This window comes from Quercus lobata, chromosome 7 (assembly GCF_001633185.2).
Source record: "Quercus lobata isolate SW786 chromosome 7, ValleyOak3.0 Primary Assembly, whole genome shotgun sequence".
Classification (NCBI taxonomy): domain Eukaryota; kingdom Viridiplantae; phylum Streptophyta; class Magnoliopsida; order Fagales; family Fagaceae; genus Quercus; species Quercus lobata.
Window position 1 is genome coordinate 8,737,456 of NC_044910.1, and position 72,089 is coordinate 8,809,544.

Sequence of the window (72,089 nt, forward strand, 5' to 3'; positions counted from 1 at the left end):
CCACGATGGTTACGAATTAAACCACCTCCACCCGCTTTGCCTGGGTTACCTAAAGAAGAGCCATCTGAATTTAACTTGAACCAATGCTCCAGAGGAGGCAGCCACCGGACCTTAATAGTTGTCAGCGAGCAGCGGTGTCTTTCATTCACACTGAGAAAGGTGAACTCAGATGCTTTAGCAATTGTTTCAGCCATAAGATTCTTCTTGTTGTGTTGATTCTTGAAGATAAAATTGTTACATCTAAGCCACAGACACCACACACCAAAAGTAAAGAGAGTACTCCAAGTGATGCCCACAGAGGAAAGAAGATGAGAAGTATAGTTAATCCGCAACCAAACCAATAAATTTGCGCCATAAAACAAATTGGACTAAATTGGAGGGGGGAAAGAATTCCAAAAATCCCGTGCATGTCAACAATCTCTCAATGTATGAAATAATGGATTCTACATCAGCATTACATAACGGGCAGCAGGGAGGTATGTTTAGCCTCCTCATATTCAGCACTTCTTTGGTTGGTATGCTTCGGTGAAAGAATTTTCAAAGAAAACATTTGATCTTGGGCAGCGTAGAAATTTTCCAGATCCAATTTCCCATGAAATGATCACAAAAGGGGTTGTTATGCATCGTACATGCTAGCTTATAAGCTTCCTTAAGCTCGAACTCCCCATTTGGAGAAAAAGACCAAGAAATTCTGTCTACCCCATTCGCTGCCATGGGGATGGGAGTGGCTTTAATTTTCTGGCCTAGAGAGAGAGGAAGAACAAATGATAAGCACCCCAAATTTCAGAAATTGTTCTGAGTAATATCCCTAAAAAAAATAGTATCCTCATTCCTCTAAAAAGGGCCTGCAATGAGGCTTCTAATAGGTCCATTGCTCAACCATTTGTCATGCCAAAAGGATAATAAACTATTCTTGCCTGGAATCCACTTAATGCCCTTCTTGAATATTATTTCCCCTTTACTAAGAGCCTTCCACGTGGTTGAACAAGATTTGTTTTTGAAAGCAGCAAGTCTACCTCTTCTAGTATATTTATGCGCAAGAACTTTAGCCCAAGGTGAATCTTTTTCTTGATGAAATCGCCAGTTGAGTTTGGCAAGTAAAGCCAAATTCTTTTCTTTTGCCAATTGAAGACCAAGGCCACCCTCCTTTTTTGGTTTGGTGATTTTTGACCAATTGACTAGACTTCTTTTTATTATCTGTGGTACCCCAAATGAAATTACGACACAATCTATCAATACCTTGGGTAATCTTTGATGGAAGGGCAGCACATTGCATTGAGTAATTTGGGATAGTGGAAAGAGTAGCTTGAGTCAAAACAAGCCATCTAGCAAAAGATAGAAGATGAGCTTTCCAAACCGCAAGTTTGCCTTGAACCCGCTCAATCACCGCCCCAAAATCCTGTGGAGATGATCCGTGCTTTAAGGGAAAACCAAGATACTTACCCAATGATGGAGTGGAGCGGAACTCCAATATGTTGCAAAGCTCCTCTCTGCAACTATGATCCAAATTAGGTGAGAAAAATACCCGAGATTTCCTAACATTCACCTTTTGGCCGGAAATCTCACAAAATGTGTCTAGCACCTCTCTTACAACTCGGCAATTTTTAACATCAGCTTTCATGAATAAAACAAGATCATCCGTGAAGAATAAATGAGAAAAGGGCAAACCACCCCTAGAGGCCGAAATTGGATCCCACAAATTACCTTCGCATTTATCCATTATGAGTGCCCCAAGGATTTCCATGCACAGGATGAAAAGGTAAGAAGAGAGGGGGGTCTCCTTGCCTAATACCTCTGGAAGGCTGAAAAGAATCTAGTGCCCCGCCATTAAAGAGAATGGAGATGGATGAAGACAATACACAACTCATAATAAGGGAGATGAGGTGGCTAGGGAACTTAAACAAAGAAAGAGTGTCCTTAATAAAGCTTCATTCGAGATGATCATAAGCTTTCTCCAAATTAATTTTAATAGCCATGATTCCTTCTCTACCCCGCTTCTTGGATATTGAGTGAATAAGCTCCTGAACAATGATGGCGTTATCCACAACCTTTCTCTTAGGCACAAACAATGTTTGAAGTGGTGAGACAAGGTATTCTAGGGCTGGTCGAAGGCGAGCCACAATAAGCTTAGTTATTACCTTGTACACCGTGTTGCATAGGTCTATGGGTCAGTAATTATTCAGCGTTTTTGGGCTGTTACACTTGGGGATAAGAGTAATTAAAGTTTTGTTGAGATACTCTGGTACTTTTCCAGAGCAAAAAGATTACTTGACTTCACTCTTAATTGAATTGCCAACAATTAACCAAAACTGTTGAAAAAAGCCCGCATGAAGTCCATCCGGACCCAGAGCTTTGTAAGGTTTAAGAAAGTGTAGTGCAGCAAGAATCTCCTCATCAGTAACCGGCCTTTCCAACTTGGAAATATCTTCAGCTTTTAAGAAACATCTCCAGAATGGAGGTTGCCACATTTGCCTAGAGGCACTGTAATGGGAAGTAGTGAAGAGTTGGATAAAACCTCGTCTAATAAAATTAGCAACTTGTCGATCCCCAGTTAACCAATTCCCCATACTATCCTTCAAACTAGTAATACAATTCCTACGCCGACAAATCAAAGCTAAATTGTGAAAGAAGGTAGTGTTTCTATCACCCTCAACCACCCAAGTGATTCTTGACTTCATACTCCAATATTCTGCCTCCAAGTTAACAAGATTGGAAAGCTCAGCTAAGAAGGATTTTTCCAAATCAATCAGGAAATTATTGGGATTATTCCCAAAAGCGGTTTGCACTCCCTTGACTCTTGCATAGGTTCTTTGCTTTCTATGGAAAATATTTCCAAACGGATCTCTATTCCATATATTGGCTTTGGTGGTAAAGGAGTAAATGGCATTAGGTAAATATGGTGTACCAGACCATGCATCTCTAACCAAATTAGGGAAATCCAGATGAGACAATCACATAGGTTGATACCTAAATGGCTGAGGAAATCGTACCTCCAAATTAGTATGTAGGGACAGGACAACCGAACTGTGATCAGAGTGGGATCTTTCCAGATGAGTGACATAGGCTTTTGGATATAGCACATTCCAGCTAGAATTAACAAAAAACATGTTGATTCTCTCTTGAATGAGGCTGGATAAGGGTTGTCGGTTTGACCACGTGAACCGCAGTCTCGAGAATCCCAGTTCAATCATACCACAAGTATTCAAGCACTCCTGTAAATTGATAGCTCTTGAGATGTTGATCGGTCTGCCACCTAACTTATCTTCACCCATTAACACCTCATTAAAATCTCCCACGATGATCCAAGGGAGGAAATGAAGATCAGCAAATTTGGTTAAATTGTTCCACAATAAAAGCTATCTTCACCCATTAACACCTTATTAAAATCTCCCACAATGATCCAAGGGAGGGAATGAAGATCAACAACTTTGGTTAAATTGTTCCACAATAAAAGCCTTTTTGCATATCTAGGGCTAGAGTAAATCACCGACAATAACCATGAATTATTTGAGGAGAGGTCACGCATCAAGGTGTGTATCTCTTGCTCCGTGGATGAGAGCTTAGAGACCTCAACTTGCATGGTGTCCTACAAACCCAAAGACCACTGGTGAACCTGATATTATTGGCATGTATAGCCGTATCAAAAGGCAGTCTATCTGATATATCTTTAGCCCTCTGGCCATTGATTTTAGTCTCAGTGATAATCATAATAGCAAGGGAGTGGTTCAGAACCATATTATGAACAAAACTTTGAAAGGATGGGCTTAATGCACCCCGACAGTTCCAATTTATTATCTTCATTAATAAACTAAATAAAGGTAGGGAAGAAGGAAAAAAAAATTATTCAGTGCCAAGGGACTCACCTCCTCCCTCGACCTGCATGCCATCCATTTCCACAATATGATTATCTTGTGGGTCAGTTTGAGGTTCAAGCTCCTAGATCATATTGTCCACAGCTAGATTGGAGTTTGAAATTGAGCCTTCCTCATTCCTGGTCTTCTACGATCTTAACTTGGGATCAATGTGCTTTAGATTAGCTTTGGATATTTTGAGAGCTGCCGATGCCACCACTTCTCCCAACTAGGTTTTTGAAGCATTCACCTCTGTAATTTCAGCTTCCATTGTTGTGTCAACCCTTCTCAGTCCCATCCATTCTATCGTCCGTATCTATCTCCACCTGAGCTGAAGGCATGTTGTCACCAGAGCAACCCGTTGTGAAAACTATCGACTTGTCAGAAGGAATTTCAAAGCCAAAACCATGCTTTAATTCCTTAAACTTCGCCGGTTGTTTCAACCTTTCCCCTTTCAAACCCGAGGTCCCACGCAATTTTTGATTAGATCAAGAGTTTCGAGAAAGCTGTTTGGTTAATGTTTTAGTTGAATGGAGATAATTTTGGTCCTTATTCTCTAGCTGAGTGCGATTTGCCATAAAGGCATTATCTATTGAAAAAGGACTGGTAGCATGCTTACTTTCCTTCTGTATAGCGCCTGATGGGTTAAGCTCATGGGTAGATGGGCTTGCAGCATGATAAAGGGAACGAGCCTTTTGATGTTGAGCCGAGATTTGTTTGGAAACTTGGGGGGAGACTTTATTACCTTTTCTACTAGATTGCCTTTTTCGTGAAACCAAAACCCAAGGCCCAAAAGTCTCCTCACTAGGAATAGAACGGTCCACTATAGGTAGGTCGGCCATCTTGGTTCCATCTTCTTCAACTTTCTCTGTTGCCATGGCTATGTAAGGGCAGCTCTCCATCTTGTGACCAACACAACCGCGTGAAAAACATAATGAATTAATCCCTTTGTACTGAACCAGTTGTTTAATACCACCAACCTTAATAATCTTGATGAGGGAATTAGCAAAATTAACTTGAACACAAATCCTAGCGAATCGCCCCCTGGACTCAGATGTCGTACTCGTATCAATCCTTAAAACATGACCAATAATTTGCCCTAGATCACGTGGCACTGATGGTTCAAAGTATTCTATGGGAAGCTCAGGGAACCTCACCCAAATAGCTACCAAGGATACATTGGCTGTTGATGGTTTGAAGTTTGGTTCCCACTTCCTAATAGAAAGGTAATGCCCACCCACAAACCAAGGACCCTCTTTTAGAACTCTGTCAAAATCTTCTTTTGCCGAGAAGCGAATTAGGAAAAATTCCTACTCTAGATCAATGCAATCCAATCTGCCACAAGGTTTCCAAATGGCCATGATCCATGATGTGAGGAATTGATACCCCATAGTCTTTCCAATCACCTTAACTATTAGTGCATTTGACCATAGGGCCCTAATGCTTGCTTTCCTAGCACCAGAAAGATTTAGAGTTGCTATGCCCACTTCAAGGTCAAAGCTTTCATCATCGGAGTCGTTTGCCATGTCCATTTCCTCTTCAAACCTGAATACTCTTTCATATGCTTTAGGTATCTCGCCAATAAGCTTCGCCTTGTAGAAGCTTCTTGTCCCCTCAGCACGAGTAGAAACATCCTTTGTAATTTTATCACCTCTATGCATTTCCTTGATCTTTTTTGTACTGCGTTGTAGCTTTTTTCTTCCTCCCTTGACCTCACAGCAGTCTCAAAGCTCATTGCGTGCTGTCTCGCATTTTTTGCCCCACACCAACTTATTAGCATCAATTAATTACATTAACTTTTTTCACAAACTTATATTGAATTGTGTGTATTTTTTTTTTTTTTTTTTACAATATAGAAATTATACTCTAACATAATAGAAGTGTATATGTGTGTGAAGCTCCCTTCTGGAGACTTGAACCTTGGTCCTTGTCTCCCCCCCCCCCCTCTCTCTCTCTCTCGCCTACAAGAACTTTGTACTTATGGATAACCATTATGCCAAGGGGTGCATAGTGGTGGAAGAGGGTGTAGTTGAGCGTAGCCAATCATCTCAAAGTCTAGACATCATGTTAGTAATAGTTAATATGAGTTGATGAATATTTATTGTTGGGTTAAGGTAGCTTGACCTCGGTTAATTAATTCAATTACCAAAGTTAATTAATTAGGTTAAATTGTATGCAAACTGTGGAGTCACCAACAAATCACCAAAAATACTAAATACTGTGGAAAAAATTTGACACGATGATTTGTTGACAAATGGGGAAAACCTTTCGCAAGGCCAAAAATCCCCATCAGATGATTTTAAGGTCACCACTCCCAAGAATTAACTAATCAACAATCAAGTGGTTACAAGTTTAAGGAATCTTACCACTACCCTGCCCTATCTTGAAATACCAACCTACAGTTGAACCTTTGCTCCAATACCTAATTGGACTTAATCTTATAGTAACCTTCTTTCCTTTGTTGCACAAATTTCCAATCTATGACTAACTCCTTTGTACAGATCCCAGTACATGACTAACTCGAGCAGGTTGCAAAGTTCTTCACTTCATCAACAATGAGCATGAAGAAGTGATTGGTTACAAAACCCTATGGTGTACAAACACAATAGCTTATCATAAAGAAAAATAAACTCTTGGTCTCGTATCTGTGCATGATGGCTCTTAAAATAAGTCTTATATATGTCTAGGGTTGTGAAAAAAGAAATCCTAAACAAATATATCAACATAGGCTGAAATTCAAATCTAGAAATTCTGAATTTGTAAAGCTCGATAAATCGAGCTTGTGTCAAGTGCGTGTCGAGCTGCCTATTAAATCTCGATAGCAACTTTCTATCAAGTTATCTGTCGAGCTTCAGTAAAACAGCTTTTCTTCACTTGTTTCTTAGATAAATCTTCATGTCTTTAATACAACCACTTGATATATATCAAACCCAACTTAAATCTACCCAATTTACAAGTAAAGTGTGTTTTGTCAAAGAATTAGCGAATTACATAGAAAATATGACCCTAACATTTATGTTTAGCAATAATGAAAAGTAAAGATTGAGCATTGAATATTTTGAAGTAATAGTCAATTTTTTGAAATCTTCTCATATCTACCAATGAGTGGCAGATGATCGCGATGAATATGTAGTTTGGTGAGCACCCTTTTTTTTAGGAAATGTTACCCATACTTGTTGGATTGCAGACTTGTGCAACCTTAGGAGCAAGGGAAGACGTTGCTGCTAATCAACGTCCATAAGCTTCATCCTCACATCAAAGAAGCCATGAAATTCTAAAGTCACGTACAATGTATTACCAAGTTTCGGTGCAAATGCTGCAAAATGGATAATCCTCATTACAGATGAAGAGCTGATTGAACACAATGCACACGTTGCAACTTGCAAGCGTTAGCTGCTATCCAAGAGTTCACCAATACACATAATTAAAATATCAATAACATGCATCTCATTTAAACAATACAGAATTATACATATAAGTAAACTGATAATTTATAAAAAATTTAAGTAGTAGAAGGGAAACCCTAGGCAGATGGGGATGAACATCAATATAAATTGAATGAAATGAAATGGGTGGAAAAGTATGCATTGGCATTAGCCACAATCTAAGAGTAGGAATGACAATGAATCGGGTTTGGGTTAGGTTTCTTTATGCCTGGACTCGACCTGTGGGTCTGTACCCATTACCTAAACTCGGTCCGTTTAATAAAAGAGTTTTTTTTTTTTTTTTTTTTTTTGTTGCACCCAAACCCAACCCGTTGGACCCTGCCCTAAAATCACAAACACAGAAATCAGTACAAACCCAAAATCACAAATCACAGAATATACGTGTAATTTTCTTGGCTATTTTCTTGCCATCCAAATAGATGCCAAGATCTAACAAACCAATCTGTACAAAAAATCCAACAAATCCCAAAAATAAAATTAGCAAATCTAAAAATCCAAGCAACAAAACACCAAAAAAACCCAACAAGTTTGGCTTACAAAAAAAAAAAAAAAAAAAAAAAAAAAACCCCAAACCCAAATTTTGCTCACAAAAACATGAAAAGAAAAAAACTCAAACCACACCGATTGTGGATCTGTAACGAGTGAAGGGTGGTTCACGGTGGATCTGTAACAGGCGAGGTGCTTAATCGCTTGATTGTGGCTGGTGACAAACCTTAGACTGGCCGGTGGAGAATGATTAAGAGTGAGTGAGAGTTTGGACCGACGAAGAATGATTGGACTAACAGTGAGAGCTTGGGCAGTTGGGCCAGTGGTGAGATTTAGAGTGAGTGAGAGTGGGAGAGGAAAATTTGGTGAAAACCATTGTTGTGAATTCTGTTCTGTTCTGTTCCGGCCGGAACAGGCGGAATATTCCATTCCAGTCATGAAACCGGCACACTAAACCCCTTTGTTCCCCCTCTGGTTCAATTCCAGTGAATTTCGGTGCATTCCGAACTATTTCGGCCAATTCCGGCCGAAACTTGAATTTCGGGTAGAACAATGCTACGCTGCATTTGCTTTTTTAACTTTTCTCTTTTACTTGTTTCTCTTGTCCACGTCATATTGTCAGGTACTATTACTTTACTTTTTACTCTTCTTCCTCTCATTTATTGCCTTTTCTTTGCTTCTTTCTCATTTGTCTTTTCTTTACTCTCTTTCTTAAGTAGCAATGTTCTATTTTTTATATTTGTTTTCTCTTTCTCTAAAAAATTAAAAACCTAAGAACTTATGAAGTTATCATTCATTTTCCTCTCCGAGCACTATAATTTATTATACTATTTTATTTTATTTTAAATATATTTTGACTGCAAAATATATAAGATATTCTATTAATTGATATTAAACTGATATATAACTTATCAGAAAGTTGTTCAGCAATTTTCTTATATCTTACTTCTTGCTGAAGGAAGTTAAGATGTTTAGTTTTAGCATGGATCAAATTTAAAAAATCAATATCAATTTCAAACTTTGAAACAAATTTGAATCTTACTTTCTGTCCAAAAGGATCAGTAGTAATTCTATCATGTTCAACAAGAAAAGGATACAAAGCATTTATAAATGACAGACCAAGAATCACTTTATCAGTCATGTTTTTAACAAGGACAGAAGGAATCTTGAAACAAACATTATCATGACAAACATGAGCATTATTCAATTCATATTTAATCTTCATTTGACTACCATTAGTAGAAACCAATCTTTCAGTTGATTTTTCAAAATATTTTGAAGAAATTAATTCTTCTTAGATACAGTTCATATCAGCACCGGAATCAATTATAGCAATAACAGTAAACAACAATTTTAACTTTTGTAAACCATTTTGGAGGAAGCAATTTATTAACGGTCATGATGAAGAAGATACTGATGATTTAGCAAAAAACTGAATGATGCTTGATTCCCTTATTTGTCTGGCCTGTACAACGGCCAAAAATGCTACAATGTTTACTTACTAGTGAAATTCCACTATTGTTTTCCACCTCTGATAATGATGTTCTGAAAAGAAGATTTTCCATGTTTTCAAGGCTTTTGGTCACATCAAGATCACTTTCGGCAAACTTTTACTGTTCATTATACTGTTTACTATTCACTTTTACTGTTCATGGTACTGTTCACTCAGAATTTTTGCCTATTTAAGGGGGGTTGTCCCTTAAGTTTAAGTCAGAATTCTTTCTTTAGAACTTCTTCCTTTTAGAAGCCCTTCTCTAGAGAGAGTTCCTTGTTTCCACCTTACTACTTCCTACTACTACCTTACAATCTTGTAACTAGAATTAGTAAAAGTTTTGTAACTGTTAACTTGTTCTGTTGAGATCTTGTAACTACTACTACTGTAAGTGTTTGTTCTATTTTTAATAACAACTATTTTCAGTTTCAGTTTATTATACTACTTGTTGCTACCGCCATCTTGAACGGTTCTAAATTTTTATTGCTTTCATATATACTGCTTAGCTGGTTCTACCGCCTTACTACTGCTTTTTAAATTACTTTGATTATAACTACAATATTGCCTTCTTGGCTGGTTCTACTTTGCTTTCAATTTACTTTCAACATATATATTATTGTGCACTGTGCTTCCGCCTTCAACTTGAACTTTAGCATCAAGAGTTGAACATTGAATTAACATGGTTTTACCAGAAGGTTCTCTATTAACCTTAGCACCAGGGTTCAATTGAGTACCCAAAAGTCTGTAATAAATATGGTAAATCAAAGCAAAAGGTTTTCTACCTTCTTCCATGTGATAACCAGATGAAGCAATATTCAAAGTTAGAGCTTTAACAATATCAGGATCATCCAAAGTAAGAGTAAGGTCAAGATAACAGTTAAAATAAACAGGACCCTCATGCAAAGAAGCAGTAATCATACCAAGAATGCTACCTTTAAAGTTCTTAAATCTAGCATCTCGTAAACACGTGAGAATAGAAGCATTAATACCCTTTCTGGTGAGTGGTTTAATAGCAACTTGAACCATTCCAATATGCAAATAACTGAATTTTTTAGTAGCAATAAATTCACTAATATTTCTTTTAGAAAACAAGTAACATTTTTCATGAGTTTTTGAAATAGAGAATATTTGTTCAACAGTTCTAGCTTTATAAGCAGAATGAAAAGTACTCTCAACAAAACTAGTTTTATAAACAGTTTTAGTATCAACTTTAGGGATGTTCCATTTCTAGAAATCAGGATATAATTCATTATCTTCAACATTGTGATCTTCTTCATTTATAATATCAGGAGGACAACCAATCCTGGAGCTAACAGAAGAGTTGGATCTCCACAACCTATCCATACTATCCTAGGTTGTTTTAACAATTTTTCATCATTACACATGTTAATACCAAGTTTTTTAATAGTGCTTAAAATATCACCATAAGTTAAATTATCATAATCAATGGAATCATTTTTACCAATTAACTCTTGTTTTACCTTATGAGCAAAGATAGGAGACAGACCGTCATTATGAGTGGAATGTGATGCCTTTTGGTCTTAAGAATGCCCCAAGTGAATTCCAAAACATTATGAATGATATTTTCAATTCTTTTAGCCATTTCACCATTGTTTATATTGATGATGTTCTTGTTTATTCCAGCTCTATTGATGAACACTGGAAACATTTGTATTCGTTTTTAGAAACCATCAAAAGAAATGGTCTTGTTGTCTCTACTAAGAAAATAATATGATATATATATATATATATATCTATCTTTTTGAAGGAAATAGTATACATTTGATTTTGAATTTTAATTTGTGGTATCTGTGATTTGTGTAATGATTTTGATTTTGGGTAATTTTTTTTTTAAAATGTTGTTTGACACTTTGTGATTTGTAGATTTGTGTTTAATTTATAGTTTTATACAATTAAATGGTGTCTTTTCTTTGAATTGATAATTTTATGTTGTATAAGAATATATAAATATATATATATATATATAGATATATAAATTTTTAGGAACCCTGAAACACCTTGGAACGGTACACCGAAATAAACCTGTACCGAAATATTCTATTCCACTAGACAAACCGAAACGGGGTCCGAAACGGTATTCATAACATTGGTGAAAATTGAGTTTGAGATAAGAGGCAGCTATGAGTGTGAGTGAGGTGTGAGCTGAACTTTTAGGGTTTATAACTATATATATATATGGGGTATTTTAGTAATTTAGGATATAATTGGGTCAGATCCGGGTTTAGGCCGGGTTTTAATAAAACTCGTATCCAACCAGGACCCATTTCGGGTTTTTTTTTTTAAACCCAAACTTCAAGTGTAACATCTACATTAATATTGCTAACAATCTTTTGATGAATTCAAGTAAATTTGTTTCGGTGATTCTGAGCCAATAATTCCTTGTGATATCATTAAAAAATCAGTGGACTAAGTTACATAGTGGTTACCATGTGCAAATACTATACAACAAGCCAAACAAAATTATTAAAGTCACTTAAATATAGCATGTGGTCCCTCAATGTCTGATGGAGTCTTCAACACTAAACACTAGGGACCACTAAATCAAATTACGCCAATTTTTAAACATAAACCCTTGTCCCTTTCAGTAGCATAGCACACCTTTATGTAAACCAATTTGTTATAGTGACAAAACTAAAAAGCTCTATATATATGACACACTTTTTCATTGGCCTTGCAAGTTGCTTTGTCACTTTTCCACTGGAGCAACATTTCAAATATAAAAAACTTAGGTTTAAAGTGGACTCTTGTGTATTTTCATTACACTGAAAACCTGAAAATAGACTTTGTCTTGAAAACGTTTAAATCAATATACTTTGACCCATACCCATCAAGCTATAGAAACGTATATGTACATTCCAATAAAGCTATAAAGCAAAACCAACAATTTACCTTATAAGTTAGTATGAGCTTCGATTTTAACAGCAACTTCACTGCAGAGTTCTGAACCCTATTTCATCTCCTTAATGTCGGTGAAGGGAGGCTGACCGGTTGGGGTCTTTGGTGGGTTTGGACTAGTTGATTTTGGTCATCGATTATAGTGGGGCTTGGGCGTTAGGGTTTCATGAATGAAGAATCAGTGATTCACAAGAGGAGGGAGTGAGGGTCAACTGAGGGAGTAAGGGGTAATTTTGGGTTTTTAAAAAAATGGTTCCCACATGCCCTATACTTATTTGCCACATATTTGTATTTTTTAAAACAAAATAATTTTAATCCAGGTTAGATACCACATCAACACTCCATCAGGCCATATAAGACATAAGTTAACTGAAACAGACATAAGGACGAAAATCAGTACGTTTAGAAAAGTTTAGAGATGAAAAATGAACTTTTGTGATAGTTTAGAGACGAAAATGATATTTTACCCTATAAAAAACCTATATTTAATATAGCAAATAAGATATTAATAATAATAATATTTATTATTTATAAAAAAAAAAAAATGCCTATACTTAGTATAGCAAATAAGATAAAATGTATAATAATGTTTATTACTTATTAAAAAAAAGCCTATACTTTGTTTTTTATAAATAGGTTAGAATATCAACATATAGCGTTTATTATAAATGATTACTCTTTATCATCAAGCCAAGACACGTATTGGTTTTGGTGAGATGACAACTAAATTGAAAGCATGAAAATTCTCCTATGATTGGTTTGATGTGTAGTCCACTCAGCCATTTCGTTAATTTTGACATCACAATTTCTAAATTTGTCCTCTTCTTGGACACTTTGTTGTAACTAATTTTTGATTTCTTCTTTTTCATTCTTGAAGAAAATGGTTTTTGAGGTAGGGATTTGGGAAAAAACTTTTGGATAAATGTCTAATCTATAAAAATTGACTTTTGTTTATGCCAAAATTGACAGAATGGCCAAGTGGACTACACATCAAGCCAAGTGTAGGAGGAAGACAGAGGTAATTTGAGTATAAGGAAAGAAAGATTAGATTTTATTCTAATTTTTAACCATTTATCCCCATCTTGCACTGCGTGAGAGTTAAAGGAGAGCTGTGATAGCAAATTAAGAATGCAAAGGCAAACTCACCAAAAATAGAGAGTAGATCTATGTTTGTGAGTTATATGAACATGATTAACTAATTTTAATAAGTTTTCTATTGGTTTCTTTATTTTAAATTTGAGGAAGCTTGTACCCAATTCTTAGGAGATGCCAGTGGCTTGGCGTGTTTAAAAATACAAAGCTAGATGGCATAGATTAACAAAGATAAGATGCAAACATGGCAAAAGATTATGGATACTATGGATGCTAGTTCACTTAAATTGACCCAAACACATTGCACATGAAAAAAAAAATCTCAAAAGTCGTTTTTTTTAATAAGCTTCTTTACTATACTTACATTCTACAATATGTTTACGAGCCTCGCTAAGTCTGTCCCAGTCATAAGAATGTTTAATAGAAACAAATGCATCGTAAATTGGCTTACTTTGCTTCACCCTCATTTCAAACTCAACCACTTTTGGCTACAAACAAAAAAGAAAAAAGGACCTAAGAGAAGACGCTCTTTTCTTAGGTTTCTTCCTCCCCCGCCTGGCTCGCATTAGAGGGGAAGATTAGCAAAGCGAGAAAAGACAGAGGGAGGGGAGCAGCATCTTATTCTCTTCGCAAGAACTTCCAGATCAAAGAAGCATTTGGAACGGGCTCCGCGTTCATTTTGTTGGCAGAAACAATCCAATCCATTTAGGGCTTCGGGGAACCAAAAAACGAAGTCTTTCGACTTGATTCATAGATAGAATTGATGAAGTTATGTTTATTTTTGGTTCATAGTCAAAAGTGGTTGAATTTGAAATGAGGGTGAAGCAAAGTAAACCAATTTACAATGCATTTGTTTCTATTAAACGTTCTTATGTTTAGTTTTGGTTTGTAGCCAAAAGTAGTTCAGTTTGAAATAAGGGTGAAGTAAAGTAAGCCAATTTATGATTCATTTGTTTCTATTAAACGTTCTTCTGGCTGGGATAGACTTGGTGAGGCTCATAAACATATCGTAAAATGTAAGTATAGTAAAGAAGTCTATTACCATTACGCACCCTTGGTACGGTGGTCACTCCACAAGTACAAATGCTTGTGAGGTGTGGGGGGCAAGGGTCGAGATTCAAGTCTCTAAGAGGAAGCTTCACACACATATACACTTAGATTAAGCTAGAGTAGAAATTCTATCTTGTATAAAAAAAGTAAAAAAAAAAAAGGACTTTTGAGATTTTTCTTTTCCAGTGCAATGTGTTTGGGTCAGTTTAAGTGAACTAGCATCCATACTTTCCATAATCTTTTGCAATGTTTGCATCTTATCTTTGTTAACTTGTGCCATCTAGCTTTGTATTTTTAAACACAGCAAACCACTTTCATCTCCTAAGAATTGGGTTAAGGTTTCCTCAAATTTAACACAAAGAAATTAATAGAAAACTTATTAGAATCAGCTAGTCCATGTTCATATAACTCACAAACATAGATCTACTCTTTATTTTTGGTAAGTTTGCCTTTGCATTCTTAATTCGTTGCCACAACACTCCTTTAACTCTCATGCAGTGCAAGATGGGGATAAATGGTTAAAAATTAGAATAAAATCTACATCTTTTTTTTCTTATACTCAAATTACCTCTTTCTTCCTCTTACACTCGGCTTGATGTGCAATCCACTCGGCCATTTCATCAATTTTGGCACAAACAAAAGTCATAATTTTATATATAGTGAGTAAGATTAGACATTTATCCAAAAGTTTTTTTTTTCCAAATCCCTCCATCAAAAACCATTTTCTTCAAGCATGGAAAATAAGAAATCAAAGATTAGTTACGACAAAGTGTCCAAGAAGAGGAAAAATTCAGAAATTGCAATGTCAAAATTAATGGAAGGGCCAAGTGAACTGCACAACAAACTGAGTGTAGGAGAAATTTTTCATGCTCTCAATTTAGTTGTCATCTCATCAAAACCAATATGTGTCTTAGCTTGATGATAAGGAACAATCATCTAGAATAAATGCTATAGGTTGATGTTCTAACTTATTTATAAAATAAAATAAAAAAACCAAGTAAAGGATTTTTTTTTTAATAAAACAATAAATATTATTATACATTTTATCTTATTTGCTATACTAAGTATATGCATTTTTTTTGTGACAAGTGAGTTAATTCAATGTAAAAAATGAGGAGTTCAATATAAATAAACAAATACTTAGAAAAAATTTAATTAGATTCAAAATTGAATTTCGCTTTTGTTAACTTTCCATACAAATTAAATTATTTAGATTTTTACTGTTATTGTTTCTCTAAACTAATGAGCATATTTTTTATATTGTTTCTATATATTTAGATATTTTATATATTTAGATATACATAATGATAGTGTAATGAGAAACTTGACTTGCCAATATCATAAAAATTGCAAGAAAAAAACTATTTTAGTACCTTTAAATGTCCTGGTCAAACTAATATTCTATATGTTTTATAACCCAATCTAACATCAATAGCACTACTACAATTCATCATTCATGTGTGTAAGTACAAGTTACATATTAGTCTATATATATAATAATAGGTAAAACAGAGAGAAAATTCAATTAAATTTCAAATTGGAATTCAATTAGAATCTAATTTTGTGTTATATGTCTCATCTAAACTAAATTTTAGAATTTTGTGCCAATTGAGTTAATTTAGTATCAAAATTAAATTTGAATTAGAGTTTAATTTTGCACCACGTGTCCCATCTAATCTAAAATTTTAAATTTTTGTGCCAAATTAGTTAATTTAGTGTATAAAATGAGGAGTTCAATATAATAAACCATAAAAAAAACATAATCATATAACTAAAAAAAATTCAAATTTATAAGTTATCTATATATATATATATTAATAGGTAAAACTTAGAGAAAATTGAATTAGAACTTGAAATTATAATCCAATTTTGTACTATGTGTCTAAATTTATGTGAGAATTACACCATAATTTTCTACTTAAGCTTGTGCCATGTGTCTACTTAAGTTTTTTAATCTTTGTGTCAAGTGAGTTAATGAGTGCAAAATACTAAACATCTAATATTAATGAACTATAAAAAAAAAATCACATATACTCAATAAAAATTACCACATGTTTCTCAAAAAATAAATAAAATAAAAATCACTACATGTTCTATCTTATTAAAAATTAGACAAAAAATGATCATAAGTAGTATTAAATTTAGGTAAGAATTTTAATATGTAACTTGTAAGGACACGATTCCTGCGCGGCCTAGTGACATTTTCGGGTTCACGCGGGAGAGATCCCTCACAATACGATTTGTAGAGAGTGGGCTTGAAAAGCTTGGGCTTGGTCACGGGGGGATGGTCCGGTCTGGATTTCAGAAAGATCCCTGTGGAAAATGGACTGGGCCTAAACGTTTAAAGCCCCGCCATACTGCCACCTCTGAGAATGGGATCCTCGGACTTGATCCGAGGACCCTTGTGGTCCTTTCCGGCTGTCCAACGGAGGACTTTCTCTGTTCTGTGCATGGATCGTTCCGGCGATCTTCCTCATGAAGTCTCCTTTTTTTTTCCCCCTTGCTAGATTCACTTACTTCTTCTTTTATACTAGTGTGCGTTCGATGTCCTTCGTCCACGTGTAGGGTCAGTCTTTACAAATACTGACATTGGTCCCATCAGTCTAATCCCGGAATTGTTGGGGATGACTTGATAAAGCTGTAGAGTACGGTTCTGCCAGGCATTGGGCCTTATCCAGAAGGGTATTTAGGGTAATCGCCCCAAGGTATTTTGGATTTCCTTACGAATTTATCCCTTTATTCTGGGCGGATTATGGGCCTGCCGAGGACTAGACTGTCCTCGGCTGCCTCCCAAAAATTGGTCCGTGCTCGGCGTCATGGAGCTTGGGCCACAGTTCTCCTCGGATTGGGCCCTCGGACTTTCTAAGGGCAAATGGGCCTGGTCCACGAATTGCTGGGCCCCACAATAGCCCCTCAAAACTCTTCTATCCGAATTCCGGATTGGAAAGGAGGGTTTTGGCAAACCCGGGCCCTTAATATGGCCCATTTAGCTTGATCCCGCATTTATGTGAGCTGTTTCTCAGGAAGTCAGGTGGTTTTTGAGGGATTCCTTTTAATCCGCTCGGAATCTGCTCCTGCCGCTTGGATGTCCCAGACGCGCCCTTAATGAATTCCCCTTAATGAGGCTCATTTATATCCAGCGGCTCATTTGATAAGGTGGAGAAGTGGAACGGACGCCTCTTTTTTCTTCAGATTCTTTGGGAAGGTTGAATGCATTTAATGCCATCCGTTCTGCTCTTCCTATAAGAAGGCAAGCAGGAGGCCATCACTTTCGTACTAACTCCCTTCTATTCTTCTGAGATCGCACCAAATGATGAAGAAATCATGCCCCTCCTCTAGACACCATATTCTGATAAAGTTTGAAATGGCTCGATCAGGGCAAGGGTGGCGCAGACTTAAGATCTGTCTCGCCTCTCTTTCAGCCAAAATCCGAAGCAGGGACTCGTCGTGTCGAACTCTCGGCACGACTGAGTCGAGAACAACCAAGACCAGCACCACCCGGCTCCTCATGAGCATACCTAATATGGCACCAACGTGTTAGGAGTCAGGGCTGAGGCAGGGGCTAAGTGCTTCTGCTTCTCCCTCTTTTGCTCCTTGGTGCCCTCCTCCGCTTTCCTCTTATAGTCTTCCCAGCACCAGTTCCGTCTTGGTGCCTTCCCTTTTCCCTCTTTTGCTCATTTTCTTTCTTTTCATCCCTTCTCTCTTCTTCTCCTCCTTCTTTACTCATGTCCTCCATCTTCCTCCTTCATCTCCTCCATCTTCTTCATTGATTTCTTCCTTACTATTTCCTTCTCCTTCAATTCTTCTTCCTTCTCCTTCAATTCTTCTTCCTTGTTCTTCATCCTTTTCCGAAGAAGGTTCTTGTCATGATATGAGCAATGTTGAGGCAGAGACTGAAGAGACCTTGAAGATGAGTTTAGAAGAAGCCTGACTGTTTACTTCTCTGTACTGCGAGTGTTATCGTTGCTTCAGCAGTTCTCCTTTTGTATAGGCTTGTTTGAGCCCTTTTTCGTACATTGTAATAATCTCTTATATTAATAAAAGTGTTTATTATTTCATTTTGCATATTCTGTTTATGTTTTTGTATATTGGTAAATGCTGCTCGGCTTAATGAGAAAGTATCTAAACCGATGACAACTAAGACCAAAATACTTGATAATAAAAAGATGTTGCCATAACTCTAATATAAGTGTTTGGCCCAATAAGGCCGACCAGTGAAAAGTAATGATTACCCATGCTGGCCGAGGAGAGAACTGGAGGCTTGATGCCGTGTTTGGGTCCGAGGACCATACAAGGCCTTGATTCTATACAAAACTCGTAATAATAATAATTTTTATACTCGGTTTCCCCATAGGCTTGAGTCCGAGGACCATGCAAGGCCTTGGTTCAGTCCATGACTTGTAATAATAATAATTTTTATACTTGGTTTCCCCATAGGCTTGAGTCCGAGGACCATGCAAGGCCTTGGTTCAGTCCATGACTTGTAATAATAATAATTTTTATACTTGGTTTCCCCATAGGCTTGAGTCCGAGGACCATGCAAGGCCTTGGTTCTGTTTTATTCCCTCTCCTTAGGTATCCCGTACGCGGCCGGGCAGGAGGTTGTCCTCAGCATTAGTTATTACCCGGCGTGGGCCGTAGTCCGTGGGCCATCATGTAGCAAGGGCATGGGCCGCGAATTTACTAGGCCCACGGATCATGAGATATTTCCATAATCTTTGGCCACGCGGTACTTCTGGGTGTCCCGATGTTCGAGGTGCACCTTGATGAGGCTCCTTTAGTCTTGTCGTTGCAGAGGTTTGTTGGAAGTCGAGCTGGAGACGTTTTGTCTGTAGCGTTCCTCGGGAAGCTGCGCTAATTAAATGCCACCACCCTATCTCCTCAAATAAATAAGAGAGCAAGTTTCTTTGCCTAGGCACCAGCTCCTTAGTCTCCTCCTTCAGCTTCCTCCCGCAGCAAGTCATGTTTGAGACGAGGGTCGGGGAAGAAAAACTCTCTCCGCCGCAAAGGCGCCACGTTCTCCTCAAGCTCAGAAGAGTGATATTCGGGCAACGAAGGCATAGATTCAAAGAAATATTCCCTTATGACAGAGGGGTGAGGGTGTTTCCCACGTTTTTAGTCAAAATCCGAAGCAGGTTCTGGTCATGCCAGATTTTTGGTATGTCCGAAGAAGGAATTTCCACCATCAGCACTGTCTACCTTGCAGCCGGCAAATTTCTGCGGGGGCTTCCCAACTTTCTGCTCCCTGCATCTTCTTTGTAGATGGTGTTAGCCTGAGGTCAGGTTCTTTTGCTGCCTGAGTTTCGGGCACGTGAAAGCGTTGAGGATGAAACGAGGTCTTGAGGCAGTAGCCAACCTCTCCTCTGTGCTACCTGCATCCTCCCCACTGCGGCGTGAGGCTCAAGTTGGGCTCCTTTGCTGCCGGAGCTATGGGCATGCGAAAGCATGGGGGAAGGGACAAGGCCTCGAAGCAGTAGCCCACGTCTCGTCTGTGCTACCTCCTCGGCCTTCTCTTGCTTCCTTGTAACTTTCCTTTCTATCATGTAGCAAGTTTTATCACAAGTTGATTTCAGCTTTTTGTTGTATGCTGTACTGTTTCTTTGTTTTAATAAGAAAGGAAATTTTGCCTACTTATTTTGAATACTACTCTTTTTGCAACATTATTTTGTGGAAGGGTGTGCTCCCTGTGTCTGTTTCTTCAATGATACTTAGAGCAGGAAGTTTTGAAACATAATCCAATCAGTTCTAATGTACCAACACTACCAAACCTTACGGCGATAACTCATAGCAGGTTTAACTCAGGAAACTAGCAAAAATAACAATTGAATATTCTGTGATAAGTATGAGAGTACCGTCCAAGGAGTTGACGGAGGGTAAAGAACTCAAATTGTTTCTCAGGTGACGTATTGCCCTACGTCGCATCGATTCCCTTGGTGCTGCAGATCTAAGAGCAGACTTGCGAATCCCCGCAGTTTGGGAACTGTCCCAATGGCGAGTGGGGAGCTTTCCTCAGATGAATCCAAATTCTACGTAATGTAGTTTTTCCTTACGAGTAGTTGGTTTTCTCATAGGTTTGAGTCCGAAACTTGTGATGTTTATCTCTTGTACTTGGTTTCCCCATAGGTTTGAGTCCGAAACTTGTGATGTTTATCTCTTGTACTTGGTTTCCCCATAGGTTTGAGTCCGAGGACCATGCAAGACCTTGGTTCTGTCCAAAACTTACGAGATTTATTTTTTTTTGTGTTTGGTTTCCCCACAGGCTTGAGTCCGTGGACCATGCAAGGCCTTGGTTCTGTCCAAAACTTTTGATTTTCATCTCTTGTACTTGGTTTCCCCATAGGTTTGAGTCCGAGGACCATGCAAGACCTTGGTTCTGTCCAAAACTTACGAGATTTATTTTTTTTTTGTGTTTGGTTTCCCCACAGGCTTGAGTCCGTGGACCATGCAAGGCCTTGGTTCTGTCCAAAACTTTTGATTTTCATCTCTTGTACTTGGTTTCCCCATAGGTTTGAGTCCGAGGACCATGCAAGACCTTGGTTCTGTCCAAAACTTACGAGATTTATTTTTTTTTTGTGTTTGGTTTCCCCACAGGCTTGAGTCCGTGGACCATGCAAGGCCTTGGTTCTGTCCAAAACTTTTGGTTTTCATCTCTTGTACTTGGTTTTCCCCATAGGTTTGAGTCCGAGGACCATGCAAGACCTTGGTTCTGTCCAAAACTTACGAGATTTTATTTTTTTTTTGTGTTTGGTTTCCCCACAGGCTTGAGTCCGTGACATGCAAGGCCTTGGTTCTGTCAAAACTTTGTTTTCATCTCTTGTACTTGTTTCATAGGTTGAGTCCGAGGACCATGCAAGACCTTGGTTCTGTCCAAAACTTTTGATTTTCATCTCTTGTACTTGGTTTCCCCATAGGTTTGAGTCCGAGGACCATGCAAGACCTTGGTTCTGTCCAAAACTTACGAGATTTATTTTTTTTGTGTTTGGTTTCCCACAGGCTTGAGTTCGTGGACCATGCAAGGCCTTGGTTCTGTCCAAAACTTTTGTTTTCCATCTCTTGTACTTGGTTTCCCATAGGTTTGAGTCCGAGGACCATGCAAGACCTTGGTCTGTCAAAACTTTTTTTTCATCCTTGTACTTGGTTCCCCATAGGTTGAGTCCGAGGACCATGCAAGACCTTGTTTCTGTCCAACTACGAGATTTATTTTTTTTGTGTTTGTTCCCCACAGGCTTGAGTCCGTGGACCATGCAGGCCTTGATTGTGTCCAAAAACTTTTGTTTTCAATCTCTGTACTTGTTCCCCATAGGTTTGAGTCCGAGGACCATGCAAGACCTTGGTCTGTCCAAAACTTACGAGATTTATTTTTTTGTGTTTGGTTTCCCCACAGGCTTGAGTCCGTGGACCATGCAAGGCCTTGGTTCTGTCCAAAACTTTTGATTTTCATCTCTGTACTTGGTTTCCCCATAGGTTTGAGTCCGAGGACCATGCAAGACCTTGGTTCTGTCCAAAACTTACGAGATTTTTTTTTTTGTGTTTGGTTTCCCCATAGGCTTGAGTCCGAGGACCATGCAAGGCCTTGGTTCTGTCCAAAACTTTGATTTTCATCTCTTGTACTTGGTTTCCCCATAGGTTTGAGTCCGAGGACCATGCAAGACCTTGGTTCTGTCCAAAACTTACGAGATTTATTTTTTTTTTTGTGTTTGGTTTCCCCACAGGCTTGAGTCCGTGGACCATGCAAGGCCTTGGTTCTGTCCAAACTTTTGATTTCATCTCTTGTACTTGGTTTCCCCATAGGTTTGAGTCCGAGGACCATGCAAGACCTTGGTTCTGTCCAAAACTTACGAGATTTATTTTTTTGTGTTTGGTTTCCCCACAGGCTTGAGTCGTGGACCTTGCAAGGCCTTGGTTCTGTCCAAAACTTTTGATTTTCATCTCTTGTACTTGGTTTCCCCATAGGTTTGAGTCCGAGGACCATGCAAGACCTCGGTTCTGTCCAAAACTTACGAGATTTTTTTTTTTTTTTTGTGTTTGGTTTGTTTTTCGGATGTAAGCCCCTAGATCAGGGCGGGGAGAGCCGGCTTGAGGCCAAGAGCCCTTAGGGCTGCCTACGCCATGGGCCCTGCAAGGAGTAGCCCCTAGCAGAAGTTTATGTCGGAACAACAGCTGCACGTCAAAGGAGACGGAGGAAGCTCCGTGGATTTTTGCTTAGTAGAGAGTTGACTCCACCGCCACCTGCGCCAAGAGCGCATGCTTCCCACAGACGGCGCCAATTGTAAGGACACGATTCCTGCGCGGCCCAGTGACATTTTCGGGTTCACGCGGGAGAGATCCCTCACAATACGATTTGTAGAGAGTAGGCTTGAAAAGCTTGGGCTTGGTCACGGGGGGATGGTCCGGTCTGGATTTCAGAAAGATCCCTGTGGAAAATGGACTGGGCCTAAACGTTTAAAGCCCCGCCATACTGCCACCTCTGAGAATGGGATCCTCGGACTTGATCCGAGGACCCTTGTGGTCCTTTCCGGCTGTCCAACGGAGGACTTTCTCTGTTCTGTGCATGGATCGTTCCGGCGATCTTCCTCATGAAGTCTCCTTTTTTTTTCCCCCTTGCTAGATTCACTTACTTCTTCTTTTATACTAGTGTGCGTTCGATGTCCTTCGTCCACGTGTAGGGTCAGTCTTTACAAATACTGACATTGGTCCCATCAGTCTAATCCCGGAATTGTTGGGGATGACTTGATAAAGCTGTAGAGTACGGTTCTGCCAGGCATTGGGCCTTATCCAGAAGGGTATTTAGGGTAATCGCCCCAAGGTATTTTGGATTTCCTTACGAATTTATCCCTTTATTCTGGGCGGATTATGGGCCTGCCGAGGACTAGACTGTCCTCGGCTGCCTCCCAAAAATTGGTCCGTGCTCGGCGTCATGGAGCTTGGGCCACAGTTCTCCTCGGATTGGGCCCTCGGACTTTCTAAGGGCAAATGGGCCTGGTCCACGAATTGCTGGGCCCCACATAACTAATTACGTTTACTTTAAAAAAATAATTTGACTAATTATCTATATTTTATGATAAAAATTGTGTTTAATTTTAAGTGTATCTATATGTATGCATGAATGCATGTGTTAGATGCTTTTAAAAAAAAAAATTTTGACTTATTATTTATATTTTTATAATAAAAATTTTGTTTAATTTTAAATGCATTCATGCATTTAAATGGAGTTACATGCTAGTATATAATAAAAGTCAAAGCTAAAAGAAAATCAAATTAAAATCCAAATTGAATTTTAATTGGAGTCCAATTGTGCGCCACATATCTCATCTAATTTTTATTTTTTGTGTCAAGTGAATTATTGATTGTAGAAATTGTAGTGTCCAAATCTAATTAAATTCTAAAAAAGATTTCAATTAGAATCCAATCATGCGCCATATGCCCGTCTAATTTTTAAATTTTTGTGGCAAGTGATTTATTTATTTTTGATGAATGACAAGTGACTTATTGGGTGTAAAAACTGATGAGTATATATATATATAATATGAGAAATTATTATATATATATTAGAATCTATAATTTAAAAAAGGTGTAAGTTAATATCACGTATAATTTTAATAGTTAATACCACGTATAATTTCAATTTCTTCTTTAAGAAAAGGTATAATTTGATTTGTGTACATAATAAGATTATCAAAATAAAAGTTATATATAAAAAATAAAGACACGGTTTTTTTGGGCTACAAAATAGGACCACTAAAGCCCAAAGTTTTTACTTTTTTTTTTCTTCTCTTTTTTCCCCCTTTATCAAGACTTGAATGTTTCTCTCTCTCTCTCTTATTTATTTATTTATTTATTTCAGATTCCTTTCTTCTAAATTCTAATCTCACTTTTAAAAAAAAAAAAAATTTGGTTTTTGTTTTTATTTTTTCAAATCTCTTCTTCTCTATTTTTGAATTATTAAAAGAAACTGTGATTTTTAATGTACTCCATTTTTTTTCTTTTTAGTAATTTATTTAGGTTAGTATTTGAATTGTTTTCTCTTCACATTTGTTTATATTGGTTTTTTTTTTCTTTTCATTTTAATGAATGTATTTTCTATGTTCAAAATAAACATTACTATGCATGTGGTTTAATTGAGGTGAATGGAAAATTATAATACTAAACTCCGAAAAAGCCACATTGTATGTGCAAAGCTCATGTGAGAGACTAATTTTTATATTAGTTATGTGTCCCCACTCCTGATCCAGAAAATCAAACCCGACCCGGCCTGGCTCGTTTGATTTTAGTCACAAACACATTCCCGCTTGCTCACTTCGTTTGAATTTTTTGATCCGAGTTACAAATTCTCAAAGATCCAACAGAGAAAGAATCTCTCTCTCTGGCTATGGCTCCTCACTTCGTTTTCCCACAGAGCCTCAGAGAACTAGAAGAAGACCACGAAGATAACCGCCTTTACGCTCAGAACTCCATCGATGTCGCTTCGCTTCGTTCTTCTGAACTCGAAGAGTTCGTCAAAGGTTTCTCTCTCTCTCTCTCTCTCTCTCTCTCTCTCTCACATTTCCTTAACAATTCCGTTTGGTTGCTGAGAAAATGAAAACGAAACTCAAAACTCAATTTCTACTCCAATTTTGATTAGTTTTGTACATTTATTTGGATAATTTTAACTTAAATTTTCCTCTTCTTCTACTTTTAAGTGAAATTTATGAATTTTGTTTTTGACCTCAATAATTTCAGCAATCAAATAGTGCATGAGTTTGTTTGTTTGTTTGTTTTTTTTTTTTTTTTTTTCCCCTTATGAAACCCTAAAAAAAGGGGTAAAGTTATGTTTGTTTCCTAGGATATGTAGAAATGAAAAGAAATTTGGAATTGAAGTGAGAAAAAAATCAACTTAAAAGGGAGTGGTTTACTCTGCATTTGGCTACAGTTTGCTGAATTTTATGTCTTTCAGGAACTAAGAAGCGTAAGTGTAAGATGTCAAATTGGTTTTACTTTGTTTTTGTTTCTGTTTTAAAACTCAAATCTCTCTCGGGAACCAAACAAATATCTTAGTGTAGTTTCTCATTTCCGAGAAAATGTACAAAAAGAAAAGGGAGCTATTTTTGAAACTTGAAAGTTTAGACTTTATTTATTGATTATTGTTTGGGTGTTTAGAGATAATTACGAGTATCACATATTGCGATATTTTGATACGAAAGAAGTAATAGAAAGAGATTAATTCAACTAATTTGTTTACATGTAGTGGGTTATTGTACTTGCAAGAACAAGGTAGTTTATGTTTCAATTTTGCACAACCAAATTTCTTCCCTTCATGATAGAAATCTCACTGATTTTTAATTTTTTTTTTTTTTTTTGTCCTTATCTATTTGAATAGGTGTTTCTTTTGATCTTTCTGACAAGGAGCTCTTTTGCATTGAAGATCAAGATATCTTTGATCGTGTTTATTCATTGATTCGTGGTTATGCTAGTCTCCCTTCATCTTGTAAATTGAATCTCGTAGAGAGTCTTCGATCCAATCTCAGTGTTCTTCTTCCAAATGTTGATTCGCTCACTCGAACTCAGGATGACGACACTCTGGTGCACGATAGGGTTGCTTCACATCGTAATGCTTTTAAAATCTACACATTTTTCCTCATCAATGTTGTTCTTGCTGAGGAGTCCAATGCTGGTTCCAGCAACAATCCGAAGGTACTCTTTCTCTCTCAACTATTTGCATGTTCTCATTTATGTGGCAATCTTGGGTGTGATATTGCAACTTTTGCTGGCAATTTGGTGAAGTTTTTTGGCCATGGATTTAGGTAATAGCAACTACAAGGAAGAAACTTATCAAAAACTCATGGAATTGGGAGCCTCAGAGGGGTAGGATACTCAATTTGATTGCTAATTCACTAGAGATCAACCTTGCGTTGCTCTTTGGTTCCACGGACCCAGATGAAAACTATCTGTCTTTCATTGCGAAGTAAGTTGGATAACTGACAATTATATTTTAGGTATAGTTTTACTGTTTTGTGAATGGACTTTAAGTTGAAATTTTATGATTTGTGTTTTTGTAGACATACATTCTCTATGTTTGAGAATGCAATTCTTTTAAAAGACTCCGACACAAAAGATGCTCTATGCCGTATAATTGGGTCATGCGCTACAAAATACCACTACATGGCACAATCGTGTGCTTCTATCATGCACCTAATTCATAAATATGATTTTGTTGTTATCCCCATGGCTGAAGCAGTTGCTGGTGCTAAGAAGAAGTATGCTGATGGAAGCCTGGCCAGTGCCCTTGTCAGAGAGATTGGTAGGACTAACCCAAAAGACTATGTGAAGGACACTGCTGGGGCTGAAAATATTGGGCGTTTTCTGGTAGAGATTGCTGACCGGTTGCCAAAGCTGATTTCAACCAACATTGGAATCCTGGTCCCACACTTTGGTGGGGAATCTTATAAGATAAGGAATGCTCTTGTTGGGGTTCTTGGAAAGTTAGTTGCAAAGGCGTTTAAGGATGATGAGGGTGAAGTGAGTTCTAAATCAGTTCGTCTCCGAACCAAGCAAGCCATGTTGGAAATTTTGCTTGAACGGTGTCGAGATGTTTCAGCTTATACTAGGAGCCGCGTTCTTCAGGTTTGGGCTGAACTGTGTGAAGAGCATTCTGTTTCAATTGGTTTGTGGAATGAGGTTGCAGAAGTTGCTGCTGGAAGGTTGGAGGATAAGTCTGCAATTGTCAGGAAATCTGCACTGAATTTGCTTATAATGATGTTACAGCACAATCCGTTTGGCCCACAACTTCGAGTAGCTTCATTTGAAGCAACCTTAGAGCAGTATAAGAAGAAGCTGAATGAGCTTGAACCAGATGTGCCTGCAGAAAGTGTTGAGGATGATCTACCTTCTGATAATGATACTTGCAATGAAAATGGTGAAGTTCATAACATAGATGCTCAAGTTCTGGCTGAAGAGCAGCAGGAAAGTTCAACTGATAGTTGTTTGACTCAGATGGAAGAAGAGATTATTCAGAAGGATAATTCTGTGCCAGATGTTGGGAATTTGGAGCAGACCAGGGCCTTGGTTGCATCACTTGAGGCTGGCTTAAGGTTTTCTAAGTGTGTCTCTGCCACAATGCCTACACTTGTTCAATTAATGGCTTCATCTTCTGCCTCTGATGTTGAGAACACAATTCTCTTGTTGATGAGGTGCAAACAGTTCCAGATTGATGGTTCAGAAGCCTGCCTCCGCAAGATGTTGCCACTGGTAGGCTTTCATTTTTGGTCATGACATGGAAACAGCCTTAAAAGTGTCTTTGGAAGTCAAGATGTTTATACTCCCCCCCACACCCACACCCCCCCCCCCCCCCCCCCCCCCCCGATTTCCCATATGTATTTGCTGACATTTACCCAATAGATTTAGTTCTTGATCCATATTTGGAATTAATAGCAATTTTTTTGCTCTCTTTTGTAGGTATTTTCCCAGGATAAATCCATCTATGAGGCTGTGGAGAATGCCTTTGTTACAATTTATATAAGGAAAAACCCAGTAGAAACTGCAAAAAATCTTTTGAGTCTTGCCATAGATTCAAATATAGGAGATCTAGCAGCTCTGGAGTTTATTGTTGCGGCCTTGGTGTCCAAAGGTGATATATCTACTGGCATGGTATGTGGAGTATATGTTTCTGAATAATATCTTGTATCAAATAGTTCTGAGTTTTTTTTCTAACACGTCTAGTATATTCCTTGATTATGACACACAAAAATGCATAAAATGATGACTGTTTCAGCCTTTAAAATCTACTATTTAAATAGGTATAAAATAAATTATAAATTAGCTTCAAAGATGATATATAATTTCTAGCCCTCAATTATAGGGGCTAACACATGAACACACAAATTTTAAAAATAAATAATAGCTTAAACAGCTTAAGCCGTAGGTAAGCCCGTTATGGACAAACTGTAGATTGTGCAATTCTGCTCAGGTTTTGTGCCAAGTTAAGAACTTTTATGCCCAGCCTTATAATCTGAACATTAGGTTTTTCTAATACCTTTCTTGAGCTTATCACTACACAATCTGAAGCCACTTGACTAAAAGTTGGGTAAATATTTAAACACAAAATTATCCATTTGTTCCAATCGTTTTAATCTTCATTTTTATTTTATTTTGACAAACTTGGTTATAGCTAAGAATATATTTGGATTTTTATTGTTTGAGTAGACACTTCTGTTCTGCTTGAACTTCTTCAACGAGAATATTTGTCCTAGACTGGATAAACATGTTGGAAATGAGAAGCAAATAGAAGGTGTTTGTGATAATTGAGTTTGATGATGATCACTGAGAGAGGGTTAGATCTAATTTTTGAAATTTACTCAGAGAGCTAGTTTCTATCATGGATCATGGTCTGTCCTGCTTTATGAATGCTTTATCAGTTTTTAGCATTGTTGAGAATTTGCTCTGTTGAAACTATGTTTCTACCATTACTTGAAGAAGTGGTTCCTCAATAAAGTAACTGTTTCTGCAGATATCAGCATTATGGGATTTCTTTTGCTTTAGTGTTAGTGGAACCACTGCAGAGCAAAGTCGTGGTGCTTTATCTGTCCTTTGCATGGCGGCAAAATCATCCCCTGTTATTCTTGGTTCTCACTTACAAGACATTATTGATATCGGGTTTGGTCGTTGGGCTAAGGTGGATCCTTTGCTTGCTAGAGCAGCATGCTTTGCTCTTCAAAGATTATCTGATGATGACAAGAAAAAGTTGCTATCAGTTAATGGCAGTCGTGTATTTGGTATGCTGGAAAGCTTAATTGCAGGATCTTGGCTTCCAGAGAATATATGGTATGCTGCTGCTGATAAAGCAATAGCTGCCATATATACAATTCATCCCACTCCAGAAACACTAGCTGCTGATATAGTGAAGAAATCTCTTAGTTCTGTGTTTGATTGTAGCGGAGGAGATGAGTTGCACAATGACATTGACAGTGGTAGTGCCAGCATACTTACCACAGTGCAAGTTGCGAAATTGAGTAGATATTTATTTATTACAAGTCATGTTGCCATGAATCAATTATTATATGTTGAATCTTGTGCTCGAAAGATCCAGAAACAAAGAGCTGCAAAAGAAAAGGCAGATATTGATCGTCACAACTTACAAAGTAATGGCATAACACCTGCTGATACACTTAAGGTAAGATCAGATTCTGTACTTATTTATCAATGAAAAGGAATAGGGTATCAATATTGGTTGTTTGATATTTGATTTTTTCATTTTTCTTCATTATTAATTTTTTGGTTTGATATAGAAGATTTCTTCCTTTGATAATGTTTTGCAGGACAATAATATCAATGCCGAGCTAGGTCTTGCTGCATCTGCAGATGCAATGCTTGATACATTATCTGACAAAGCAGAAAAAGAGATTATTTCTGGTAATTCCAGTGAGAAGAACTTGATTGGACATTGTGCACCTTTCCTGTCAAAGCTTTGCAGAAATTTTAGTCTGATGCAAAAGGTGATTGCCTCAGTTTTCTCATCCTTCATTTCAATGGTTCCATGATTTTTTAACTATATCAAAGTATGATCTTCCCATTACATTTAAATTTGAAATCAGGCTTTGTAGTTCATTCAGTTAAATTTAGATGTCATTAACGTGATTAAAAAAATAAAAAATATGAAGCTTCCATTTAACAAAAAAAAATGGACTGATGTCACATCTAAGGTTACAAATTTACAATATAACACATGATATGATTGTTTCAAATATAATTTGATAAAAGTTCTTCATACAAGCTTTCATTTAGCTCATTACTGTTTGAGTAATCATTCTTATCTTGTCCAATACTTCTGCTTTCTTTTCAGTATCCAGAACTACAAGCATCTGGAATGCTTGCTTTATGTCGATTTATGATCATTGATGCAAAATTTTGGTGAGATCTCGTGCTCTCTCTCTCTCTCTCATAAAGAAACGAAACATGATGCTTGAGCTTTTGAGTGCTTGAATTTTCAGTGATGCGAACCTACAGCTTCTCTTCACTGTCGTGGAGAATGCATCCTCAGAAACTGTTCGTTCCAATTGCACTATTGCTCTTGGAGATTTGGCAGTTCGGTTTCCTAACCTGTTAGAACCATGGACTGAGAACATGTATGCCCGGTTACAGGATGCTTCAGTTTCTGTTAGGAAGAATGCTGTTCTGGTGCTTTCGCATCTCATATTGAATGATATGATGAAGGTCTGAGAGACTGGCTAATTTCTACTTGTTCTTTAGCTTTTGTTATATTGATCTAGAGGCTGATGTGGTCATTTGCTTGATCAGGTAAAAGGTTATATAAATGAAATGGCTATACAGTTAGAAGATGAAGAAGAGCGCATTTCAAGTCTAGCCAAGCTTTTTTTCCATGAGTTATCTAAGAAGGGTAAGTTTTGAGACATCCGGTAAAATTTACTGATTGTTATCTTGTCTTGTGTCATTTTTTTTCCTGGTCAAATGAACAATGTTTTTTCCTATTATGCCAACAGGAAGCAATCCAATATATAATTTGCTTCCCGATATACTTGGCAAATTATCTATCCGGAATCTGAAGAGAGAGTCTTTCTGCAACATCATGCAGTTCCTAATTGCTTCCATCAAGAAGGTATTAGATTGTTTAACTAGGTTGAATTGCCAAGCATTTTTCATAATGATGACTGGATGCTATCTTTTGAAATTGCGCCAGGACAAACAAATGGAAGCTCTTGTTGAAAAGCTCTGCAATAGATTTAATGGAGTTACAGGTATGCATTCATTCAGTTCTTGTACTTTATTCTTATTGAACCATTTGCAAAGGTGATGCCACTCTTGTCAGAGTTCAGAATATGACACTGTTGTAACAAGCAAGAGCTAAATCATGTCTCTCTTCATTTCTTTTAAACATTAATATATTTTTGAAGCAAATATGATTTAGGAAATAGCAGTTTTTCAGATTGAAAACATAACTTATTGTACTTTTTGGTAGAGCAATTTCACCAACCTGACAAGTTCTGGTTCATGTTTGCTTTTGCATTGATTTAGTGATTTGATATCTAGTTTATGCTGTGCCTTTTTTTTCCTTCTTAATCATGTGTCGTATTGTATTGCAGTTGCTTTCAACATGAGTATAGAATGTTATTGGTCAGTCATTGATAACCTTGCTATTGGTCAGTTGATGATAACCCTGCTATTTCTAGTCTCTTAGTAGTTTGAGCCATTTGGAAGCTGTAACTACACTTTAAGCATGAGCTTTAATATACTCTTACTAATTTCATACATTTCTGAGTCTTATATCCACATGCTAAGACGTTGCTCATATTTTTAAGACCAGTAGGCTGTCATTTCACTTCTAGTTTTGTTTAATTTTTTTTTTTTAATAGCAAGTAGGGGATGTGGGAGGCTGCTTCTCATTTTCACCTTATAATTTTTTTTTTTTTGAGAATACCTTAAGTTATTATTTTCTAAAATTTTAAAGGGCCACATATCCTTTGCTGATATTCCTGAGACTGAAATGGGTCCCAAATGCCATTAGACCAAAAGAAGTCAATTTGGTTTTTTAGCTGTCTGCTGTTTTCTGTTTTCATAAATTATCAAAATATAACTTACAATGGGGGACTATTCTTTTGGTGCAGATATCACACAATGGGAATATATTTCTTACTGCCTCTCTCAGCTGACATTTACTGAGAAAGGAATGAAAAAACTCATGGAGTCATTCAAGACATATGAACATGCCTTATCAGAGGAATCTGTGATGGACCATTTCAAGAATATAATAAACAAGGCATTAATTTATCTTATTTTCATGTATCACCTCATTCAAAATGTTCAAGATATGTTTTCTATTTACGCTAACTCCTTTTTTTGGGGGTTTTGGGGGAACAGAGCAAGAAGTTTGCAAAACCAGAACTGAAATCGTGCATTGAGGAGTTTGAGGATAAACTTAATAAATTTCACGTGGAAAAGAAGGAGCAAGAAGTGACTGCAAGAAATGCCCAAATTCATCAGCAGAGATTTGGTAGCACGGAAGGATTACCAGTATCTGGGAACAATGGAGAAGATGGTGCAGAATCTGATACTGAAGGTTACTTCAATTGGCTTTTGCTATGGTTTAATGTTAATTTCTTATACATTTTTTTTTTCTTCATGATGCCGATGGTACTCTAGTTTAGAAGCTTTAAACAACATTGCTGGAAAAATTGATCTTTGCCTTTTATTAGTCTGTTAATGATACAGATATGGTTTTTATTCCTGAAAACATATCAGAGTAAAGCATACTGTGTGATGATGTGCTGCAATGAGGTTTCCTTTGATGCGTTATATAGTTGAGTAAGGACTAGCGTATTAACAACATGCTTAAGGACTTTATAGTATTAGTTGGACATTTTATCATATGTTTTCCCACAACATGTGATATTGCTATAAATAATTTTAATCCTTTCTCATCAGTGTAAATCAAAGGCATCTTTTGATGGTCTAAATATATTCTTTCAAGCATCACAGCCACTCACTTCTTTGAGTACTTTATGCAAGCAGCAAGATATAACATCTTTTTTTCTCTCCCTTTCTTTTCCAGTTCCGTGTAATGAGGTTTTCTTTTAGGATTAGGCTTCTGCCATTTCTTAAAGTAATTCAAATATATTTTGCTAAGAATTTAAAAACTACATGGCCTAATTGTACTTGAAAGATCTCTTTAAGTCTCTTGCAATTGATTGTTTTCTTTGAATAATTTTGTTGCTTGATTGTTTAATTAAATGTTGTGTTGGTTATTGAACTTCAATGTCAGCTGGTTCTGACTCTGTCAATCACCAAAAGTTAAACTTAGAATTAGTTTAAGCCCTATCCTACTTTATGTATATTATGCAAAATTAAGAAGGAAAAAATTTTATATTTGTCAATTTATTTTCCATGTTCTATGGCATTGAAGTAGTACTACCATTTACAGGGGCCACTAAATCCAGAGCTAAGAAAAGCAGCATGAAAGATCAAAAGGGCAATGTTTCTGCATCCACCAAAAGAAGTATTAGGTCAAAGCGAAGGTAGAATCTGTAGTTCTCTCTCTGCCTTTTTGGTAATGTGCTATTGCCAGCATTGCACGTAGTCATGAACGTAATATATCAAGAAAACTGTCATGAAAAATGTATATATTTTTTTCATAGTTAGAACTTCTGCCTTTCTATCAAGGCAATTGTTAAATGTTTAAATTTGTTATGACTTATTACACCTTTACATCAAGAGGGTTTTCAACCCGATGAATAGGGGTTCTTTAGGCAAGTTATGAATAGTGATGCAAGCAAACTTGTGCACAGTTGAGTGGATGGATTGCCATCATGACAAATGATTAATGCAAGAGGCTTAATTAGAGTTGGGTTAAATTTACCAATAAAACAATTTTTGCATATGCAATTTGGTTATCATTTTGGACTTTTTGTATTTCTACAGCAAACACCATTCAAAATTATGATATAAAAGCTGCAAATTGCTTTTGAAAATGCCAAGTAAATTACTGATTAAGTCATGCTCTATTTTGTGATTTTAGCATATTGCATAGATTAGAAAATGCATTGTGAAACAGCTTTTCAAGAAGGCCACATTTATACAAAAAATTTGCGTTCTTTTTAACACCATGTAAAAGGGCACATGATAAATTTAATAGCATCAATTTCATACTCAAATTAGTTTCAAAAATGGGGATAATGAACTTGAGACAAACAAAATGTTTCAAATGATGTTTGTGGTATGGTATTTTACTGTTTTTACACATGAATTACATATAAGGCAAATGATATTTTGGTAATACTTACCCCAAATAAAGGGCATGACCTGGACAGGAGATTTGAGGGCAGTGAAGTCAGCATACGGTTTGGGAAGGGGGTTAGAAAGAGTCAATCAGGGGGCTTTAAAATCTTTACTGAAATAATTTTCCAGCAAGAAGTGATATTCTTGAACAATGCATCAAAGAATCAATAATATAGATTTCACATTTTTTATCATCACTGAAGCTCACCCATCTTTTATTTATGTTGTACGCAGCAACAAATTATTTAACAGATTTTTATGAATATGCAGGTAGAAGAAACGGTGTGAAATTATTCTGATCAATCCTATGTTTTGTTTTTTTTTTTTTGTGAATGGAAGCAAGAAGTTGTAGTTGTTTTGTAGAAGGTGTTTGTATTGTAATGATTTGATGTAATACTGTTGCTTGAGTTAGGTAAAAGAGTACCAAAAGGGGCAGGGTGGGGGGTTGGGTGGAACATATTACATATCTATCTGACCAGTAGAAAAGAAAGATGTTTGTAAGTGAGTCATGTATATATCTTGCCCTGCTTAATGAAGACACAAACATTAGTAGTTCTCACCTTTCTGCTTTATTATTTCATATTTGGTCCTTTGCATTTGCTTGCTATCTCATACCCGTTGCTGCTTATTATTTCTGGACCTTTGCATTTGCTTACCTTTCTGCTTATTATGACTGCTCTATGAAATAAGCATGTTTCACTGGACACAGCAGAATTAGGAACTGGTATGTAGGTGTAGTATTGCAAGGATTCTGATTTTGAAGTTAATTATTTAAGATCTTTTAAGTTCACTATAGTAAATTTGAGTCGCCAATTGACAATGGGTATAATTAAGTTGCACACGTGTCTGGCACATACGTTAATAGTTAATACAAGAGCAAGAATGAACCAAATGACACCCAGTGGTTTGCAAAGGAGAGAAACTTCATGCAACCAGCAATTAGAAACCATTTTTCAGTGATTCAGAAGCATTTTTGCTGCTCTTGAAATGGCTCAATTTCGGTAAAAAGATGTTGAGATGCGTTGCCGACATTTCACTCCTTGTAGCAAGATTTCCCAAAATCTTTTGGAAAATTGGCAAGGACCTTTATTGTTTGGTTGTAGTCTTCTGTTTATTTGCTAATTTGCAAAAAGTTAGTTAAGTATAGTTTACTAAAAGCATTTACAACCCCCAAATTGCTATTTTACATTCCCAAAACATAAAAAACCCACTTTATCCGGGTGTGTATATATAAATTTTTTTACATCCATGTTACAGTATGTAGTAAGTTGTAAAGATTTTTTTTATTGTGAAAATATTATGGGTGGCTGAGAGAGAGAAGGGAAGAGACGGAAATTAGAGAGGAGAGGACATTTTATAGATGGTAAAATAACATTTATACCAACCCGGATGCGAATGCAAAGGTTTTAAAGTGTTGTACATGAGCAAATAAATTAAAAAGCTAAAAGAAAAAACTTATGCCAAATATGTAATCCAATTGAAATTAGAATTCTCTATTCTAGAGGTCTACTCTAGAGGCAATTCAATTTAAATGATCTCAACACTTCTGTTCTTGATTTTCTTTTCTTCTCGTTTTCCATTTAATATTAAATGTTAAACACTCCCATACTACTGTTAGCACACTTGAGCCCAGAGAGCTACATTCTTCCTCAAAAAATTTCAAGTTCACATCAATCCCTCACCCAAAGGTTTCAACTGCACCAATTGCAAATAAAGAAATTGCTGTCTCATATATACAGAAAGGTTATCAACATTATGTAAAAACTGGAAGCGTAGGAGTGCTCTCTTCTTGACCTTATATTTCATCCACCTCAAAGGGATCTTGTTCAGGATAGTCACCAACCTGGAACAAGATAAGATTTGTATCAGCATCTAAATTCATCAAGAGATCAAGTTGAAATTAGTAAAAAGGCTAATGAATTGGGAAGCTATGCTCTCAGTTGTATAGTATTGAAATGCAATTACATTATGCATCAAATATTAAAATAAAGTTTGAAATATAATGTTCAACCCTGAAAGTTTGATTTTTATCTCAAATTTAAAAACTATTTTCATCCACGAAACTGATATTATCAGTTTCTAAATTATCAGTTTCTAAAAACAAAAACCAATCACTGACCAACAGATAGAAACCCGCTTAACCAACATCACAGAAATGTCAGTTTCATCAGCTGGCTTTGTGGCAAAGGCAGTGGTGATTGACAATGAAATCAACCCTGACAGATCAGTACTTGAACTCAGTTTTCAAGTGAAAAAGATGCAGACAAATCTATAACTTGAAAGACAGGATCAGAAGAAGATGATAATGATGAAGATTGGAGGAAGAATAAGAAGAGGGAGCATATTAGTTGGTTTGGGCCATATCAGTTGGTTTGGGGGAATATCAGTTTCAAACCGAGACTCTCAGTTTTCTTAACACCGGCAGCAACCATTTGCAGGGAGTAGAGAATTCCAATCATAATTGACAATGGGATCTGTTTTCCTTACACCCCTAACTGGAAGAGATTTCTTGTCAATTATTTAAATCAAAGTTTAGAGCAAATTAATGAATGGCTTTCTTAGATATTTGCAGACAGGCATTAGACGCTTCAATGCTTTCATACACGGGAAAAGTGAATCAATCCTTTTCTTATCTTATCCCATAAAGAAATGGTTTGTGGTGAATATAATACACACACACACACACAGATATATATATATATATATATATATCAGTGGCAGGGCTCAAAGACAAGTCCTGAAGCCACTCTTTTTGCTCATGAAAGTGGCTTAAGTAGTGAAGTCGCACGACTGCAGCCCTTGAATTTACGGTTTACATTCATTAAGGTAAACTAATTATGCATATACTCCATGTAATCCGTGGATGGCAAGACAGTAAGATGCCTCTGCATTTTAATTGGACAATAAACAGCATGCATGTGAAAGTTCCTATATAAAGTGTCACTAGAACATAGTTGCACACAAACCTTTACTTTGTCTGGCCTTACAATTGCACCATGATTAGGAGGGCAATCAAAGTAACGTACTCCTTTCACCCTGAAACATGACCAAGAAAAATTCTAACCCATGGATACCGAGAACAAAGCATGTCAATCAATTAAGAGAGGAAAATAGTTAAATTTAACAATTTTTATGCAAGCAACCAGCAGGAGGCATTCACTGAGCATAAGAAGTAGAGTCCCAATTAAAGTTCAAACTTGATATGGTTGAAAATAAGTAACTCATGATACAAGAAAGAATGAAGACTAAGTAGAAGACAGTCAGAGGCAAATCTCAGAATGGAACAAGGTTGTATCTGCAAAGTTTCAGACAGAATAAGAATGCTTCACAATAATCAATTACGGCTACTGAATGCCGCCAAATTATATATTACACAGCCCAGCATATCCATGTCTCATAAATCACTCAGTTGTTGATGCATTGTCTCCCTGACTTTTTTAGCATAATCTAACCAAAACGCCAGAGCCAAAAACAAAGATCATCTAAAATCTCTCCTCTTTGGTACTCTGTTTCATTGGGCTCATATTTGGGGGTATACGTATTTCTTTATCTGAATTCTTAGTCTCTATTTCCTTTAGTTCTTGATTAATTGTATTTGTTTCATGTTCAGAGTGTTCACCATCGTGAACATGATGTTCAATTTTTTTCAATAGAAGTCTTATTACCTATCTAAAAAAAGCTAGAGCCAAAAACAAAGGAATAGCGTTTCAACTTCTGTTATGGATTTTATAGATTTCATTTCTTTTCATTTGTAATGATTAGAGCTTTTAATTTTTTAGGAGTACTTTTGTGTACACATCCTGCATGCATAAGGTATCTCCTCTTTCTCAATAAAATTATATTACTTACCATAAAATAAAATAAAATAAAATAAAACATAAAGGACTAAAGGATGAAATTGTTCAAAGGCAGATCACTATGACTATAGTGCTTCATAATTTTACCACAGACAAAATTATTTATTTTATATTATGGATAACTAGTTATGGTGGAACCAGTTTTGTTTTGTCTGTTGCCCTTTTCTTTTGCCTATTTCACCTTAGGGGGTTGGTTTACTATCAAAAACACAACCTATCCATGAAAATCAACCTATTATCAAAATAAGCCCTCATAAATGTTGAGCATGAGTTTTACATTAGCCATCTCATTACAGCTGCTAGTTTATTTTTTTCCCTTCTTTTGAGAAGTGCAAGATTCAATGGAAAAGCAAAAGTGTACTACTAGCCAAGTACACGGGAAGTATAGAAGAAAAACACTAGAAAAGAGAAACAAGAAGAACTGTAGTAACTCCCAAAAATAACAAATCCCAGAAGTCCCAGAATGGAAAGAATGGAAGCTAGTAGTCTAGTAGACACCGCCACCCAATTGTAAAGTAATTTTAAAATCCTATTCTCCAACTTAGCCACTGAATAAAAGTTGGAGCACTTCTTTCTTTTCAAATGCACCACATGAGACAGGAATCACATTCCAAATCATGCTATTGAGATTACCCTAGTTTCTCCAGGCTTCAAACCAGCAAAACCACAAAAATTTAAGTAATTAAAGACATTTGAAGTTCTCACTAAGCTTGCCTCCAACTTCTAGATTTATTAAGGATGGCTTGTATAATTATGGCTCAGTCCTCAAGGGGTGCATCAACACGGGTTCCAATAATCAGCATGAAGTAAAATATTGTTATTGTTAAACAACCTTTAGCATGAGTGTATTTAATATTCTTATTTCAAACACCTTTTTTCCATTATCGGCTGGCATGCATTTACACATATGATCAATATATAATTTCAATAGGAAGTTGTAGGATTTTTTTTGGACAAATAAGACACTTTTATTAAACAAAGATGCAAGGAATACAAAATTGACAGAATTACAATCTTAAATTTAGACTATCTATGAAGTTTTCTGAGGAAACCACAAAGAATATTACAGAAAGCAAACCAAAAAAATGAGAATTTTTTTTTTTTTTCCTATAAGTTCACAAAAATGAGAATTAAGTGGCAACTTACATGCCATCATGATTTCCCAATGGTTCATCATATTGAACTCCAACCCAGAAACCAGGTGCCAGTGACTCTGCCCGACCCACAAATTTTACCACACCTCTTTTCTCCCCCGGTTCAACTTCGCATCTATCTCCAACCTTAGTTATAATAAAAAAGAAGAATGAGAAAAAAAAAAAGTTCAAAAAGGAAGAATGAGAAAAACATAAGTTCAAATTTGCATGGTCCATTCATGTGCTTTGTACGTTACACTAATTTTTTAATATTTATAAGTTTTGTACATTAACTTTTGTTTTTGACACAATTGATGAATTAATCACTCTATCTAATTATTGTCACTTTTTTCCTGTTCGATATGTCCAATAATAAACAAAAAAGAAATATACATTAGTACACACAAGAACTTGACTACCCAAAAAAATTCCTATATTTTTTGTTAGAAATAGAATAAAGCACCAAACAAGGATTAGTTTGGAAAGTAATAATCTTTTTTTACTGGAAATGGAATGATAAATGATGCTCCCTTAAAGTTGGGATTTACAAAAAGGGACAAGCGAAATGTTATGGAAGGTCTATTAATGACGATTACACTTAAACACACAAAAAGAAAGAAGCATTCATGTAACTGAAGTTACTGAACCTTCAAATGCAATATCTTTTACCATTTGCCTTTCTTCCAAAGCTAAGAAGCCAGCCACAATAATAGGATCAATCTGTCAAAAAGTTTAGCAAACTTCTTTTGCTCTGTACTTATAAATTTCAAAGAGACAAGGCTAATTATCTTTTACAGAAGTGTGGAATACACACTCATACAAATTGGAGTCTTCTCCAGTTTGTATAAAATAAACTTTCAAATAATTAATAGGAAGAAGGTTATCTCATGGATTATTTGAAGCATTATTTGTTTTCAGGGGAAATCAGATTATTATTAAAAAAATTATGCTAATAACCTCTAAAAGGAAATGCATATGACAAAAATCAATAACCATAAATTCTTTCTTTCATCTTTAAGTTTTATATCCTATTTTGTCACCCATAAAGATTACTTCTTTAACATTCAACACAACACTTCAGCTAATACCTTTTTGACTATTAAGGTAGGGACTTTGCCCCATACTGGCTTTGAACCCAAGCTCACCCATGGGGGAGTCAGGCAGCTGCTGAGCCAAGAGCCTCTTGTCATCATTTCAGCTAATACCAATTTCCTTTAATGGACTAAATCTTCATTATTACATTTCAGTGGTTACAGAATAGCCAGTTGAGGGAAAAAAGAGGTAATAAACACAAGCATACAAACACACATGCTAACAACGAACCTTGATATTGACACAGAGATCTTCCATGTAGTTGTCTGGTTTCTGTAAACAAATGTCTAGTTAATGTGATTAACAAATAGCACAATGCTTACAATAAACACAAGTTTGTTAATTTGAAAAGAGAGACTTTAACATAATGCAATGCTATCCTTACCACCAAAGCAAAGAGAACAAACACACATGAACTTACCTTGTTGCCAAGAGCTGATGGATTTTGAGAGGCCAATCTTCCCTTAAATTTTCTAAAAGTGCCTGAAACAGACAAAAAATATAAAATGTATAAAAATAAGAGAATTTTAAATTATTTAAATCTATTACATGATTTCAAGTTTTTAACTTTACTAATTCCCCCTTGAACATAGTAAATAAGTATTTTCATCCAAATGCTTTTTCCCTTCAAAGAAAAAGAATTAGCTTTCTTGAAAACTTTACCATCACGTTTCTCATAAGCTTCTTCTGAAATCGAGTATTTCTCCACCAGTGAAGTGTCTTCCAGCCAACCACCAGACGTTACTGATGAAGGGTCAAGATCTATAATATGTAAGCGATACCTTTTAACAAACAAAAGCCAGTCAATCAGTAAACCAAGGAACCACCACATTGCCAATAATAAAGACAAAACCAACAATGGTTCTGCTCTTCACAATGCACAACATGAAAAAAAAAAAAAAAAAAAAAAAAAAAAAATCATTACAGTATAACAAAGCATAAATCTTGACCAAACTCACTTTGCAACTCTTGATTTCCCAAATTATGCCAAAACAACATAAAAAGGTCGTACTCGGTACACAAATCTCCCACTTTTATGGGGTCTGGGAGAGGTGATTGGTAGACAGTCTTACCCCCAATATCGTTATGCCAAAACAACGTAATGAAAGCAATATTCATAGAGTTGGGCGAGTTTTGAAAGCACTTAACACCAGCTAGAAGTCACAAAATGAAACACATACATAGTTACATCCGTACATTCACACAACTGGGGTTCAATGACATAATAAATTAATGACCTTTCTCTAGACAAAACATAACATAAACCACATTGAGCTAAAGATGTTTCTTAAGCTTTCAACAACAATAAAAAAGCAACTTTTAAAAAGGGAATGAAATGGGTATACCCATTAAGCGGAGAATAGAAACCAAGAGGCCTGGAGTTGTCAGACAAGTCGGAAATTTTGGTGTTGGTATCGTCATAAAGCTCAAGGCACATTGAATTAACAGAAGTCCCACATTTTTTCCAGAGCTTTTCTTTGACGGAATCCACAGTGGACTGAGAGAGAGAGAGAGACACAAAAACTTTTCAAATTTATGTTTGATATATGAAAAAAAATATAGGAGGTTTGTTTGTAAGATTGGTACCTGAAGTGAGAAGCGAATGTCAGCGGAGAAGGTCTTGAGGTTGGCGTGGGTAACACGCAATAGCACGGAATCGTCCCCTTGGATCTGTAGCCGATTAGCAGCCATTGCTATTGCTTTATCTTCTCGACAGTACAACACACTACAGTCTACACACTTCACAGCTGAAAGCCTTTCCCCAATGCCCACCTAAAATGATATGGACGCGTCCCTTCTCTCTCTCCTTTCTTCTCTGTGAAAAGCACCTTTTTTATTCTTCACATTTATTTGCAGATTGTCTTTTTTGTTTTTGTTTTTTAAGCCGTTTGCCAAATTTTATCTTTTTATATATTAATTATTTAAATAATAAGAGTAAAATAGTAAAAATAAAATACAGTTACCAAGTTTGGCAAATGCCAGACACTTTTTAAAAATGGTTAACTTCGTCACTCTTACCAAAAAAAAATGACTGTTTAGTGTGTATAAACAACAGTTTTCAGTGTTTTTGAAAATACGTGTGGTTGAAAAAATGTGTGAAAATAAATATAATATTATTTAAAAATTAAAAACATATGTTTAAACACATATACCAAATAGCTCCAAAAGTATTAAGGTTCAAGTTGGGTCTAGAGATGGGGCATTTCCGTGAAATTTCTCCCTATGATAATTGTTGGGGGAGAAGGAGAAGGACAGTATACACTCGAGAAAATAATCAAATATTTGAAGAAGTTTTAACATTCATATTTGTTAAAAAAAATTTGGGTTTAGTAACCAAGTTAGTAATTAAAAAAAATCATAAATCTAACTGGTATTAACCCAACCCAACTAACCTTTAGAGTTATTGGAGTTGTTAACTAAATAAACTTGTTTTGAAGGTAGTTTTATTTTAATAGATATTCAAAACACTTCATATATATATAAAAACTAGATTCCCAAATAATTTCGGTATCAATTTAAATAATTATTATAAAAAATATTATTTTGCAAATTTCGCTCATCATTTTCACACCGAAGTTTCACTCAGAGTTAGAGAAATCCACCCATGAGGTTCAATTTTATTTTGTTATTAATTATTATAAAAAATTATCGAGTTTAAAATGTATTTTTTTTAACAAATATATTAGACATCATAAAGTTAAACTTATGTGGCGTTGGATTGTACTTTATTACATATTCCATAGGTATGTATTAGGTATGTGTTTCTTACAATAAGAGGGGTAAAGTGATTTAAATCTAAATTTTCCCCATAAAAGCTAGGAGATGCCACTAAGACACAGATTCATGGATTGAATCGAATTCCATCTTTATGTTGTGCCTTCATGTAGAACCAAACTATTAAAGTTGGAGTTTTTTCTTATTTTAATAAACAATGCATTTACTCTGTTTATATATAACAATAAAAATTGTGCATTTACTCAAAAAAAAAACTGTAATATCAAATGCATGTACTCAATATTAAGACATTAAAGTTCCTCAAAAAAAAAAAAAAAGATATTAAAATTATATATTAAAAAAAAATCTTTAAAAATAGTATACTAGTAAATGCCATTATTGAGTATTGGTAAGGCAAGTCGATTTTTGTCAAGTATTGAATGCTTAGGTTTGTTGAATTAACAACAAATGAAAAATGTTCAAGCTTGTCTTGATCATATACCAAGCCTATTTGAGCTTGAGCTCATCAAAATGTTCAAAAGCTTGAGCTTGGTTTGATTCATTAGTCAAGCCGATCTCAAGTTCAAACTCAAGCTCAATATGAAGCTCTTGAACTCAATATTTAAAACAAGTAGGGTCGAGCGAGAGATGGAAGTTGAGTACACACAGGAAAACCAGCGTTCAAGTGAGGAAGAGGAAGAGCTATGCCGCAGCACTAAGAAATACAAAGATAGTAGTGGAGAAAGACCCTTCACTCAGCCACGTCGCTTAGTCAGTTACAAGAATAGTCTTATAGAAGACATACCGGGTGCTTATGCTTAAGCATTCAAGTTTGACAGTGAGACAATAGAGTATGAAGATTTAGACTTAGAAGTGGAGGATCTTGTTGAAGTCATGACAGAAGTGGTGCTGTCTAACGAAACTAAAGCTAGAATCAGGGCTCTATGGTCCAAGGCATTGATAGTGAAGGTGTATGGTAGGACTGTTGGTTTCCACTACCTCACCTTCAAACTCAATGCCCTATGGAAACCTATGGCCAAGATGGATTGTGTGAATTTGGGAAAAGATTTCTTTTTAATCAAATTTAGTGATCCTAATGACGATGATAAGGTGTTAAAGGGAGGACCATGGTTTGTTGGTTAGCATTATTTAGCCATCAAGCCATGGGAACCTTATTTCAAAGCATCAGAGGCCACCTTCAACTCAGTTGCAATGTGGGTTAGACTTCCTAAACTCCCCATTGAGTTCTATGATCCAGAAGTGTTAAGGCAAATTGGTGGAGCAATAGTGCCAGTTCTAAGAATTGATTCCTATACTGCCACAGGTTATAAGGGAAGCTATGCTAGACTTTGTGTTCAAGTAAATTTGGAGAAGCCTCTCATTAATACAGTTAAAGTGGGGAGATTGAAACAAGAGATTTTGTATGAAGGGATTGGTGCTCTTTGTTTTTGTTGTGGCAGAATTGGGCATAAGCAAGAATTTTGCTATTATAAAATCAAACCTAGAGAGGTGGAGACAAAAGAGTTAGATACAGCAAACTTAAATCACAAGCCTAGCCAAGAAGAAGATAAGTCTGATGCTAACCACGGTGCATGGATGTTAGTTACGAGGAAATGAAATCCTGCTAGGATTGGACGAGGGAAAGGTTTTGTCCATTATGGGGGCAAAATAGAAAAGGGCAATTTATGAATTCAGAGCAACTTAATGGAAAAGTGGGGCCTAGTATTAATATTAATGTAGTGGATGCTCCTAGGGAGAACGAAGTGGTCATATCAAATGGTAGGGGAGAAGGTGATAAGCTAAAGGAAGTGGTTTCCCACACGCAAAATGTGTCAGCTAACTGACTTACTCTTATGGTGAGTAATTGCCATGAGTTCTCGAGCAATGGGAACTCTACAAATGATGGGACATATAGCCGTTCATCTAAAACTACTCGTACAAAGAAAATTGATGGTGCTAAAAGCACATCTTCTTTCAAAAGAACTAGTTCAGGCGCTAGCAAAGTTTCTCCACTTCTCAAAGCTTCGAGTATTTTAATTGAGAATGGAAATTTCAACACTAGTAGCAGCAAGCCTTCCAAGCAAAGAATGGGCATTGATATACAAGAATTGGGTAATAGCAATACCGGAGGAAATCATTGCACAAATTCGAGCAGCTCTGACAGACGAGCTGGGTGGGTGCGAGGAGGAATTGAAAGCAGCATGGAAGCATTTATTTCCCTTAACACCAGAAAGCATCAGGAATGGAGATTTGGAGCTGAACCACCCTGCTTGGAGATCAACCCCAAATCTTTGGTGGATGTTCAGCATGGACATGCCAATAATAACAAATGAGGAGGCTAGGATGTTAAACGAGCAAAGAAGGCCATTGGTGGTACCACACTTAGACGAGTGGAGGTGGTTGGTGTAGGAGAGGAAGGTCATAGATTTCAGAGGGACGGCCTCGGGGCATATGGGCAATTTCCCAATGATGAAGCTGTTTCAAGTCCTAACTCCAGTGAAGAACTGCAACCTTCTCATCTGCTGCAAGGAGGAAATAGTTGGGATTCTGAAATATATGATCATGTGGAAGCCAGATTGGATGGCATCCAAGGAGTTGCTAAAGAAGATGGGATGAAGCATGATGGAAGAGGCTGCAATGATGCCTAATTAGGTGGAAGTGCTGTGTGAGAATTTTGTCAACATGAATATTCTATTATGGAATTGCCGAGGAGCTTTGAATGCTGATTTCAAGCATAGAGTGCTGGAAATGATGGTGAATCATCAACCTTCAATAATGGTGATTACTGAGACCAGGGTTGGAGGAGACTGAGCAAAAAGGATAATTGCAGATTTGTCTTTTGATGGTTTCTATACCACTGACACAGTAAGCTATTCTGTGGCCTTTGGCTTTTATGGAAGAAGGAAGAAGCAGAAATCTCAGTTCTTTCATCCACTGAACAAGAAATTCACGCAATTGTGAAGGTACATTCGTCTAATCTTACTTGGATTATTTTCACCTGTGTATGCCAGTCCGCGCTTAGTTGAAAGAAAAATGTTATGGTCTAATTTAATGAAAGTTGCTCAGTTACATAATCTACCTTGGTTAGTCTTGGGGGATTTTAATGAAGTCTTATGTGGAGAAGATAAATATGGGGGAAGGCAGGTGAATATTAATAGGGCTCTGGAATTTAAAGAATGCCTAGACGTGTGCAATCTACTGGACTTGGGTTTTCAGGTCCAAAATTCACATGGTCAAATCTCAGACAACTTACTGATTTAATTTTGGAAAGAATTGATCACTGTTTTGGAAATCCATCTTGGAGGATTGCATTTCCTGAGGCTTTGGTGACCCATCTACCTCGAGTATTCATGGATCATTGTCCGGTCCTTCTTGAGCTTGACAAAACCCCTCCTACATGCTCAAACAGACCCTTCAGATTTCAAAAGATGTGGCCTTTGCACCTAGAATTTCCTAAGTTCGTTAAAGATAATTGGGATTAGGACCAAGCTTTGTTTAAAGCTACTACTAACTTCACCAGGAAAACCAAAAAGTGGAATGTTGATGTTTTTGGAAATATTTTCAATAGAAAGAAGAGGGTCATTGAAAGGATTAATGGTGCCCAAAAAGCATTGGCTAATCATCCTAATGATTTTCTGGTGCAATTGGAAAAGAATCTTATTGAAGAATATGCCCTTATTAGAAGACAAGAGGAAGAATATTGGGCATTAAAATCTCGGCTAAATTGGACGATACCTGGAGATAAGAATACGACATTTTTTCATGTCACTACCATGATTAGAAGGCAAAGAAGCAAGATTAGGAGTATCAAGAACTCTATAGGAGAGTGGATTACTGATATGGAAGAAGTGCAGAAGCATATCCTGGATGGGTTTAGTAGACTCTTCACAACTGAACTTGAGTTTTCTACTAGCTCCTTAGACGTGTCTAGCTTTTCTCATATTTTCTTATCAGAAGAGGAAAAAACTAAGCTATGTATAGAGGTGATTGATATGGAGATTAAGGAAAGCCTTTGGGCCCTTAAGCCTTTTAAGGCACCTGGGATTGATGGTTTTCATGCTGGGTTCTACCTGAGTATCTAAACAAGACCCTAATAGCCTTAATTCCAAAATGCCCGAATCCTAAGATGCTTGGTAGCTATAGACCCATCAGTCTATGCACTATGGTGTATAAGGTTATCACCAAAACCATCATTAGCCGCATCAGACCTTACTTGGATAAGCTGATTTCTCCAATACAAATAGCCTTTGTCCCAGGCAGGAGAGGATTGGATAACATTTTGATTGCCCAAGAATTGGTATATTCAGTAGACAATAAGCAAGGGAAAGAAGGCTATATGGCAATTAAAGTGGACTTGGAAAAAGCCTATGATAGGCTGGAGTGGAATTTTATACACAAAGTCCTTATTGCTTATCATTTTTCGGAGCAATTAATAAAACTTATCATGAGTTGTGTTTCAACCACAAGCACCTCTATTCTCTTGAATGAGAATTCATTAGAGTCTTTTTACCCTTCAAGGGGCATTCGACAAGGGGACCCATTATCCCCATATTTGTTCATTCTCTGTATGGAATACCTGGGTGCCCTCATTGAAAGAGAATGTTTAGAGGGAGATTGGGTTCCAATCAAGGCATCCATAAATAATATTGGGATTTCACACCTTTTTTTCGTTGATGACTTGATCCTTTTTGCTAAAGCTAGTGAAAAAGGCCGTGAAGCTATTAAAGAAGTGCTGGACTGTTTTCGCAATGAATCAGGCTAGAAAATTAGTGTTGATAAGTCGAGAATATATTTCTCACAGAATGTGGAAGATAGTCTAAAGAGGAGCATATGTGATATTTTAAGCATACAAGCCACAAGTAACCTGGGTAAGTACCTCGGGTTCCCCTTGAAGCACAAAGGTTCAGATCAGAATCAATTTAACTATGTGGTAGATAGGGCCATAAGCAAGTTGGCAAGATGGAAGGCCAACTTTCTATCTTTTATAGGAAGAATAATGCTAGTTAAATCAATGTTGGCTGCAACTCCAACGTATGTCATGCAAGGAGCAACACTCCCCACCTATCTATGTGATAAATTGGACAAAATAAATAGAGACTTTCTTTGGGGCACCACACAAGAACGGAAAAGAATGCATTTAGTGGGATGGAGTAAAGTCACTAGAGCCAAGGAGGAAGGAGGGCTAGGAATCCATGCAACTAGGGCAAGAAATTAAGCTTTGCTAGCGAAATTGAATTGGAGGCTTTATATGGAGAAAGATGCACTTTGGGCTAAAGTGATCCTAAACAAATATTGCTCTTAAATAGGAAGCAATTCTAAGGATCCAGATAAACTTTCGTGCTCTATCACTTGGAAAGCCATCAAACAAGGGTTTCCAGTCTTTGCAAAGGGAGTCTGTTGGAATGCAGGCAGAAGCTCGAAACTCAATTTCTAGATGAACCCTTGGATTAAAAGGGAAAAAAATGAGGGAATTTATTGAAGGCCCACTGCAATATAATGAGGACAAACTCACCATTGAGGAGATGTTCAAAGATGGTTGTTGGAATTGGGAAAAGTTATCTTTTGTGGTCCCAAGCACTATTAAGGAAAAAAATTAATGCAATCCCCATCCCTTTATTTGGGGAAAGCAAAGATGTTATCAGCTGGAAATATACCCCCAATGGAGAGTTTAGTACAGCCTTAACCTATAAATTAGCAAAGCTTGATGAAAACCAAAATTTGAAGTTCTCGGGTGGATGGATTTGGAAGCTTGATATTGCACCAAAAATACGGCATTTTCTATGGTTATGACATCATAGAAGTGTGCCGGTGAGGGAGACCGTTGCTGCTAGAGGTGTGGTTTGTGATACAATATGCCCAATTTGTAGAAATGCAGAAAAATCACTTAGTCATGCCTTGAGAGAATGTCCTTTTGCTTTGGAATTTTAGAGGAATATAAAAACTCCAATGACTCTTCAAGCTTCCTTTCAAGTGGAGCTACTGGATTGGCTAAAAAGCAATTGTCTATGTGATCCAAATATTATGGTGAATGGCTATCCATGGAGAATCCAATTTCTGTTTGCTGTTTGGTATCTATGGAAGCACAAGAATAGGGTGGTGTTCGAAAATATTACTCTGAATATGAGCCTTCATACTTATTGCGTTAATCAATCTATTGAATATTTTTACTGTGTTGGGGAAGCCTCAAAAGATAAGCACTATATGGTAGCTCAAGTCAGGTGGAAAAAGCCAAGGGAGGGATGGGCTAAATTAAATACTGACGGTGCATCCTTGGGCAACCCAGGAAGGGCAGGTGGTGGAGGAGTTATTAGGGATCACAGAGGGATGTGGATCAAAGGATTTGCTCAAAAAATAGGCTACGCTACCAGTTTAATAGTTGAATTTTGGGCCTTGAGAGATGGGCTGCAAACGGCATTACAATTGGGAATTAACTGTTTAGAAGTAGAGTTGGATGCCAAAACTGTTGTTCAGCTTTTACTCTCTAATTCAAATCACATTGTAGCATATTCACCACTCTTAAATGATTGCAGGTACCTCCTAAGCAAGTTTCAGCAAGTCACAGTCGGCCATGCTTTTAGAGAAGTAAACAAGTGTGCAGACTGGCTAGCGAAAAGGGGATGCGATATGTTAATGCAGTTTGAAAGTTTTAATGTACCCTCCACCCCATATATGGTTGCTTTTGTAAACGATGATGTGAATGGTTTGTACTAAAGACGATGTGCCAATACTCTGCCTATGTTGGCCAGTTAGTTTCTAAATGAATGACTTTTTAACCCAAAAATAAAAATAAAAATAAAAATAAAACAAGTACATTATCAAGCTCATTTAGTTTGGACTATATAGGTCCAAACTTCAAATTAATTAAAGGCTTAGTAAAATAAAGTTTATTTTTCAAGCTCATATCAAGCTTATTACCAAGCCTATGAATTAACTTAAGCTTGGCTTGTATTTTATCAAAAACTATTGTTCATCACAAATATGTTCTTGAACAATATTTTATCGAGCTCTATTGGTCACGAATTTGTTCAAGCTCAAACTTGGCTTGTTTATAAATAAACAAAAATAAACAAATTTTTTATATAACTAAGTTGTTTATGAATGACATGATTTATTTACACCCTAAATATTTCTCACAAAGCAAATGAGAAAAATCTTGTCTTGTTTTGTGTCACCCACAAGGGACACAAAAACATTGTGCTCTTCCCACTAAAACCCAAACAAAACCCCACACGTAATACTCACCGAGCCCTAGTCTCTAGATGTACCAACTTTGAAAGAGTAATACATAGAACACGGAAAAGTACACAATTTTATACCACAACTCGACACGTGGCAAGTTGTGATTGGTGCAAGTGTGTTCCACATGACACACCATCACACTTTCACTGATCACAACTCACCAGCATAAAATTGTGGGGGGATCTAGCCTTTTACCCTTTTTGGGCAAAATATTTGGCATTATGTCCCTGTTTGGAAACTATATAGGGGCGTGCCCCTGTTTCGATACTCGATTATAGGATAATTGAGTTACTTAAATAACTCGACTATTAAGAAACCGAGTTTTGGGCAGGTGCTTGCCACGCTGGTGTTCCAGCTTGGCTTTTGGGCAATAAAATATTCCCGCATTAATGTTTGTAACTCGTCAATGAGGGAACCGAGTTATATGCAGAATAACAACCAGTTTTTGAATGTAACGTCTCTAAAACTGTTTGTCTTCCTTCCTCAACAGTTTCTCTCCCTTCCTCAATCCAATCAGTAGCCACAATTAGTCCGTTCAGTAGACCATTCCCAAGTTTAACGCATCTTCAAGTTCTCCTATTTCTACCCGCACCCAAACCAAACCGTTCAGTAGACCCTTTCTGAAGCTGAATCCAAACCCATACCAATACCCACACTTTTTCAATCTCACGACAGTCGAAGCTCAACCCAATCTGTCTTCGGAGTTAAAGGATTAGAAACATATTAAGGTAATTCGTAAATGCTGAGTTCAAATTTTAATTTTTTTCCCTTTGCATGTAATCTGATTTGAGTGTGGCTTCTTAAGTTTTTCTCTGTTAGATTTTTCTCTATCTCTATTCATAATTATTGTTGCTGTTTTAGCTTTGTTGGGTTTGGTGTTGAAGTGGGTTTGGTTTTGAAGTGGCTTTTGATGCACATCTAGGGTAGAAATTGATGTAAAATACAGTTAGCATGACAACGGTGTTCATTGTTAGGGGAAATTTCTTTGTAATTCATATAGTTTGAAAGTGTATCAAATCAATCTCTATTTTTTCCAGAAATTATGTCACAAGTTATGTCATGATTTTGAATTAGGGAAAATTTCTTTTTAATTCAATGCTGAATGATCTTGAATTGAGAAGCTATTGGTTTTACAAGCTTCAAAGTTACTGGCTTTTACAAGCTTCCACTCTGTTTAGTTATTATTATAATAGATATAATGTGTGTATAATGGATATGCATGCATATATCTACACACAGACCATGGACATCCTAAAACCTTTGCTGCCATTTACTCTGCTTAGGGCTCTAACTGTGCCATATTGTTTTTATTCAACATCTAAGTTTTGTTTTGTTTTTATTTTTTATTTTTTTTTATGTTGGTTTCATGTCATTATCCTTGTAATATCATATGGGAACATATAAACTTACTTACCACATCAGTTGAAAGTCACTTACATTTTGTGTACAGATGCATAATTGATTGTCTTAAGAGACTAGAATTGTCTTAGAAGTTCTTAAAGTACTTTTTTTTTTTTTTTTTGTTATTAGTATTCCTAGTCTTTCTAAGAAAGGATTTAGAATAGCCTATATAATGAACATTCCAACTTTTTTCTATCACAATTGCTATCTCGTACCTAAATGTGAGTGCTTAGGAAAGCCTAGGTGTGATTGCCCAGTGTTTTATCTTTCTTTATTTGATGTTCTTTTTATTGTTTAAATACCAAACAACCATCAACACATTCAATATGTTATCAAGAATCTAGTTTAGTGTTGAAATTCCTAAAAAGCCTACATCAAATTTGGTATTAAAGCCCGTTCAAGCTCCTGTCTTGTGTCAGATTAGCAGCCTTTTGTGGGTTATGTTTGTTGACTAAGTACATCGAATTATTATTATTATCATCTATTACATTTGGGGTTGAAAAGGGAACTTAGTGGCCTTAGTGGCCTTTTAGGGTCACCCAATCCTTTCATAATAGGTTGGGTTAGGTTAGGGAGCATTGAGATTTGTGGTGGCTTTTGAGAATGGAAATAGTACATCCTCTGAAATAGTACATCCTTTCAGGTTGTGGTGCTTCTAGGGTGCTTCTGACGGACCTAGGGCTTTGTTTATTTATTTATTTTTTTGGTGGTTTGGCCTACTATACTTATTTCCCAAGGGTATTGGTGGAGGTATTGATTTCTGTGTGTCAGAATTAATTTTTGACTCTATAAAGTGTAGGCTTTTGAATGGGGTTTGATATGTAATTTAATTAATGGAAAAGAATGGAATATGAATTGCCACCTAGGCTTTTGATGCAGATGGAAAATTGCAATAAAGAAACAAAGATGAAAAATGATAAAAAATTAAAAACCTACGAGTCAGTGATGGGAATGTAACTGGCTTAGTCTATTGGGATGTTTTAGATGATGAAGAGTTCTATTGGGACCTTCCTTAGTCTAAACTTGAATTTACTGTTATTTGATTGCAGTTTTCTTTAAAGACCTTTTAATTTGGGAATTTTAGATGATGAAGAGTTATCTTGGGACCTTCATTGGACGATCTAAAGTTGAATTGACTTGACTCTTATTTGATTGTTTGTTTTTGTTTTTCCCTGTTGGACTGCTTTTAATTAAGTTCTCCCAGAATAAAGACAATATGGTCTAGGTCTTCTGGAATGGGCTGGCCTTGGCTGCACCAAAGGCCTTGTCGCCTCACACCTTAGGGCGTCGGGCCATATAAGGTCTTGGCATCTTAAGGTTGCCTTTCACCTTTAACTACCTTGACCCTATTTCTAGTTGACTTAGGAAAGCCAACTATTGATTTTAAAAAATCTGCTTGATTCGAAGAAAAGAAATGAATTACTAATAACTTAATTTATGACCAAGACTTGACCAATAAAAATATAATTGGCTTCTAAGAAAAAAAATAATCGACTTCATAAAAACAAATGAAGAAAAAAAACCCAAAAGAGAAGAAAGCAAAGGTCTTGGACTGTTATGGTCACCAATTCAGTGTTCATTTGACACATAACTATGCACACACCATCATTTGATGGTATAGGTCTCACAGTTGTTTAATCCATTTAATAAAGCTCAATATTAATTTGACTATTATTAGTTGCCTCCAAAGCTGTGCTTGTGAGTGAGATGTCCATTGCACTAGAGTCTCTAATGGAACCTTTACCTACTTCCATGTTTGTCTCCCCCTTTTTTTGTTGAAAACACACCTCAGTAGCCACTAAGTTACAATGAACCCATTTAGTTCTTGCTTTATTAAATAAAATTTCTTTTAGAGTGTGATGTCAAGTACGGGAACAAGCAAAAGCAAAAGGAAAGAACTTTACACTTTGATTAAAGAAGGGAAATTCTAGTACTGATGGGTGGCAGGGCTTGTTTAGGGGTAATTGGTAATTGGGTACCTTTTAATTTTAGAGCTATGTTTTAGTGTTTTAGAATGGTGTTTTTTTGGTGCTTAATTGATTGTTTGGTTTGCATTTTGCTGTGTTCATTTGTTGGTTTACTTTGTTTGATTTAAACATTGAATCTCACCTTGGTTGGTTGGTTAGGTTGCTTATACAATTTGCAACTATGTGTCTTTTATGTTTATGCCTTGCAGCCATGAATGTTAGGTTGTTTATATTTTAGTGTTTTACTTTAACTCTTCCTTGATATGATTAAATGGATTGAAAATCAGTGTATATAGATGCATGATGTATAATTCAGTTGAGCAATTGTATGTTTTCAATTTTCTGTCAAATCTCTCTTTCACTCTCTCTTTGTATTTGTTTCTGTGAGTTTGTTGTAGAACATTCAATTACTTGTCTGTGTTTACTTGCAAAAGCCAAGATTTTCTTCACTATTAAACATAGAGCTACGTGTCTAACATGATTGCATGCGTGTCAGATATGCAGCAAGTGGGAAATGTGGATCCTGGACCGATGGATGGTACACAGTTGACGTAGCAGCTAGTTCATCGATCCACGCTGCTTTGGGAGACGCCAGCCGGTCAGGTGTGTAGTTGTATTGAACTTTGGACGTGTCAAAATCATTTATTTTTATTTTTGTAGGGTTCTTTGATTATTTGCAAATAGACGTTGGACATGGTAGAATCTTTTGGTTTAGGCAGAATTGTATTTAATCCAAAGAAAAAATGGTATGAAGCATAAATAATCAAGAAAAATGAATTAAAAAAATGTTCAAAGTCAGTAGATCTCATTTAGAAGCTATAGTAATCAATTAAAAAATGAATCCGCTGCCATTCTTTTTTCCAAACATGCGCACACAATTACGCGTGGCTACACATAAGACAACTGATGACTTTGATTCCTAATTCCCTACTCCATTTGACATAGTGAGGCACTTTGTTCATTCATTTCAAAACATGATGCCCATCACCTTAGTGCTAGTTTTAAACAATGTCATTGATCTTGAATTGATCCTATCTGCTATTGAGGTAGAGCGAATAAGTAGTTAACATTGTAACTAACGTATTGCAAAATGTTCGAAACTAACTAGTTAGCCTACTGTTTCTTGCAGATTATTATTATGTAGCATTCTTATAGTTATTTCGTGTGCACTATCCTAAGACAATGCTCTTTCGTGTGCAGGTAGTGCCAGGTGTGCTAAAGTGCAGACGCCGAAGTTGCAAGTTACCCCAGCATGGGCTTGACCCACGGATTGATCGGTACATAACTGAGGCAGGTTTTGAAGGGTTATTCAAGGTTCCAAACTTGGAAGTGGATCATGCGTTGAACACAATACTAGTTGAGCGTTGGCGTCCAGAGACGCACACATTCCACCTACCGCATGGAGAGATGAGCATCACCTTACTAGATATTGAGGTGATGCTAGGGGTTCGTATTAATGGGTTGCCAATTATTGGGGTTGTGAAGATGGATTGGCCTACATTGTGTCTTTAGTTATTAGGTCATCGTCCACTAGACCCGATACCGCATCCCCATGAGAACACCTCTATCCTTGCTGGGGCGAGGCTCAGATTCACCTGGCTGGATGCACAATTTAGTGGTCCCCTAGCTGCAGATGCTATTGATGAGGTAGTGTAGCAACATGCGCGCTATCACATACTCGATCGGTTGGGGATGATTTTGTTTATGGACAAGTCGGCAGACCGGGTGTCGGTGATGCCTCTACAGTTCCTAAACCCAATCAGCAACGCGAAGAGGTACAGTTGGGGTAGTGGAGCATTAGCTTGGCTGTATAGGCACTTATGCAAGGCATCGGAGATGAAGGCGATGCAGATTAGAGGAGTAGTGATGTTGGTGCAGCTGTGGGCATATTCGAGGTTCCCACTGATATGCCCTGTTATGAGGTCGCCACTACCGCCAGTGGAGGCAGGTCCCCTTGCCAGTTGGTATGTTATTTGATTAGTTTGATACAATTGTCATGCCATTTGTCATTCACTGTGCATGTGTCTATAGTTTATGCCACTTGTAATACATTCACTAAGGATACTGCTGTCGAGAAGTAAACCCTGTTTCAAACCAAAAGTCCAATTGACATTAATTTAATGGATTACTTAAGAAGATATAGCATGCCAATATACACTGTTATGAGTGTAGAAGAAAATTACAAATACAATATACTTTTTTTTAATAGATAATGCTAATACATAACACTTAGTTGCATCTATTAGTGCAATGGGAATCACAGTCACACATGTCATTCAGTACTTAATATGTGCTCGGAGACAATTTCTAAAAATAGGTTGTACAAAATATTGGTAAATAGTATATAATCTGATCGTATTTAAGTATAATATTGATATTGAAGATGTTTGTTTTTGAATTTTGGCTAACTCATGAAAAAGTCTCTGTAATAATTTCATTTGGTAGTGTATGTAAACTGGTAATTATTTTCAACAAGGAAAAAAATACGATCTCAATGTTTTATTTTCCACACTCTCTGGGAAAACATAGACTATGATCGGTCTCTTTGCTATTTAGAAAGGTAAAAAAAACTCTCCGTTTCATCTGATTATTATTATCAGAACTTTCATCTTTCTCTCTCTGAATGATTCTTTGATGTGATGCAAAAACCATACAGGTAGTAAAGGTAGCTTCTTTTGTATTGTTTGAATTTTTTTTGATTAATCTTCATGCTCTGTTTGGTTGTTGAGACATAGAAATTTGGAATTTTATTGAAAGAAATCAATTTTACTGTCACAAGAGGAGGACTATGTTATGATTGTCATTATTTTATGGAATCCCTTTTCATCTTATTTGTTTTTCAAAACTTTTGAGACGTTTAGGCCTCTGAATTTCAAGGTTTGTGTTTTGTAAGACAAAACTATATTTTGGAGAATTTAATGCTATGGCTGTGCAAAGGCTTAGGTAACTGAGTTTAGAAAGGAATTTGAGGGACTAAGGGTCCGTTTGGATACAGCTGAAAACTGAAAACTGAAACTGAAAACTGAAAAACACTGTAGCAAAATAATTTTTAAATGTGTAAATAATACTGTGGGACCCATTTTTAATATTTTTTTTCTGAATAAAGTGATTGTGGGTCCCATGAACAGTGCTCAAACAGTATATGAACAGTAAAATTTGTCTCTGCACAGTAAAATTTGTCTCCCGCACAGTATATAAACAGTACTTTTACTGTTCATTCTCTGAAAAAAAAAAAAAAAAAAAAAAAAATTCTTAAACGCACTCTAAAAAAGGGTAGAAACTGCGAGCATTAGGGTGGGAAGATCAGTTGTCTATGTATGCGATGTAAGTGTAGAATTTGAGATAGGGGGTGGGGTTGTAGTTATGAGAGAGGACTAAAAATATACCAACAACAAATGGAATGTTATAGGTAGTTCTAGCCAAACTTTGGCAGCCCTACTGCAACATAATGTAGCTTAGAAGATTCCAAGGCCCATTCATATACTAAAATTCAAGGACACCCGGTAACCAATTATCTAGAATAGGTGTCAACAACTAGAGAAATTCATTGTTCTAGAATCTAGTCACAGAGATGGTATTACTTAGCTAGCTATGTCATATTATAATGTGGCTATGGCTGCTGATAATCTGAGAGAGAGAGAGAGAGAGAGCTGGGGTGGGGGGAGATTCTGTTCAAATAATTGTATGAGGTGGGAAAATATTTTATCTTTATATGCAAATATGATGGAAGTGCATGTGGGAGGCAATTTACCCTGCCCCAATTAGCACAACAGCCTATAACACAGATAATTACAGACATAATTCAACTTTGAGGCTCTGTAATTGAACCCAAACAGGGCCGCCCCATTTATAATGTTCTAGCAAACCAGACCTGATGTCCCAGCCTTGTTGATGCATAGTTTCCAAAAGCTCTTTAAAAATATCAACCAATAAAAATCCTACATGGTAGATAACAATACTACAACCATTTAATGCATGTATAAAGGAAATTATTTTACAATACTTTTGTTATTAGTTTAGAGATTCTGTTAGTTTAGTTAACATCAGGTCAGAAATTTTTAGGTCATGTACCACTTTTGATATGGCCCATAAATCTTAAACGACCTAAGTTTGAGGCAAAATAACATTCCTAAACGAATCAATATGGGAAGGCCTAAAATAGACATCTAGGAGTGAGAAAATTCAAAGAATAAGTTCTCAATAAAGGGTTGAGGTTGTTAAAATATGCTGACGTTAGAAACTAAAAACACTAGTGATGAGTAAAAGATCTAAAAAGTAAAAACAATAGTGAAGGGTAAACATATCTTTGCACATGGAATATTCCTCAAGGGGGGAGAGTCATTTTGTAAAACCTCCCTTGTAATTTGCCCAAAATAATTTTATTACTAAAGAGAGACACATATTACATGGTAAATTAATAGCATATAAGTGTAGCAGAGAAGGAAATATGAAAACAGATGCTTGCTTAAGATCATTTTCAACCTAGGAAGATCAATAGATGAAGAATACTATTAACAAATACATACCACACTTTCGGGTACCCCTGGAGGGGGCAAGGCGAGGTTTTTTGGTGGAGTTCCACGTAAATATCATCTCTTCTCAAATCGCTACTCCCCAAATTTCCCATATGTTAGCTCACCCCGAACATCAAGCTACTTCAGATAAATATTTTGTAATAAATTAAAGATAGTGAGTATCTGCTAATAAATGAAAATGTAAGCTCAAGCCTAGTAGCCTTGCAAAATTAAGAGAAGAAGATGATGATGAAAAGGCCAGTTTTAGAAACTAAAATAAAGAAAAAGCAAACAAAGGAAGATATTCAATAGCAAACAGCCGTACTTGGAATAGCAGATTGTCATAACTAGACAAGTTGGGGAAGAAATAGTACCTATAAGTTGTAGTTACATCCATAAGTGTAATGAATGATAAACTTTTTTTCAAGTTCCATACCCCATGGGGGCTGGGGAAAAAACAAAAGAAAAAACACCAGGCTTCTAAGAAGAGCTTCGATAAATGCATATAGCAATGTTGTTTAAGGTATTTACTAAAAATCAAATTCAAAATGAAAATCTACTGTTAATAGTTAATAAAAATACCTTCACAAAAAAAGAGACATACCTGCAGCATAAAGTCTTTGCGAAGAATATGCTGCACAGCGTGCAAAGCAGAAGCTACAGCATAGGCATACCTGGGTTTAAACAAAGAAACAAAAGCATAGAAATAGTAAATATTCATAATTTCATATCAAAAGTTCTAGTATCAACTTGCAAAATGATATTCACTTTTATCCTCTTGAATCTGATAAGTAAAAAACAGTCACTTATTTTCAATGCTTACATTTCTAAAACCCATCCAAAAGCTTTATCAGTCTCTGGGTCATCTTTCATTTTCAAAGAAACATTCATCCATGTAGGTGCAATCTTCTCCAATATATCCTGAAGAATGACTCAATCCACAAGTGACTACTTATTTAGCAATCAAAAAGAAAATAACTCTTAAGACAAACAAAATAATTAATAAACAATAGCATAGCCAAGAAAAGAATAACATTGGAAAAACTAGTGTTATTACATGACTGTAGAATTTGAGATAGGGGATGGGGTTGTAGTTATGAGAGAGGACTAAAAATATGCCAACAACAAATGGAATGTTATAGGTAGTTCTAGCCAAACTTTGGCAGCCCCACTGCAACATAATGCAGCTTAGAAGATTCCAAGGTCCATTCATATACTAAAATTCAAGGACACCTGGTAACCAATTATCCGGAATAGGTGTCAACAACTAGAGAAATTCATTGTTCTAGAATCTAGTCACAGAGATGGTATTACTTAGTTGGCTATGTCATATTATAATGTCGCTATGGCTACTGATGATCTGAGAGAGAGAGAGAGAGCTGGAGTGGGGGGAGATTCTGTTCAAATAATTGTATGAGGTGGGAAAATATTTTATCTTTATATGCAAATATGATGGAAGTGCATGTGGGAGGCAATTTACCCTGCCCCAATTAGCACAATAGCCTATGAGAGAGGACTAAAAAAGGCTTAGGTAACTAAGTTTAGAAAGGAATTTGAGGGACTAAAAAATGCTAGAAACTGAGAGCATTAGGGTGGGAAGATCAGTTGTTTATGTATGCAATGTAAGTGTAGAATTTGAGATAGGGGATGGGGTTGTCGCCATCAACACATTCAATATGCATATATTTTCCGAAGGCATATTCATATGCTCAAAAATTCACAGTCTAGACTTCGTTTTTAATTCTTTTTTTAATAGTAACAAGTGGGGATGAAACCAATGAAATAACCTTCGGAGAAAATGTCTAAATTACAATGCTCTTAATGTCCTTTGTGTGCGATTAACTCACATGTAGTGCAGTAGACCATGGTACACCAGGCCAGATAGCTCCAATATCAGTTTCATGTTTATGACAACATCGTAATTCACTTTTTTCCCCCTATCATATGGAAATTAATCTCCTCAGTTCTAAAGGCATAAAATTAGGAGAGAATTGAACCTGCCAACTAGAAAATATCCGTTTGCAACACTTCATCAATTGTAACTACAGATCCATTTAAATTTTAAGCCTTGCAAAGGTTTTAGGTATTTCCTTACTTATTTCTAACAAGTATTTTCATATCACTAAAAATACAAAAGCTAATTAATGGCTTCATTTTTGGTACGCATTTATTTTTGTGGCATCATTGTTGTTTGATATTAACTAATGAGCATTGTCTGAAATTATATGTTTACTAGATGGAAGGGGCCAAAGAGCACGACAGAGCATGCAACACATGTGCTAGTTGCATATTGTGTGTCACTGTCGAGTATACGGGCACACCAAGTATTCTATTGCTTCATGTCACAAGGATATAATTCTCTATATTTTTGGTTTTCACTTTCTAGGGTTGTCAACTACTGCATGTGTATAGTTAATAATGTAACTTTGGTCGATTAGACCATAGATATACAAGGCATTAGTTATGAATTCCGGAAAAAGGTGGGCAGTCACTATAAAGTACCTTCATTAGTAATTTTACACTAATTTGATTCCACATATATTTAGCTGTGTACGCTTAAATTTTCTTCCTCGGTTTTAGCTAGTGCAACTAGTAGTATCCGGGTGCATCTTACCATGTCAAATCCAATAAGAGGGGGAAATAGAATAAGAGGGGGAAATATGTCAAGAATGTCTTAGGATTTTTAGTGAAGTGGTTCTTCAATGGTCTTATACATATGTGCTCACATTGAGGATTGACACAAATAAGTACGTATTTGAATTGTTTTTTTGTTGACCATTTCTGCAGGTAGTCTGGGAGCCTTACAGGGATGTCCTAGAGTTGTTGCCCCCATATTGCACTGCCGGCCGACAAATATGGAGGGCCACTGTGCCACTGATCTATTTTTGGATAGTAGAGGATCATCATCCCGAACGTGTCTTTCGTTAGTTCGGGATGAAGCAAGTGCCACCGAATATTGTGGATACGTCCGTTCATCTCCACAAAATCTCCCTCCAAGGTAAACTAGATAAGGATTGGGTGCAAGAGCATGCTGTCTACATTGACCGATGGGCCCATAGAGAGGAACATATTGCCGACGCACTGGCATTGGATGGGGACATGACGTACCTTGCTGCTTACACGGAGTCGTATCGAAGGACGACCAGACGGTACATTACACGCGACTCGGCGTATTGGGAAATCTTGGTAAGGCAACAATTCGATGCTTCTTTTCTGGATTGACAATATATGTGTGCTGCTGCATGCATTATGAGAATTTAAGTTTTATGGAGCCATTGGATCAATACTTTGATATTCATTTTAGAGAACATTTCATTTCTTCCCACTAGATATGCATCTGTCACAAGCAATATGTATTGGTGTACCATTTCAATGTTCATATATATATGAATAAGCTCAACATGAGATATAGTCAAAAATCAAAACTCGATTTGCCCTTAAAGGCCTAGTGTTGCACAACACAAAACTAACCAAAGAAGTTTTAATGGGACTCCTTTATTTCGCAGGTTGAGTCCAATATGGAATTACTATTGCAATGCGAACCAAACTTCAAAGTGTACAACCACCTGAAGAGGACGCTGGATCTTGTCGGAGAGATGAGTCGAGTGGCATTGGAGAATGCGCGTGCCATGGCAACTGAGGCGAGCACACAGGCCACAGGCCATGGTGGGGTAGGTCGTGGGTCTAGAGGGCGTGGACACAGTGGAGGTGGTCACAAGGATGACGATGTCTTGGGTAACTTCCAACTCTAATACCTTCAATTCTTACTGACTTTAACTTCTACTACTTTCAGTTGTAATTTATTTAGAGGACATATTATAGTAGCGAAGTATATATTGTTTGGTAACTAGGTTTTAGGGTTAATTTTCACTTCCTTCTCATAATTATGGTATAATTAGTTGGTTACAATGTTCTGCCAAACTTTAAATATTAAGACTAAGCACTTTAAATATTAACCAATGGGAATAAGCACTTTTTTCTTCCAAGCGAAATATATATGTATTGAAATGTAAGACATGCAAACTTGTTTCATTCATTCCTTATAAACTACAATCACAATACTATTATCCACTTTTAACATATACACATCAAGGCTAATATATTTCGCTTATGTATGAAAACAAAAGTAAGTCTATTCACTTTTTCATCATATAAAGCACAGACCACTATGGATGCCAATGTATTTCCTTTTTAAAATATTGCTACGTGACCATGAACATAAAATTAGCATTATATGAGAAAATTCAAAGTTGTGATCACACTATGAGGTTCATAAAATTAGAGTTTAAAAAATAGTAATAATAACAATTATAGAGTATAAACAAGTAAACAAACAAAGCTGGACTTTGTAATTCAAAGGTTTTGTTTTATAAATTTTATTATTATAGTTAATTTAATATGCCAATAATGAATTAAAAACAAAGTTTTATTAGATTTTACCAACAAAACAAGGTTTATATGCGGTAGTCTAGGTGACCTAAGTATTAGTTTTATTGGGAAGGGTTTACACTTGACAATAGTTATTGGATTCTTTGAACAACATGCACTAGGTGCGGGTCAAGCGATTGCTTACGCATTTGGCCCTTGTCATGTAGGGTTTACACTTTACAATAGGGTTTACACTATATTCACTTGGCCCTTGGTTACACTTTACATTTTGAATCTTCTGTTAAAAACAATGTTTTATTGTTATTGTATCAGCTTTGTAACTACTATGTGTTTTCAGGTCTGCTCTACCTTTGTTTTTGGACTTTGTTGTCTTCCATTTTCAGTTAAATGAATACAGAGTGTTGAAATAAAGAAAAAACAAAAAAAGTGAGAGAGAGATTTTTATGAACATTTTGTAATAATTGATAGTGCAAGTAATATTTCTCCAGTCTCAATCAGAAAATTTTCTCCATCCTAAAACATCAAGAATTTTCTTAAATGTTATTGTTAAAGTTGAAATAATTATTGTATAAAAAAAAAGATAGCAAATAGTAGACATTATTTTCTTGCTTGGGGCAAAATATGATACTTCCATTGCAAATGGAAAAGCATTCAATCAGAATAAAGAGTAAGAACACCGGACCGGAAAAGAAAGCAACCATGAGGCTTCAATTTGTATGATTCATTGTGTGCATGTGAGTGTGTAAATGAGAGGTTTCATTCCCCAAATTAAATCACTTGTAAAGGGTCAAATGCCATTGAATCATATCTAGGCTGCAAATAGTAAGACATTTTCTGACTCAATCCCTTGTTGTCATCTTAATAAATACAATTGTTTTTCTACAGATGATGAGGCGTTGGAGGGTGACTGGGGCATGTACATGGATGGTGTTGGGTCATCGCGATGCACGTCTGATGCTGCTACCTAACCATCCCACCCCCCTGGCCATGACAATAGTGCAGAACACACATCCTGTGCCCAAGCTAGCCCTCGGTCCCCACCACCCACTCGACTGTCTCCCCTATTGTTTGCTGACTCTGCCCACGACGATGGCTGTATATTTGTACCCACACCTGGTTGACCGACCCCACTTGTAGTTCAAGCTAAGCCCACCCAGGACCCTTCACTTCCTAACCCTGATGAACCGGCTGCATAGATCGAACAGATACAGAGTGAGAATATAGTGCCGGTACATGGGTTGCGAAGATCACTCCGCACTGACATACATCCCCCTGGTTGTGGGACCGGTGACGATAAATAACATGATTTATGGAAACATTTTTGAAATCCATAGACTGCGCATAATTATGAAAGATATATAAAAATCGTAAAGGAATTATTCCTATGTCATTATATGTCCTAGTCTTCTATTTTCATAATGATAAAGTAATTATTTGCACAGCTAGGAAGGCATCTTTCCTAACTGCTATATGTTCATTAGAATGTTCAGATTAACAATCCTATGCTCAGTTTGCATTAGATTTTATTATTTAGGCAGTACACCTCCATGCTATGTAAACTGTTTATCATTTACCTTAATAGAATGTCACAGGACTTGCATATGATGTTGTGTGCTTTAAGTGATGATCATACTCAGATCAAACATTTTCTGATAATTAAATTAAGCATAGGGAATGTTTGCATTCAAGTTATGTGTGATCCCTTTGAATTTCAGGTAAGACGAGACCGGCAAAGGTAGTTGTGAGGAAACGAAAAGATCGTTGAGCCGTTGATGATGTGGAGCATATGGGGGTAAAACCTTGCCCAATATCTAGACTTTTTAATTTATTTTAGTTTTTGAGGTTCATTTTCGATAATTACAATTCACAACCAAAAAAAAAAAGAGAAAATAAATGTCCTCATTATTAGACAATTGGGATTTATCTTGGCTATAAAAGGAAGATGTTACTTTTAAGCAACTGAATTATGCTTCTCCTCTGTCTAGATATACATAAGTCCAGCATGGCTTGGAAATTGAATTTGCTTAGTTCTGTTTTTGTTTATAAATTTCCTTCCTTGCTTTAAGCTTTGTTTGATTTGCAAGAAAGTGATGGAAAAAAGGTGCCCTGCACATCACATTATTATTATTAAAATCTGCCCTGCACATCAAATTAGATCTATGATAGTTGGACACAAACAGAACACAACTGTTATATTTCAGCTTGGACATAGCAAGTTAGACACAGCTGTTAGAGACAACAACTTGTTAAATGTCAAACCATGCATATGTCACTGGACCAGCATACTTGGTATAAAGAGAAGCCATTTCTTTTTGTTGATTGGGTCAATTCGAAATGGTATTGTCTGTGGTTTTAGATTCATGAGGGGAACATCATTTGAATGATTTTAGGGGAGAAGAGCATGTTGAGTGAGGATGAGATGCATGCAGGTGAACCATTTTGTGTACACAAATTGTTCTTGAGTCAGATCATAAATAATTTCCTTGCTTTAGGGAAGAGGAAAAGACTTGATGTAGGATTGCGTACGAGTAAGCAGAAACTTAAATTGAATCCTTCCACAATCTGCCTAAACACTAAACCCTCAATGAATTGAACCAAAACCCACACGAATGAGCACCCATAAAGTAAAGAAAACTTATTAATAAAAATACCATGATTGGCCATCAGCTATGTCCCCATACCCAAGAATTCTATAATGGATAGGGATTTCCTCCATACCCAAGGAAATAGTGTAGGAATCTTGTGATTGTCGATTTTTGCTTGGACAAGATCATGTTGGGATATATGGCATGAGTTAGGTGTGCGTAAACGTTAAGAATTTTTCTATAATTTAAACTTATATTTTCATTTAGTTTTTGGTTTTTGTTTTTCATTTATTGATTCATATTTGGTGGCATATTTTGCAGGCTTCAGTAGTTCCTACTATTGATAAAGTTAGGAAACCAGCATATTGGTTGTTTTCTTTGTTTTTTGCACAGTAGTTGGACAACGTCTTATTGTTGATGTAACAGCTAGCGGACAAAACTTTGACAACATTTTTTGGACATAAAAGACTGATAGATTTTTGGAGAGCATACATGACAATTTGGAGAGCATATATGACAGCAGATTTTTGGAGGGCATATATGTAACAGCTAATTTTTTGGATATGTTGAATCTTTTTAAACATATTTTTTAACTAATGAAGCTACTTAAGCATCTTAGGTCCTATATGAATATTTGAGTCAGCTTCGAGTTAGGTACCAATTATACCAATTATAATTGCAAAGGGTGGATATTTTCATGTGCAATGGAAAAGTTCATTTCTAGATTTTTGTATCTATGTATCTGCATATTTGAACAAAGGCAGCTTTAGACGAATGCAATATAGTGATGATGGATGGAGATCCCACAACTAAAGAAGTTTAATTTATACATTAGATTTGTTGAAATTTTCCTTTTATGTGGGTCTCTTTTATAAGCAAAATACTCTAGTGTAAATTTAGCTAAAGATTTGTTCAAGATGAATGCAACTTTAGCTGATAAATTAGTAGTTCTTGTTCTTGTTTCTTTAGTACCTTCAGTAGTTCCCATACTCGTCATGTTACTTGGATTATTTAGAAGCAATATTCAAGCTCTTATTTTTGCAACTTTAGCTGTGGCTTATATAGGCGAATCCATGGAGGGTCATCATTGACTAGTTTGCGTGATTTATTTTTTTAGTTTAAGCCTTACGCAATATATGTGCGTATCGAGATAATCTGCTGAATGAGCATAATATATAAAAATAGATAGATAAATCATATAAATATAAACTATCTAAAGTATAGAAGTAATACTGAAAAAAAAGATATTAGCGATCTTCGGGAATTGCAACAAACAAAAGGGGAAGTAAAAAAAAGGAAAGAGATCGAGAAGATATTTTTCCTAAAATTCCAGTTTGGTCTATTTATCCCCCCCTAATGAATACTATATTTATATTGTTTTGTTCATTTAATTCCAATATTCAATATTATTACAAATTAGTAATCATAATCTGAATAATAATTAGGATTGTAATACTTATAGTATTATGGTGTGCTATCTCCTACAAAAGATGCTCTTGTTATATAGAAAAATTCCCATTCAAGATGATTTCGTCCAATTAAACGGTTGACTAAAAGATAATTTTAATAAATAATAAATTACTTGAACTTAGATCAATCAAATACTTCTATTTCGATGCAACAATTCAAACTAACGAATTTGTCCATGTAGATTGATTGTACCTGCGTGGGCCAATACAAAAAGAAAAACCGAAGATTTACAAAAAACTAAATTAAAAAAAAAAAAAGAAAAAGGATTGGTTAGGGGGGGCTGAACTGGATGTATGTACTCTAATTAGTACAACTATTGTGAATGTTTCGAAGAATGATTCTATAATCTTATTAAATTAAGATTTGAATGGTTGAGTTACATTATCCAAGAAACACATGTATATGTAATATCTAACCAGCTCTATTACTGTGAATTTAGATAGGAATTAAAATGGAATCCCTCCATTTCCTTTGTAGTTGTAAATTTAATATTCAATGAATTAAATAAAGTAAGTATTGAATAAAGATATTCAATTAAGAAAATAAGAAAAAAATGAAAATTGTGGAAATACGGCAGAAAGTTGGTGGATTGCATTTGGTCTATCAACACTCGCATTAATGTTCACTAAAGGGCTGTGAATAAATTACCAAAAACTGCTTCAGTTGTTTAATTATAGAACTCGACACCACAGTAGTCGAGTATTGATGGGTGGAAAATCAGAAAAGAGTACAGGAAAACTTCTCTGTAAACGACAATTGGTATTCGATTGGTGTTGGACCGGTCCTATATTGAACTCGGCTATCAAAGTAGCGAGGCTAGTTACTCGATTATAGAATAACCGAGTACTGTCTATTGCTTCTCAGAACCACGACCAAGTACTACTCGGTCTTTGTGTAAGCGAGTACTGCTTTAAACTCGGCATCAGAATAGTCGAGTATAAATCAAGAATATTTCGATCAGTCGGTCCTGTGTTCGACCCATCGCAAAAACTGCATGAGGACCCAAACTTCTCTGCACAAAACGATTGGTGTACGATTGGTATGTGATCGGTCAGCTTTTATAGAACTCGGTTTTGGCGATTGCGAGTACTATACTGAACTCGGCTATCTAGGTAGTGAGTATTGTTACTCGATTATAGGATAACCGAGTACTGTGTGTTTAAACTCCGAACCACGACCAATTAGTACTCAATCTCATTGTAAGCGAGTACTAATTTAAAACTAAAAAACTGCATGAGTCCACCCAAACTTCTTTGTACTAAATGATTGGTGTGCGATTGGTATGTGATCGGTTAGCTTTTATAGAACTCGGTTTTGGTGATTGCGAGTATTACTATACTGAACTCGGCTATCTAGGTAGCGAGTATTATTACTCGATTATAGGATACCCAAGTACTGTGTGTTTAAACTCCCAACCATGACCGATTAGTACTTGATTTCATTCTAAGCGAGTATTAATTTAAAACCAAAAAACTGCATGAGTCCACCCAAACTTCTCTGTACAAAACGATTGGTGTGCGATTGGTATGTGATTGGTCAGCATTTATAAAACTCGACTTTAGAGATTGCGAGTATTAGATTGAACTCGACTATCTAGGTAGCGAGTATTGTTACTCGGTTATAGGATAACTGAGTATTGTGTCTAGATACATCTTCCCCTCAGAACAGAACCTGGCCTCACGCCTCTCTGAAATTCTCAATCTCAAGATTGTCTCTGAGTTTCCGTCGTCAACCATTTACTCTCTCTGTGTCTCTTCTTCTTCTTCTCTGCAAAACTCCAACCACCCCTCTTTGATGTACACTACACTACAGATTCATTCTATAGTATAAAATCAAAACCCTAGCCTGAACATGTCTCTCAAACTCGCTCTTCCCCTCAAATCCGTAGGCGACCCCTCTAATTTATCATCTCCTCAAAACCGTGGCTGCCCTTTGTTATTTTTCTTCAGCTTTCAACCACCGAATCCAGTCCAGCAAGGTATATATGTCCTGGACATAATGTCCATCATAATTTTTGTTTTGTTTAGTTAGTAATGAAATTGATTCATTAAATTGTAGATTTCGTTTACTGTGTTAATCATTATCATCATATCCATTGTTTAGTACTTATAGCAGACTTTTTCATTTATTTTTTATGTTGATTTTAAAATAATTGGGTCTTGCTCTATGATTTCTTTTCAAATTTCTTTGTATTTATCATCTTCAAACAAAATAATTGTAGATCCGTTCGTTTGTGTCCATCATAATTTTTGTTTTGTTTAGTTAGTAATGAAATTGGTTCATTAAATTGTAGATTTCGTTTACTGTGTTAATCATTATCATCATGTCCATTGTTTAGTACTTATAGCAGACTTTTTCGTTTATTTTTTATGTTGATTTTAAAATATTAGGTCTTGCTCTATGATTTCTTTTGAAATTGCTTTGTATCTGTCTTCAAACAAAATAATTGTAGATCTGTTCGTTTGTGTCCATCATAATTTTTTTTTTGTTTAGTTAGTAATGAAATTGATTCATTAAATTGTAGATTTCATTTACTATGTTAATCATTATCATCATGTCCATTGTTTAGTACTTATAGCAGACTTTTTCGTTTATTTTTTATGTTGATTTTAAAATAATTGGGTCTTACTCTATGATTTCTTTTCAAATTTCTTTGTATCTATCATCTTCAAACAAAATAATTGTAGATCTGTTCATTTGTGTCCATCATAATTTTTGTTTTGTTTAGTTAGTAATGAAATTGATTCATTAAATTGTAGATTTTGTTTACTGTGTTAATCATTATCATCATGTCCATTGTTTAGTACTTATAGCAGACTTTTTCGTTTATTTTTTATGTTGATTTTAAAATAATTGGGTCTTGCTCTATGATTTCTTTTCAAATTTCTTTGTATCTGTCATCTTCAAACAAAATAATTGTAGATCCGTTCGTTTGTGTCCATCATAATTTTTGTTTTGTTTAGTTAGTAATGAAATTGATTCATTAAATTGTAGATTTCGTTTACTGTGTTAATCATTATCATCATGTCCATTGTTTAGTACTTATAGCAGACTTTTTCGTTTATTTTTTATGTTGATTTTAAAATAATTGGGTCTTGCTCTATGATTTCTTTTCAAATTTCTTTGTATCTGTCATCTTCAAACAAAATAATTACAGATCTGTTCGTTTGTGTCCATCATAATTTTTGTTTTGTTTAGTTAGTAATGAAATTGATTCATTAAATTGTAGATTTCGTTTACTGTGTTAATCATTATCATCATGTCCATTGTTTAGTACTTATAGCAGACTTTTTCGTTTATTTTTTATGTTGATTTTAAAATAATTGGGTCTTGCTCTATGATTTCTTTTCAAATTTCTTTGTATCTGTCATCTTCAAACAAAATAATTGTAGATCCATTCTTTTGTGTTGTTAATCGCTATGATGTTGATCTTAATTTTTTTTTTTTTTGTTTGATAAAAGATGGAAGTTTAATTAGATGCAATTTTTTTCACTTGTAAATCTGTAAATAAATTATCATAAAAGAAACACTATTACTAAAATAACAAATCAATATATTACTAAAAGTTGAAGCGTAGCATTTAATGTTGCTACGCTCTCATTAAGCCACGTCAGCAGCCATGTCATTATCAATTTTTTTCCAATTTTTTTATACAATTTTTTAACATTTAAAGTGAATTAAAAATCAATATATTACTAAAAGTTGAAGCGTAGCATTTAATGTTGCTACGCTCTCATTAAGCCACGTCAGCAGCCATGTCATTATCAATTTTTTTCCAATTTTTTTATACAATTTTTTAACATTTAAAGTGAATTAAAAACTCTATTATATTACAATCAAAATATCATATTTAATTTATCTTATTTTTAATTATTCTTATTTATTATTAAATTTTCAATTCCATTTTAACTTTTCATATCCCCACTACTCTCTACCTTAACTTTCTTCAACCTTTCTCATTCCATTTCAACTTTTCATATCTCCACTACTCTCAATATTAATATTATTCTATCTTTTTATCTTCCTTTATTTTTTACTCTTCTTATTCTTATCCTCATGCTATAAAATTGTCATTCTCCCTCTTATTCCATGCATAATTTCTATTTTTCCACACACAAAAGCCCCCTCTCTCTCTCTCTCTCTCTCTATATATATATATATATATATATATATATTTTTTTTTTTCCTTCAATTTTTGGTATATATATATTTTTTAATTTTAGTGTAACAGGTTGACCATCAAAACATACTGATGCAGTATTGAAAGCTCCACCAAATGCATTGCAGAAATCAGTTTTAGACTACTAGAAGTCAGTTAGTTTGCTAAAATTGAAATTGATAGGTAATCGAGCTTGATACAATTTAGTTTTATATTTTATGTTGTTATCTTTTTTATTCTCATTGGTTGTTAAATGTTATACTATTGCATTATAAAGATAGTATATAAAAATATAATATTATTTTATTACCTAGCATAACTAAAATAATATGGTGTTTATTGCTATACATTTCATTTTTATTATTTTATTCTCATCTTATTTTATTCAACATTTAAATTTAGCAACATCCTCCATATCATAATTATTTATATTTTGTCTCATTTTAAAAAAAAATTAAATGTATAATATTTTATTCAATAAATAAAAATTGTTCTTATAAAGTCTTCCCATGAAATGTTACAATGCATCAATGGAAAAATGAAATACAAAACAAATATCAATTTAGAAACACTCAATTTAAAAGAAAACAAAAGAATAAACAATTTTCTTATAAAGTATTCCCATAAAACGTTACAATGCATTAATAGAAAAGGAGAATACAATACACATGCTATTTTAGAAACACTAAATTTATAATAATAATAATAATAATAATAATAATAATAATAATATCAAACCAAACATATCATAAAATAATAAACTAATAGTTATGGATGTACTAACTTCATGGCAGCAAAATGGAGTAAAATAAAAATAAAAATAAACGTTACAATATGCATATTTAGTACATTAGAATTATCATCAAATTTGGGAAAACAATAGGATGTTAACAAAGAGTGAGAGAAAGAGATTAGTAAAAGAAATCAAACGTCAATTAAATAAATTAATTAGTAACCGTTAATTGGAAAACAAAGAGACCAACGGCTAAAGGAGTAAAAAATTAATTAAAGATGACCTTACGAATGTTATTATAAACTTTACAATGCAAATAAATAAATCGTTAAATTCACTTAATTAAATCATATAATCAACAATTAAATAAAATCATACAAAATTTAAACTTGAAACTAATCAAACTTTAATCTAGAAAATCATATTTATTATCAAAATTAAAAGGAAAATGTTCTTTAGTAATAATAGAAATATATAAGAAATAAAGATGAAAATTTTCAAAATATTTTTTTTTGACATTTCATTTAACATTATTTATAATAAAAAAAAAAGTCCTTAAATGCTTATGTTCTTCACACACCATGACTTTTAAAATCTAATGAAAGATTCGAAGAATTTAACTCTCATTTAATGCCTCTATTATGAAAATCAACAGCTAGTAAAATATGATAATAGTAAGAAACGTTATAAATGAGAACATGAAAAAACTAATTAGCCACTATTATTATGGAATTGATGTCT

General features: G+C 35.7%; 3 protein-coding genes and 1 long non-coding RNA gene across 4 annotated transcripts; 2 read left to right on the top strand and 2 right to left on the bottom strand.

Moving 5' to 3' along the window:
• Positions 1-24,596: 24,596 nt before the first annotated feature.
• Positions 24,597-34,653, top strand: LOC115952704 (condensin complex subunit 1). Its single transcript, XM_031069917.1, has 16 exons — positions 24,597-24,835; positions 25,690-26,003; positions 26,114-26,274; positions 26,369-27,557; positions 27,765-27,956; positions 28,816-29,478; positions 29,624-29,800; positions 30,148-30,215; positions 30,296-30,518; positions 30,603-30,702; positions 30,806-30,921; positions 31,003-31,060; positions 31,928-32,079; positions 32,181-32,379; positions 33,241-33,334; positions 34,365-34,653. Exons 1-16 carry the CDS (start codon positions 24,703-24,705, stop codon positions 34,366-34,368), a joined length of 3,843 nt encoding a protein of 1,280 aa, XP_030925777.1. The 5' UTR covers positions 24,597-24,702; the 3' UTR covers positions 34,369-34,653.
• Positions 34,654-35,615: 962 nt separating this feature from the next.
• On the bottom strand, positions 35,616-42,053 carry LOC115952705 (tubulin-folding cofactor B). Its single transcript, XM_031069918.1, has 8 exons — positions 41,764-42,053; positions 41,523-41,674; positions 40,840-40,958; positions 40,598-40,659; positions 40,408-40,449; positions 39,098-39,231; positions 37,061-37,130; positions 35,616-35,937 (listed from the first exon to the last, which is right to left on the bottom strand). Exons 1-8 carry the CDS (start codon positions 41,866-41,868, stop codon positions 35,890-35,892), a joined length of 732 nt encoding a protein of 243 aa, XP_030925778.1. The 5' UTR covers positions 41,869-42,053; the 3' UTR covers positions 35,616-35,889.
• Positions 42,054-45,573: 3,520 nt separating this feature from the next.
• On the top strand, positions 45,574-46,973 carry LOC115951514. The gene is made up of 3 exons (XM_031068697.1): positions 45,574-45,687; positions 45,795-45,854; positions 46,374-46,973. The coding sequence occupies exons 1-3, from the start codon at positions 45,574-45,576 to the stop codon at positions 46,971-46,973; spliced, it is 774 nt and encodes a 257-aa protein (XP_030924557.1).
• An 11,475-nt stretch (positions 46,974-58,448) lies between these two features.
• On the bottom strand, positions 58,449-58,924 carry LOC115952747. Its single transcript, XR_004083529.1, has 3 exons — positions 58,836-58,924; positions 58,617-58,686; positions 58,449-58,458 (listed from the first exon to the last, which is right to left on the bottom strand). It is a non-coding gene; the product is annotated as an uncharacterized LOC115952747 (long non-coding RNA).
• Between the last annotated feature and the right edge of the window lie 13,165 nt (positions 58,925-72,089).

Bases quoted from the DNA above. Each gene is read 5' to 3' on its own strand.
- LOC115952704 (XM_031069917.1), top strand. From the start codon at position 24,703: ATGGCTCCTCACTTCGTTTTCCCACAGAGCCTCAGAGAACTAGAAGAA. The intron at 30,216-30,295 runs GTGAGATCTCGT...TTGAATTTTCAG, and splicing joins ATCATTGATGCAAAATTTTG to TGATGCGAACCTACAGCTTC. The intron at 30,922-31,002 runs GTATTAGATTGT...AAATTGCGCCAG, and splicing joins TAATTGCTTCCATCAAGAAG to GACAAACAAATGGAAGCTCT.
- LOC115952705 (XM_031069918.1), bottom strand. From the start codon at position 41,868: ATGGCTGCTAATCGGCTACAGATCCAAGGGGACGATTCCGTGCTATTG. The intron at 40,450-40,597 runs GTAAGTTCATGT...ATTTGTTTACAG, and splicing joins CATCAGCTCTTGGCAACAAG to AAACCAGACAACTACATGGA. The intron at 39,232-40,407 runs GTTCGTTGTTAG...ATTATAACTAAG, and splicing joins ATCTCTGTGTCAATATCAAG to GTTGGAGATAGATGCGAAGT.
- LOC115951514 (XM_031068697.1), top strand. From the start codon at position 45,574: ATGAATATTCTATTATGGAATTGCCGAGGAGCTTTGAATGCTGATTTC. The intron at 45,688-45,794 runs GTTGGAGGAGAC...TTATGGAAGAAG, and splicing joins TGGTGATTACTGAGACCAGG to GAAGAAGCAGAAATCTCAGT. The intron at 45,855-46,373 runs GTACATTCGTCT...AATTGGGATTAG, and splicing joins AAATTCACGCAATTGTGAAG to GACCAAGCTTTGTTTAAAGC.